Source organism: Bos mutus, chromosome 11 (genome assembly GCF_027580195.1).
Source record: "Bos mutus isolate GX-2022 chromosome 11, NWIPB_WYAK_1.1, whole genome shotgun sequence".
NCBI classification, from domain to species: Eukaryota; Metazoa; Chordata; class Mammalia; order Artiodactyla; family Bovidae; genus Bos; species Bos mutus.
Genome location: NC_091627.1, coordinates 21,972,700 through 22,044,788, shown reverse-complemented (window position 1 = coordinate 22,044,788; position 72,089 = coordinate 21,972,700). Strand labels below are relative to the sequence as shown.

Genomic DNA, 72,089 nt, shown 5'->3' with positions numbered 1-72,089 from the left:
AACTAATCTAGCATAAACACACCTGTGGTTGGTATGTAATTGATTTCCAATGATGTATTTTTATAACAACAAAATATATGTGCTTCTTGTAATAAGATTATATTCTATTCTGCCAGACTATTACATTAAATCTCACACCGGATAGAGCATCACTTAAAATGATTGCACGGCACTGGCCTGAAGATTTTCAAGTTTATGGGTGGCCCTGCATACCTGCACCTAAAAAACATAAAAAAAGTTTCTTTAAGCTTCAGTGGGCACCTTCATGAATAGGAATTACTATTCATGAATAATACAAATCTACAAATTCTTTGTCACTTAGCTATCATAACGGTGTGTTTTTTCCTTTGAAAAATCTCTTTTATGTCTTTAGAAGTGAAAATGAAAGTGAAATTGCTCAGTCGTATCTGACTCTTTGCAACCCCATGGACTGTAGCCTACCAGGCTCTTCCATCCAGGGGATTTTCCAGGCAAGAATACTGGAGTGGGTTGCCATTTCCTTCTCCAGGAGATCTTCCCAACCCAGGGATTGAACCCAGGTCTTCTGCATTGTAGGCAGACGCTTTACCATCTGAGCCACCAGGGAAGTCCTTTATGTCTTTTAGGTAACTTTAAATCTTAGATTGTTTTCAGATTCATAAGAATGGCAATGTCTTCTAATGACCCACGTGGTACGTCCAGTCTTACTTTATTTTTTTTTTTTTTGGCGGGGGGGGTGGGTCCAGGTGACATGTCTTGTAGGATCTTAGTTCCCCAACCAGGAATCAGACCTGGCCCTAAACAGTGAAAGTGTCTGAGTTTTAGGCATCGGACCTCCAGGAAATTCCCACTTCTACTGTATTCTTGACAAGTAGGTGTTCACCTAGATCCTACTGAATACTTCACTGCTTTCTGAGGGAGCCTAGTCCAAATATGTCCAGCGGAGATGATTAAAAGTTTCTATGTTCTACCCATGTCCAACACAGGTTCTGGACATTAGCGGGATGCTTGCAGCACAGACACACATTTCTCTCCCACGTAACAAGCTATCAGAAGAAAGATAGAATGATGTAATTAATACAGATTCTACACGCAGGAATGGGGGAGGTAGAAGACTAGCTTCCTTCCTCAGTAGTCTAGACTATAGTTGGCACAGCTAAAATAGGAGCATGTGATATTATTCAGATCCCTTAATGCTTTTCTCCAAGATATTTTTAAGTAACATGAATTGTATATGAATGGTGAGATTGTTCTAATATAGAATCATAGTGATGTTTTCACCATTGTATAAATTCATTAAAACTCTAACTGAACTGTAATTTAACTTGGGTGAATTTCATGGTATATAAATCAACCTCAAAACAATATTTTAAATAATAATATATGTACTAAAAGATACACAAAAAAAGTTTAGACATGTATTTGCTGATAGAGTCAGGGAATTCTGGCCAGAAGAGTAAAGGAAAAAACAAGGAAAAATGCCCAAGGAAAAGTAGAAGCAGAAGTAGGAGAATAGAATAGATTCTCCATAGAATATGAAGGACAGAGGTTTATCGAGGATATTGGAAGAAACATCCTGCTTTCAGCCTGGAACATAAGGAGAAACCCTTGGACCCAGCATCGATAGAAGTAAAACAAGCAGCACAAAGGTAATTAATTATCTCCTATTTTTATGTGGCAACATTGAGTAGCAGAATTAGTCTAAGTCTATTAAGATGGAGACACTTGAATTCCATGGGGAATGGAAGGGGCACTTTTCATTTATATTAAATCTGGAGTATTTGAAACCATCTGTAGGGAATATGGAGAAGGCAATGGCACCCCACTCCAGTACTCTTGCCTGGAAAATCCCATAGATGGAGGAGCCTGGTAGGCTGCAGTCCATGGGGTCGCTAAGAGTCGGACACGACTGAGCGACTTTACTTTCACTTTTCACTTTCATGCATTAGAGAAGGAAATGGCAACCCACCCCACTGTTCTTTCCTGGAGAATCCCAGGGACGGGGGAGCCTGGTGGGCTGCCGTCTATGGGGTTGCACAGAGTCAGACACGACTGAAGTGACTTAGCAGCAGCAGCAGCCAAGAAGGAAGAAGAGAATATCAAGATGTCAGTCTGGAAGGCATTGTGAGATTTCCCTTTTCCTTTTTGAGAGCAAGTGCATTTAAATGGAGATGGAGGTGTCTGCATCATGGTGGGAAATTGAGGAAGAATGACTTAATTACCTTTATGTCTGCTTGCTTCATGTGCAGTGAGATGACTGTTACTTCCTAGAACTGCCACAGCGGTTGTTGCTAGTCATTTAAGCTGTGTCAAGGCTCAAGCACCCGTGGACACTGTGGCTGGTCAGAGTCCTGCTGAGAGTCTGCTGGACCCTCCTAGAATATCCTCTTCTGGACTTGGCCTATTGCTTCCCCATGGACAAACCAGGATAAGGTCAGCAAAGAAACGAGTGTCTCAAATCCATCTCCATATAGCTCCAGGTTTTAATTATATCATCAGAAAGCTCCCTATCATCTCTCATCACTTTTTCCAGTGATATCATTAAAGAACAAGGAGAAGGAGGACGGAGAGGAGGAAGACAAATAACACATGCTAATGAGAAAATACTTTAAAAAGATTTGCAAATGTCACCAGCATTTTCCCCACCAGAGTACACGGCTTCCGTCCAAATTATATCTGGAAACTTTAGTATAATTAAACGGTTGAAAGCTGGGATTCTAGAGTCAAAAGTCAGTATGTAGGTCACAATACTCAGGACATAAGGTCCTTATAAATTGTGACTCAATTTCCTAATCTGTATTGTGGAATTATAATCCTCACCTCTTAAAGTTCTTATGAGTAAGAGAGATAATATTGATAAAAACATAAAAGTGAAATAATTAAAAAAATTATTTGGGTGTTCTCTATTATATAATAAATGCTATATTTCAGATATTTTCACTTACCTGATACCACAAAACAATATGAAAGCCAATGTTAATTCTATGTATTTGCTAGCTATGGCAAACGATCATCATGCTAATGGTAGTGGAAGGATTTGGTAATGCTGGGGAGGCTGTGGATCATGAGTTATAACTGATATGAGGATCCAGTCATATATACACAGCCTTGAGAGGGAGTGGTTCATAAGGATAAGAAGAAATAGAGCGCTTAAGGGCCTTGAGAGCCCTGCCTGTCTGGAGCACATGGGTTGAGTGTAAAATAGGCCCAAATTCCATCCCAGCTCTGATTACCTCTGTTAATCCCAATCCTCCAAACTGGAAAATTTATCTCTTCTTTATCATACAAATTAATCATTATTTAAGTAAATACACTTTACTTAAATATCCTTGTGTAGGCTATTTGTTTCATGCCATTTCCTCACTGGATTGAGAACACTGAATGATTAGGGAAAGAAAAGTTGTTCCTCTTGTACTTCAAGGCACTACCTTGTCTTCCTAAGGATATTTCCCTTTCTAGGCTTTTTCTACTGAAAAGAAAACCATCCTCACATTCTTCACCCTACTCAAGACCCAAACAAAGCCATAATATTCATGATCATGCTATTTAATTGCATCACCAAGCACATGCCTTGAAGCATCTTGTAACTGTTGGGATTATTCAGAGTACCTCACTGACTGTCATTCTTCTGGCTCTTATTTTTCAAGATTTTTTTTTTTCATCTAGACCATTTTTTAAAGTCTTTATTGAATTTGTTACAATATTGTTTCTGTTTTATGTTTTGGTCTTATTGGCCCCACAACCTGTGGGATCCTAGCTTCCCAACCAAGGATTTAACCATTGAACCCCTGAATTGGGAAGCCAACTCTTAACTGCTAGACAGACAGGGAAGTCCCTCTTCTAGCCCCTAATTGAAAACAAAATGCTGCTGATTTCTTTTTTTTTTTTTTTGTCATTGCCTAATTCCTAATTTATGAGGGCAGACATCAATCTGCTTCTGAAACACTTGGATTACACCAAAGTACTCTGTCTCTATAATATCTTGCCTACTGACCTGTTAAGTGTTCAAGGAAAAATTTGAAAAAAAATATATATATATATTGAATATGTGCTTGGAAGTGTCATGCTTTAGTGAAACTTACAGCTTTCCCCTTCATCTTAAGTACAAAGAATGATTGGGTAGCACTTTTGCAAAATTTCAAATAAAATCTATGTAATACGTATGGTGGAATGAGGGCTAAATGTGCTTTCAAAATTATTGGAAACTATACATCACTACTTGAACAGGTAATCTATCACACAATCAAGCTTTTATTGGAAATTCTGACACCAATCTCTTTCCCTAGAAAACCTTGAAACCCTATTTTGAAAAGTAGAATCACAGAAATGATACTGCAAAAGGGGGAAAAAAAAAGATAAAAATGCCTTTCATTAATGTCGTTTCTAATGTGAAAACTTATAATTACATTTCAACAATTATTTATTAGTGAAAATTTGTGACTACACTTTAATAATTATTTTCTCAGTAATATAATATCTATTTTACATTACTTACTTTAATATCCTCTACTAACAACTCACTTTAAATACCAAAAGAAAACTCAAAGAAAGCTCAAGGATATTGAGAGTGACAAAAATAGAAGAGATTTGAAAGAAGAGGAATTAAACCCTGAGTACTAAATTTATTAACTGTATAGTGTTAAAAAAAAAAAAAAAGTGTTAGTTTCTCAGTCATGTCTGACTCCTTACGACCCCATGGACTGTAGCTCACCAGGCTCCACTGTCCATGGAATTCTCTGTGCAAGAATATTAGAATAGGTTGCCATTCCCTTCTCCAGGATATCTTTGTGACCCAGGGTTTTAACCTGGGTCTCCTACATTGCAGGAGACTCTACCATCTGAGCCACCAGGGAACTGGCTAAACCAGTTAATATCTGAACCTCAGTTTGCACATTTGAAAATGAACTTATTTTCAGAATTATACATAAAATAAAAGAAGTAATGAACTATGTGTGAGAATGAATGAATGTTAAATGTCAATATGAATATCAGCAGCCACTGGCAACCCACTCCAGTAATCTTGCCTGGAAACTCCCACGGATGGAGGAGCCTGGTAGGCTGCAATCCGTGGGGTCGCTAAGAGTTGGACGCGACCGAGCGACTTCCCTTTCACTTTCCACTTTCATGCATTGAAGAAGGAAATGGCAACCCACTCCAGTGTTCTTGCCTGGAGAATCCCAGGGACGGAGGAGTCTGATGGGCTGCCGTCTATGGGGTCGCACAGAGTCAGACACGACTGAAGGGACTTAGTAGTAGCAGCATATTAAAAGTAGTTAGCCCCAAGTTCTGAACATTATTTACATATGCAGAACATGAGAACTGCAGAAGGATTTGGAGGTCATCTCTTAACTATCTCTTAACCTACATGAGGGGCTGCTCAGGTGGTGCTAGTGTTAAAGAACTCGCCTGCCAGTACAGAGACGTAGGAAATGCAGGTTCAGTCCCTGGGTTGGGAAGATCCCCTGGAGGAGGGCATGGCAACTCACTCCAGTATTCTTCCCTGGAGAAATCCATGGGCAGAGAAGCCTGGCAGGCCACAATCCATGGGGTCACAAAGAGTTGGACATACTGAAGCAACTTAGAGCACACACAACCTACATCAGATAACTGATACTCAGAGATAGGAAGTAATTAATCTGAGTACATCCAAAGAAATAGTAGTTTCTGCTTTCACAAAATGGTCTTTAAATTCCTAATTCAATATTCTTTCTCTCCATGAAATATCTACTTAGGGTTGCCACATTTAACAATTAAATATACAGGCTGTCTAGTTATATTTGATTTTCAGAATTATTTTTTTGTTTTCAATATGTAACAATGATTTTTTTTTTTTTTTTTTGCAGTTTTACTGTAATGGGGTATTGTCAGTTCCTCAAACCTTTCACTGCATGTAACATCCACATTATAACTCTACTCCCTCTTTCCAAGAGCTCTCCTCACTATTTCTTTTGTGAACAAAAAGCCTAAGGGCTCACTGTAGCTAATAATAACAAATAATTACAAATGTACTGAGTGTACATTGTGTGCCACGTGCTGTTCTTAATGTCATGTGTGTGCAAATTCATTTAACATTCCCTAAAACCTTCTAAATTTGACAATATTGTCTTATTCATTTTGTAAATGGGGCTACAGAAGCCCAGAGAGGCTAAGGTGGTTGCCCAATATAACACAGCTAATCAGTACCAAAGATGAAGTCACTTATCCCACCACAGCCCCAATGCCCAGGTTTAAACAGTGACATACAATTGTATAATGCCCTCTAGTTGGGACACAGTTCAGTTCAGTTCAGTAGTTCAGTCATGTCTGACTCTTTGTGACTCCATGAACCACAGCAAGCCAGGCCTCCCTGTCCATCACCAACCCCTGGAGTATTCTTCTCTAAATACAAAACATTCCTCTTACCCATTTCCTGTCGTACCTTATTGTACTTCAGCTTCCCTGGTGGTTCAGTGGTAAAAAATCGACCTGCCAGAGCAGGAGACATGGGTTTGATCCATGGGTTGGGGAGATCCCCTGGAGAAGGAAATGGCAACCTACTCCAGTATTCTTGCCTGGAGAATTTCATGGACAGAGGAGCCTTGTGGGCTGCAGTCCATGGAGTTGCAAGAGAGTCAGACAAGACTGAACAACTAGTCAGCAGCAACAAACAACTCACTGTACTCATCCTAGAGGAGACTATCATTGTGTTACGGATAATTAACACACTTCTCTGAGATTTTACTCCCTGTTAATACCTAAGACTCAGATCTGGACTATCATGAGGAGTTCCAGGGGACCCATAATGATCCCCTCATTCTGATTCTCAGGATGAGACCTTCTGAGTCAAATCTCTCTTCATGTTAGATTTCTTTCCCAGCACCCTCCTTAATCCTGCCATCCCCCAGATCATTCTGTATGCCATCCAGATGAACTAGGTGGGTCTGAATTCCCAAATAAGTGTGGTCATGTTCCAATCCATCCAGGCCATCTCTTGGTATACAAAACCTCAGGACTTTTCAGCACATATAAGAAAGGGGGAAAGGCAAGAAAGTTACCCTGAAGAGTTATCTCATGGAAGAAATGAAATAGGTTGGAGGTATTTTTTTTAATTATGTGTAAATTAAAAACAACATGAACAAATCCTCATTATTCATCATCTCAATCCTTATGAACATCCAGTTGTTTGAAAGCAGCTCTCCCTTGGAAAGGTTTGCAAGGACAGGTTTTAATGATATTATGCATAATTAAATCTTTATTGAAAACTATAAAATCACAGCACCTTAAATAGGATTACTGAACTAAAAAAAATGGCATCTGAAGAACACAACTAATATACTTCCTCACCTCAAAGCTTAAAGAGTAATATTTAGCTCATTTAATTATCTCTGAAATAATTTTCTTTAAAATATTTATATCTGAGAAGAATGTAATTATACATTTTATTTCTTTTGCAAATAATTATAAAATGTAATTTGATATAATTCCTAAATCCAATCATTGTAAGTAGAAAATTCAAATCTTTTGGTCAATTTTTTAAGATCATTTGAGTTTACTTTGGCATTCTTTATCATGTCATGTATTAAATTGTTTCCCACTAAATAAAGTACCATGATGAATCATGAAATTACTACTGTTTTACTCTTTTAGTTTTACAAAATGGAAATTACACACACTTCAACCCAGTATAATGTTATAACGTGTGTTTATACCCGCCACAGAACAAAGACTGTGCTGAGAACACTTGGCAAGATTTCAAATCCAGTAAATGTTGGTCCCTGTATGTCTCTTGGTCCTAGTAACTTCCCAGGAGATGCAGTGGTAAAGAATCTGCCTACCAATACAGGAAGCCCAAGAAACATGGGTTCAAGCCCTAGGTTGGGAAGATCCCCTGAAGTAGGAAATGGCAACCCACTCTAGCCTGGAGAGTCCCTACAGACAGAGGAGCCCGGTGAGCTGCAGTCCCTGGGGGTTCAAACAATCGGGCATGTCTGAGCAATTAAGCACAGCATGCAGTATTTGTCTAACTGTTCAGTGATTTTTTTTTTTAACTGAAAAAACTTATTAGTTTTTTTACCCACATATTCTGGAGAAGGAAATGGCAATTCACTTCAGTATTCTTGCCTGGAGAATTCCATGGGCAGAGGAGCCTGGCAGGCTACAGTCCATGGGGTCGCAAAGAGTGGGGCACAACTGAGCGACTGAGCAACAACAAAAACCCACATAGTTCCAAGAGATTTTTAATTTATCTCCCTGTTTTCAATCTCTTTCCCTCCATTTGGTTCATCCTTCATAAAACAGTTAAAAGAATGTTTTGAAACCCTGGAAAGATGAGGCAGTTGCTAGTGTAAATATGGGCTGCCCAGGTGACTTAGTAGTGAAGAATCCATCTGCCAATGCAAGAGCCACAGGGGAAGCAGGTTCGATCCTTGGGTTGGGAAGATACCCTGCAGAAGGAAATGGCAACCCGTTCCAGTATTCTCATCTGGGAAATCCCATGGACAGAGGAGCCTGGCGGGGTACAGTCTATGTGGTGGCATTAGGACACGACTGAAGCAACCAAGCACACACATACAGTGTAAATATAGTCGGTGTTCTCGAACGCCTGGTTAATAGGAAAATCCACATATGACAATGTTCTTCTCTAGCAATGTTCTCAAATAAGCTCATTTTGCTGCTGAAATAAAGGAAAGGATTCTTCCTTTAAAGTTACATTGTTGAAGGGCAAAGCTGAAGGCTTTCAGATCTCTTCTTAACCTACCTTTATGGGTCTTCACAAAGTTCACTACCTTTATTATTTTTGCCCCGTACAGAGTTGGTCTCCATTCTCTGATGTTACTCATGCTTTTCCCAGGTTTTTGTGTATTTTAGAACATCTTCACCATTTTCTTCCTGGTAAATTTCCATTCATCACTCTATAACTGCTTTATATTTGCTTTTCTAAAAGATTTTTAAAAATCTTTATATGTATTAATCTTGTTTATATGGCAAAATCACATTCCAGGTACTCTTCAAAGCAACTTAGATATATTAATTAATTCAGTTCTCCCTTAACTCAATTAAGCATATATTTCTAAAACCCCACTTTAACAAATAAGGTTAATGTGGCAGAGAGAGTTAAAGTGAATTTTCCAAAGTCATCCAGCTAGTAGGAGGTAAAGCCAGGATCAGAACTTATCAGTCACTTCTGGAGTTTCCTCTCTGAAAAACTATACTGAATGCTTATCCTCTGTAATCTTATCACGTTTGGATTTACAAGTAAATATTTGGCTTATAAGTATTTACCTACTGATCAGTCAACTCAGATAGAAAATTTGAATGGCTAGGAAGAGCTAAGTATTTTTATGTTTTATATTCACCATCTAAAAAAATTCATGGTACTTTGAAGTGCTAAATGAGAGAACAGTGGATTCCTGAATGTTTTTAGCTCTTTTTGAAGAAAGAAGTTCTTAAACAGTGAGGTGACATTTGAGATTAGTTTACATTCTCATGACACCATATCCAGGTATTTTTTTGACAGTTTGTTAATCTAGAGAGTTGGGGCCTAAAGAAACATTTTGATAGTTTGATCCATGGGTTTATTTAAAAAACAACAAATTTTGTAAAACAGAGCTATGGAACCTTTGGATAGAAGGAATATTATCTTCCCTAATGTTCTCATCTGGTAGACCTCCTTCAATCAGAATTTTAAAACTCAATTTAATAAGATATCATTATGATAATGCTATCTTCATTTCTTTTTGCTCTCATGAAATTTAATCATGACTTTAAAACCTAATTTTACAATTCTTAATACACTGCATTAATTCTGTTATTGAATGTACAATTACAAGAAAAAATTTTAGCTAGCATTAGCCTGGTTCAAGTTTTCATAAAACCAAGTGATACCCTCATCCCACCACCCATACTTCTGACCTTGCAATCAAGGGCACAAATTAAGAGTTCAAAGGCTGGGGTTCAAGCCCAGATTTTTCTAGTAATGATCCCTGTGATCTCAGTCAAAACATTTAAACACCTAAGACCTTAGCTTCTTCAAGAGCAAGATTTCATGTATGTCACAGCATTGCTTGGGTCTAGCAGAGTATTGATCAGCTAATTAAATGAGTTTGCTTGGCAAGAAATTGGGTTCAATTTTCTCCATCTGAGATGTCTGAAAAAGAAACTGAAATAAAAATGTTGGGCTTCTAGAAGTTATAGGACAAGTGAAAAGCTGAAGAATTTTCATATAAGAAGAATGATCATAAGTGTATTTCTTTGGTGTTTGAGCAAGATGTCAGATGTTATAATCTTGGATATACCTAATTCTGTAAAGTGGGTATTTTCAAAATGTGATCTGTCATATTCACTAGAGATCATTTGTATTAGGAAGAGATAATTTGTAGTGCTACACTGAGAGGTAAAAGGAAATGTCTTTCCTTCTGGTTAGAATGCATTGTCTGTACTCTTTCTTGAAGCAAGTAAAATTTGGATTAACCCTTGAAATTAAAATAGGGCAAAATGGTGCTAACCTATGTGACAATTTCATAATCAACAATGAAAAACACATTAGCTAGCACACTATCATTTACTCTTCTGTGTTAGAATAAGGCTGGCACAGAGTCTTAGATATCTTTTCATCTTTGATTACACTTGGCAGACTGCCTTTCTCAGAATAATGGCTTTATAAATGTTGATTTATTAAATTCAAGGATTCCTTTGTACTCCAAATGAATGTCACTGCATGTTTTAGTGCCACCTTATGTTTAGTTGGGGATTATCTGTGCAATATTTGAGAGTTTTTCAGAATATCATTTATTGGCCATCTGTATCAAAATCGTCTGGGAAACTTGTAAAATGTACAGATTCCTGGGTCTACCACAAAATCAAAATTGAAGTCTATGCATCTATTAAGGGTTATGAGTTAAAACCTCTAATCAATCTTCTGAACCTCTAATCAATAGAAGTTTGTTTTGTACTAGATCTTAAAGGCAAGTACAATCTCCTGATTAGAATATGATAAATAACTCTATGACTTTAATACATATAGTGTCTTCTTTATAAGACATATTTTTTAAATTGTTAAATAAATTGTTGAGTGAATTCTTTTAAAGTGGCTGAAACTGATGCATAATATTTTTCAGTTAAATTCTAGTAGGATATTTTACACGTATCTGTAGATATGCTTATCATTTTTTTTTAACCTATTGGGGTTAAATGATGGGAAGTGAAATAACACTGAACAGATTTTCCTTGTAAAGTCTCAAGATCAACTATCTTATCTGCTTCCTGTTGTAATTTTAAAAAACATTGGAGGTCTATTTTACAGATCAGAGAAAAAAAAGCATAAAAAATGATGTGACTTTTTTCATGTTTTTACAGCAAGAAGGAGCAGACCTAAGATCCAAATCCAGATCTGGATTGTGAATACTGAAATTCTTATATTTCCACATGAATACAGGTCTACTTTTTGATTGCCAGTGTCCAAAAGACAAGTGTAAATCACAAGTATTTTTACTTTAAAACTGCCTGGATTAATTTTAAGGTGGGCTTAGGTAAATGAATGACATTAGTACATACATTAATTTTTTATTTTTTTGAAGACTGGAAGGTAAAGAGTCAGCAACCTACGACCACCATTGCCAAAGGATGAAATATAACTACTCTGAACATTAAAAATTCAACTTCTCATAAACTGTAATATAGTACTTATTAACCATAAATGTGACATTTGCTTAGTAGAAGTTTCCATAGTAAAGATGAGGAAAGCTACTGGCTTGAGTAGAAGGAGAAGGAAACCTATTAGTTAAGTAACTGGTATATGTGTATGTTTTCTAAAATATTCTATAAAATGTTGCTGATCATCAATGGCTGCTGTGATTATATCTGGGATAGGATGCTTTCAAATAATAACCAATTTCAAATCTTGCAAATATATTTATTAAAAAAAAACTTCTCAATTGGTAAGATGACTAAACATATTCTAGGAAGAATTGTACCAGTTTGCTTTAAGAACTAGAAAAAATTCCATCTGGTAACTTCTGCAGTCAGGAACAGGAAACAAAAATGAAGCTCAAACTTTTCATGTGTACTTTGTTTGCTGGAAGTAATCACAATGAACATTAAAAATAGCATATTCCCCAAAACAGGCTGTGATGCTGTTTCAGCTAAGTTAGAGGCAAATTTTTCAAATTGTTCTCAGCACTTCCAGGCCCAGGACATTGGCTGGTACAGGTACATTTCCTTCTCAGTCTGAGCCTGTTTAAACAGGTGTTATGCAAATGTAAAACCTCATTATCTTCCTTCATAGGAGCTTATTGTTAGAGAATGCAAAGACAGCAATCCGTTTTAGCAGTTGATTTTCTTCCCTCACATGTATTTATATTTTATAAAGACAATTTAGGTAGCTTTTGAAGTGTTTACTGAATATTTATGCACCAAGTTTTCATATGATAACTGAATTTTCCTATAAGCATCGTCATAAAAATTAAGTGCTGTTAATTGCAAGCTGTTTATTATGAAAGCAAAGGAAGTTTTCTGTATGCCTTAAAATTATACTCATTTTTTAAAAATGTGTTTCTGTCAAATGCAGAGAAATCTGAGAGGATTTATGATAATATTGTGAACTAGAAAAATGTATCACAATTCACAGAGGGCTTTAAATACAGAATTCTAATCCTTAAAATGATTTTGTGATAGAAACAAAGTTGGCTTAAAGCTCAACATTCAGAAAACTAATATCATGGCATCTGGTCCCATCAGTTCATGGCAAATAGATGGGGAAACAGTGGAAACAGTGTCAGACTTTATTTTTGGGGGGGCTCCAAGATCACTGCAGATGGTGATTGCAGCCATGAAATTAAAAGACGCTTACTCTTTGGAAGGAAAGTTATGACCAACCTAGGTAGCATATTCAAAAGCAGAGACATTACTTTGCCAAGAAAGGTCCGTCTAGTCAAAGCTATGGTTTTTCCAATGGTCATGTATGCATGTGAGAGTTGGACTGTGAAGAAAGCTGAATGCTGAAGAATTGCTTCTTTTGAACTGTGGTGTTGGAGAAGACTCTTTAGAGTCCCTTGGACTGCAAGGAGATCCAACCAGTCCATTCTAAAGGAAATCAGTCCCGGGTGTTCATTGCAAGGACTGATGCTAAAGCTGAAACTCCAATACTTTGGCCAGCTCATGCAAAGAGTTGACTCATTGGAGAAGACTCTGATGCTGGGAGGGATTGGAGACAGGAGGAGAAGGGGACGACAGAAGATGAGATGGCTGGATGGCATCACCAACTCGATGGACATGAGTTTGAGTGAACTCCGGGAGTTGGTGATGGACAGGGAGGCCTGGTGTGCTGCAATTCATGGGGTCGCAAAGAGTTGGATGTGACTGAGCAACTGAACTGATAGAAACAAAATCATCTGCACTGTAGAAATTGAAGGTCAGAGAAATTAAGCAAAATGCTATAGTCACACAGCTAATTAGTGAGAGAGCTAGAATCAAAACCCAGGTTTCTGGTATGTAATCTCAGACTCTACTCACTATAATATAAGTAAATAGCATCTCTATAATTATTCTGCAATCACAATACATACACATTGTGTTTATTTTCTGGTCAAGTATTGCAACCTATATCTTTACTAAAGCCATATATATGTATTTTTTTCTTAATGTGTTAGGCACTGAGGGATACTAAGGAGAATTCAACTTGGTCTCTTCCTTGTTCTAATTTCCTGCTTTCTCAGAAACCCTCTGACTCATAAATTTTATTTCCAAACTTTTGCTCTGGAAAGAGATTGCTCTTAATAGAATATGTGAGTTCTCTAGATGGTCAAAACGTATATTGGCATCTTTGAATAAATAAACCTGTTGCATATTTTTTCCTTCCTCCTCAATAGGTTATTCTATATCAGCCTAATAGCAAACTAGGATCTGTTTAAACTCAGACATTGAATTTCAGGTTTGTAGAAACCTAAAGCTAGACTGTGGTTCATATTGACCCAAACAGAGGATAAGATGGTTGGGTGACTTCACTGGCTTGAGGGACATGAGTTTGAGCAAGCTCCATGAATTGGTGATGGGAAGCCTGGTATGCTGCAGTCCGTGGGGTCACAAAGAGTCAGACACCACTGAGTGACTGAACTGAACCGAACAATGTGCTCTTAGGACAAAGTTCTTCTCACTGTTACATTGATCATGTGATATTTCAGGAGCTCTATGATTCTTGCCAGTTCCAGGGTTTCCAGAAAGCCAAAATCCTCCTGCTGCCGCTTCTGCTAAGTTGCTTCAGTTGTGTCTGACTCTCTGCAACCCCATAGATGGCAGCCCACCAGGCTCTGCCGTCCCTGGGATTCTCCAGGCAAGAACACTGGAGTGGGTTGCCATTTCCCTCTCCAATGCATGAAAGTGAAAAGTGAAAGTGAAGTCGCTGACTCTTCGCTACTCCATGGACTGCAGCCTACCAGGCTCTTGCGTCCATGGGATTTTCCAGGCAAGAGTACCGGAGTGGGTTGCCATTGCCTTCTCTGCCAAAATCCTAAACCCTGTATAAAAAGACATCTGGACACGTATGACCTCTACGGTCAACAACAGAGTAGTACATGCTTCTGTCATGTTCATGAGTGGATAGCATGTCCCTTCCTTGGTTCCCTGTAGGATCCTTAGAGAGTAAAGATTCATTACCCAGCTTAGATATCATTGTTAACGAATGGAAAGGATGACAGGGTTAAACAAAACAAGTTGGTACATTAACTACATCAGTAAACAGACCATGGGGTAAGAATATATACCTTGAAAATGCAGAGCATGTCTTCTTCTTGGATCTGCTACCAAATGCAATGTCCATTGTTCTTGCTAACCAAGAGACTCACACCTTCAGAAATTTATATTTCAATCAACAAATAAAACACTTAGTTGCATTATCAGGGAATGTTTTGTCAGTGCTTCAACTAATGTTGCGTTTCTCCTTTTTCTGGTATATACTGATTGCCCATCAGCTACTATGTCTGGGTTCAGTTATAGCTATGAGGTCCATTCTTGTTTACTCTGGACAACTAGGAAGGCATTCTGCTTTTGCACAAAAGAGTCGGTTCTGTTACTCATGATGTCATTTTAAGATTATCTCTGTCTGCTGATTTTTTCTATTTTTGGAAACCAAGTGGCACAGGAATATTGGCAGTTTAGTTCTCAAGCATCTGCATAAATCATGGGGGCCTGCAAATCAACTCTTTACTCCTTTCAACTGAGCATCATCTCTTCAAGTTCCCAGCCCTGGAGCCTCTTCTTATTTACATAAACAATGGGTGCACCAGAAAAGATACTATTATCAGTATGTCCTCTATGATAATCTTACTGACTTTATTTTCTAAAAAGCAAAACCTGGATCTTTCACAATAAATAATAGGAAGTTTGGGACAAGAGGAAATAACTGGCTTTTCTTAGGATTTATCATGTGTCAATTATCGAACCAGAGATTGGGGTGAAACAAGGTTATCTCACGCATTCTTTCCCAAACATGTTATACAGATCGAGAAGCTGAACCTTGGGTGCTTTAAGCTTATTCAAGTTTGTTTGTATATAGCCCTTTGAGAAGCATGGTTTTCTCTCTGAAGCCTATTTGGTTCTTATTTTATTGAGAATCTTGGTTTTCTTACTCCAGAGTTCTGTTTTGTTGTTTCGTGTGTTTTTATTTTTTTTTAATTTTTAAAGCATGTTGAGTATTAGGTACTTACTTTGATTTGCATTGTTTTGAAGGAAGGGTACTCAGGGTCTATTCAGTGGCGACCGTCTGCCATCAGTACAGGTGCTGTAACACTTACTACCGAACATCTACTCTGCCATCACATCAGAAACTATGAATTCTTCATATGACACCATGGGATGACTACAGTGGACACTTGCCAAAGAGCTGAATCTTACATGCTGTTATTCAGATCTTTCCAAATTCATGCTTGTGGCTTGAGAAAATTGACGTTCAAGTGGGAACATTTTTCTGTGTTATCAAAGTTCTGACCTAAATCAAGTCTGATCTCAGCAAAGGGTAAAATACCAAATACATATACTTTAAAGTCCGTAGAAAATGCACACTAAGCAACAAAACCATACTATTCTCTGACCTTTTATTGAAACCTAATATGTAAACATGTAATAAATAATTCACCTCGAGTCAAATAATTTGTGGTTTTATCACTAATTTTTTTTCTCCATATGATAGATTTCCCCTCAGAATATAAGAAGGGAAGAAATAACCACTTTTTCTGTCTGTCAAAAATTGGTATTCTTTTTTATTTTTATTTTTTTTTCTAATTTTATTTTATTTTTAAACTTTACATAATTGTATTAGTTTTGCCAAATATCAAAATGAATCCGCCACAGGTATACATGTGTTCCCCATCCCGAACCCTCCTCCCTCCTCCCTCCCCATACCATCCCTCTGGGCCGTCCCAGTGCACCAGCCCCAAGCATCCAGCATTGTGCATCGAACCTGGACTGGCAACTCGTTTCCTACATGATATTTTACATGTTTCATTGCCATTCTCCCAAATCTTCCCACCCTCTCCCTCTCCCACAGAGTCCATAAGACTGTTCTATACATCAGTGTCTCTTTTGCTGTCTCGTACACCGGGTTATTGTTACCATCTTTCTAAATTCCATATATATGCGTTAGTATACTGTATTTATGTTTTTCCTTCTGGCTTACTTCACTCTGTATAATAGGCTCCAGTTTCATTCTTTTTTAAAAAAATAATACAAAAATAGAAGCTACTATTCTTTCCTTCACCTAAATGTGTAAAACTACATTTAGTTCTCATGTTCTAGATTGCTAAAATGGCTTCACAATTTTCATCTGGTAAATTTCTGTCCCTTCTGTTGTTGAGTTCTAATCATGGTTTTAAAACATCTTTATACAAACTGTCATATACATCAGCTAAACCAGTGAATTATCTAATTTGGCATGTGTGTATCATTAAATAACACAGTTTTACTCTTGTTTTTCCGTCAAGGGAAAACCTAGCATGCTTGAATTTATATCAATACTGTAAGTGATTCAAAATCCAAGACTGAGTTGTTGTTCCTCTCTTTCTAGTATCTGTAACTAAATAGCCATCAATAGAGCCTGTGCAAAGTACAAAATGATAAGTTCAGATAATAATACAATAGTCGAGTGAGAAATCACAGGTGATACTAATAACAGCATAGATTTATGTTGTCTATGAACCAGACACTGTTTAATGTACTTCACATCTATATATTCATTTAATATTCATTATATTCAAAACTAATCCATGAATAGTAGGTAACCTTATCATTTACATTTTTCAGATAGGGAAATTACAGCACAGAGGTATTATATGATGTGCCAAAGTCATTTAGCTTACAAGATATAGAACTGGGATTTAACTGAGGCTCTTGTTCAAATATGGCTCTTCAATCTCTATCCTTTAGCAATATTCCATGGTACAGTTCAAAGATCAGAATGGCTACGGCTAGTCTGGGAAACTGGAAGACTTTCCTAGGGATGTTAAATTTAACTACATAAAAATTGAGGTTTAAAATAAATGCTTACCATTGTATTTGTTCTTTGAAAACAAATTTCATGTTTTTACATGGTTTCAATTTTTCTTCCTGTAGAAAGCTTTTACAATATAAGGAGCAGCTGTGTGTGCATCGGGGATTGGGACGTGAGGGAGAGAAGAAAGGAAATTTCACAGACAAGTGAGTTGCTTTGATTGATAATGAAATGGACTTATTCAATTGCAAATTTAAAAGTCTCACTCAATTCAAATAATATAATTCAGAATTTAACTTCCTTTTTACTTTGTCACTATAGTACAGAGGTTTTGAAAAAAATAGACCTTCGAGTTCAGTTTTGGGGGGAAAGGGTGGAAGGCAGAATTGTGGATAGCATTTAGAGTTCCTTTGCTCTTATTCAGAGAAGTTGTGTGTGACACGTCACTGGGCCACAGCCTGGCAGTGGGGCAGCCCTGGGCCCCTGGATGGGCTGCAGGAGACTGTTCTCTGGCAGCTTACTGTTCCTGAACAGGCTGACATTTTATAGGAACTATTAGAAATGCATGAATTCTGCACACAAAATGTCAACTGATATATTAAGAAAGAGCAACTTGCTGTAGTCACTTGCAGTAAAATTTCTTTAGCTTTTACCCCATTCTGCTCCATGGATATACTTTATATAAGCTTGTACCATTTCAGATGAGATCATTTGACACCCAGAGTACACAGTCAAGTGAAACTTTTGCAATAAGAGTGAAAATTTAAAGAAAAATAAAAATAGTAGTATTTCTTCATCTGCAGTTCAGAAGCCAAGATCATGGATTATGAATTTTAAACAGGCAGTACATCACTCAAAAAATCATTCTAGGTAGAAAGATGGCATCTTTATTCCACTTGCTTATTACTTTTAAAGTACGTTCTCGCTTAACAGCTTTCTGCCTTAGATAAGGATAACTTTTAAAAATTGGATAGTAATACAAAAAATTAACCCCTATCATAAAGCCATTGAATTTAATAGCGTTTTTGTATTGAATTTCATAGTCAATGACACTGCCTCCCACTATGTCTAGAAATCCGAGAAAATTGAGCACTTGAAAACTAAAACGTGTGCTTAATATTTATGCAACCCTTTCAGTTCAATTCAGCTCAGTCATGTCTGACTCTTTGCGACCCCATGGACTGCAGCACACCAGGCTTCCCTGTCCATCACCAACTCCTGGAGTACTCAAACTCACGTCCATTGAATCAGTGATGCCATCCAACCATCTCATCCTCTGTTATCCCATTCTCCTCCCACCTTCAATTTCAGTATGAGGAAGCTATCCCTCATGGAAAAGGAGATTAGCCATAAAATTAGTTCCAGGAGTATATAAACTCAGGGACATTTGACTTCAGGCACAGAAAAAGACAGCAGTGTATCCACGGTGTTTCCTTTACTTATGACTTACCTCACCTGTGATGTAACACATACATGGCTTTATTCCTGATTTTAGTGTATATTACCTCAACTTCCTTGTCACCCATAAGGTTGCTTGGCATACACATTCATGGCTGCTTTTCCATCACACTGAATTCCAATTTCTCACCGCAACTTCCCGGACTTCTTTTCGTTAAAAAATACGCATGGGTAATGCCATCTATGACTTACCACAGCTCTACCTTATTGTAGGTAACAAAAGATAACTAAGTTATTAAGTTAATTTTAATGCCATTAGTGTGTTAGTCGCTCAATCATGTCTGATTCTTTGTGACTGCATGAGCTGTGGCCCACCAGACTCCTCTGTCCATGGAATTCTCCATGCAAGAATACTGGAATGGGTAGCCATTCTCTTCCCCAGGGGCTCTTCCCAACCCAGGGATCAAACCCAGGTCTGATTTGCATTGCAGGAAGATTCTTTATTATCTGCTGCTGCTGCTGCTAAGTCACTTCAGTCATGTCTGACTCTGTGTGACCCCATAGATGGCAGCACACCAGGCTCCCCCGTCCTTGGGATTCTCCAGGCAAGAACACTGGAGTGGATTGCCATTTCCTTCTCCAATGCATGAAAGTGAAAAGTGAAAGTGAAGTCGCTCAGTCATATCTGACTCTTAGCGACCCCGTGGACTGCAGCCCACCAGGCTCCTCCATCCATGGGATTTTCCAGGCAAAAGTACTGGAGTGGGGTGCCATGGCCTTCTCAGTCTTTATCATCTAAGCCACCAGAAAAACCCATAAGTACTTTGTATTTACTGGTAAAAATATTTCAGTACACTTTTGTGCATAAAAGTGAAAAGACTATAGTTTTACCTTATGGAAAAGTAGGAAGCTCAGAGGAAGCCTACAGAAAAATTTGAAGTTACATGAGTCCATATATTTACACAGAAAAACACAGCCTATTGGGTTTAAGTGAGAATTTTAGTCCTCTCATTACTCATGACTAGTAAAGCTGTCATTTGTGCATGAGCTAAAATTTGAATAATGGAGTGTGTAGAATACCTACAGCATTATTTATTTTCTTCTTTGTTGGTGTCTTATTTTGTCATTCTTTTTTTTTTTTTTTTTTTTTTGGTTGCTTTTGTAAAAAATAGGGATTTAATCATGCTTTAGGGAGACTAACTTGTTTGAGCAGAGGATGAAAATAAACTTAAGATGGAAAACAATGTAAGCATGTTTAGTGGTGTCCTGATTCATAAAACTAAAAACACATTTTGTCCAATGTCACATATAAGCAGGAAAGTGAGGCATACAATTTCCTCTGTAGACTGAGATCATTTCTGGAATATTTTATACTGTATTGAGCTATATGGAAAAATAGACACAGGAGTATAAGTCAACATTTGTTCATCATTTTACTTTTAATTAACATTTTGAGCTATATACATCAGGCATCAGATCAGATCAGTCGCTCAGTCATGTCCGACTCTTTGCAACCCCGTCAATCGAAGCACGCCAGACCTCCCTGTCATCACCAACTCCCGGAGTTCACTGAGACCCACATCCATCAAGTCAGTGATGCCATCCAGCCATCTCATCCTCTGTCGCCCCCTTATCCTCCTGCCCCCAATCCCTCCCAGCATCAGAGTCTTTCCCAATGAGTCAATGCTTCGCATGAGGTGGCCAAAGTACTGGAGTTTCGGCTTTAGCATCGTTCCTTCCAAAGAAATCCCAGGGCTGATCTCCTTCAGAATGAACTGGTTGGATCTCCTTGCAGTCCAAGGGACTCTCAAGAGTCTTCTCCAACACCACAGTTCAAAAGCGTCGATTCTTCGGCGTTCAGCCTTCTTCACAGTCCAACTCTCACATCCATACATGACCACAGGAAAAACCATAGCCTTGACTAGATGAACCTTTGTTGGCAAAGTAATGTCTCTGCTTTTGAATATGCTATCTAGGTTGGTCATAACTTTCCTTCCAAGGAGTAAGCGTCTTTTAATTTCATGGCTGCAGTCACCATCTGCAGTGATTTTGGAGCCCAGAAAAATAAAGTCTGACACTGTTTCCCCATCTACTTCCCATGAAGTGGTGGGACCGGATGCCATGATCTTTGTTTTCTGAATGTTGAGCTTTAAGCCAACTTTTTCACTCTCCACTTTCACTTTCATCAAGAGGCTTTTGAGTTCCTCTTCACTTTCTGCCATAAGGGTGGTGTCATCTGCATATCTGAGGTGATTGATATTTCTCCCGGCAATCTTGACCAGCTTGTGTTTCCTCCAGTCCAGCGTTTCTCATGATGTACTCTGCATATAAGTTAAATCAACAGAGTGACAGTATACAGCCTTGACGAACTCCTTTTCCTATTTGGAACCAGTCTGTTGTTCCATGTCCAGTTCTAACTGTTGCTTACTGACCTGCATACAAATTTCTCAAGAGGCAGGTCAGGTCTGGTATTCCCATCTTTTTCAGAATTTTCCACAGTTTATTGTGATCCACACAGTCAAAGGCTTTGGCATAGTCAATAAAGCAGAAATAGATGTTTTTCTGGAACTCTCTTGCTTTTTCTATGATCCAGCGGATGTTGGCAATTTGATCTCTGATCCCTCTGCCTTTTCTAAAACCAGCTTGAACATCAGGAAGTTCACAGCTCACATATTGCTGAAGCCTGGCTTGGAGAATTTTGAGCATTACTTTACTAGCGTGTGAGATGAGTGCAATTGTGTGGTAGTTTGAGCCTTCTTTGGCATTGCCTTTCTTTGGGATTGGAATGAAAACTGACCTTTTCCAGTCCTGTGGCCACTGCTGAGTTTTCCAAATTTGCTGGCATATTGAGTACAGCACTTCCCAGCATCATCTTTCAGGATGTGGAATAGCTCAACTGGAATTCCATCACCTCCACTAGCTTTGTTCGTAGTGATGCTTTCTAAGGCCCACTTGACTTCACATTCCAGGATGTCTGGCTCTAGGTGAGTGATCACACCATCGTGATTATCTGGGTTGTGAAGATCTTTTTTGTACAGTTCTTCTGTGTATTCTTGCCATCTCTTCTTAATATCTTCTACTTCTGTTAGGTCCATACCATTTCTGTCCTTTATCGAGCTCATCTTTGCATGAAATGTTCCTTTGGTATCTCTGATTTTCTTGAAGAGATCCCTAGTCTTTCCCATTCTGTTGTTTTCCTCTATTTCTTTGCATTGATCGCTGAAGAAGGCTTTCTTGTCTCTTCTTGCTATTCTTTGGAACTCTGCATTCAGATGTTTATATCTTTCCTTTTCTCCTTTGCTTTTCACTTCTCTTCTTTTCACAGCTATTTGTAAGGCCTCCCCAGACAGCCATTTTGCTTTTTTGCGTTTCTTTTCTATGGGAATGGTCTTGATCCCTGTCTCCTGTACAATATCACAGGCATCACACATGTATTAACTAAGTATTAACTAATATGTGCAGGGCTGAGATACAGACCATATAAAAGATATCATATGGGTTAACTGTTTCAGAATTTGATTACTGGAGCCACACAAACTTGTGTTTGATTATGCTCTTTCACTTACTAATGAGTGATTATGGAGAAGGCACCTACTCTTTTAATCTCTGTTGACTTCCCTGGTGATTCAGATGGTAAAGAATCTGCTTGAAGAGCAGGATACCAGGGTTCGATCCCTGGGTGAGGAAGATCCCCTGGAGAAGGAAATGGCAATGTGCTTCAGTATTCTTGCCTGGAGAAGAATTCTTGCCTGGACAGAAAAGCCTGGTGGGCTACAGTCCATGGGGTCACAGAGAGTCAGATATAACTGAGCAACTGTAGGAAGAAGTTCTTCACTTGAAAACAGTGATAAAAGTAGTCTCTAGGTCATATGAAAACTTTGAAATGCAGCATAATTGTACACATAAAATATTTAATGAACTCTGTTACTAGCACATAATGAACACTCAATATTTTAATAGTAAATTAATACTATTGTTATCATTGTTCAAGTTCATCCTTCAGGGAAGTAAAAGCTAATTCAGTAGAGGAAAATTGAACTAACAAAAATATAAATAAAACTGTTGTACTGTGGAATATTATCTAAAGAGGAAAATTCCCAGCATATAAATAAAAACTTAAGTTGAACTTAGATATATAGGAAAAATTATAAATATGTCACTAATTAGCCTATTTCCAACCTAAAATAAATTCCCTATCTAGAAAAAAAAAGGAGGGAAGACAGTCCTTTGCATTTTTGGAGAAATGAGAAATTATATTTAATAAAACATTTTGTAATATATGGTCATGACAAGAATAGGACAGAGAAGAGTATTTTAAATAAATGACCAGCATCTGTAATCCTCAAATTCACAGATGACCAAACTCAGTAGTTTAATGTGTTTTCTCCAGTCTTTATGATGTAGTTTTTAAGATGATGGATATTCTATTGTACATTAAATTTTATGTCTGCTTTTGATGTTAAACATTATGGTATAATAATTTTCCACATCTGTAGGAACTCTTTATTAGTTTCATCATTCATATCTCAAAATTTTGAATTTTATGAAGATACACTATAAATACATGTGGAATAACAAAAGTTTTTCACTAGTGTGTATTTTATGTGACAATTAGAGAATATGTCTGAACGCAGACTAATATACTTGTGGTGTTCAGTTACAGTTTTGAAAAGAGACACTACTATGAAAATTCTTAACAAATGTTTATTAATATTAAGAAACAATTTTTGTGGGTGTATTGTTTTTGAAAGGTAAATAGAACATCATTAAGGAACAAATAAGGTGTTAGATATTTAGGGCATGAACCAAAAAATATAAAATAAAATGAAGTAGAAGCATAAAATGTGAGGTGGTAGTAGTTGTAAAATAATTAATAAAGAGAAACCCAATTAATTAGACTTAGGAGACCAGAGGGGGAGCTCTCATTCTCTCTGATGATAGCAAAGCCCAGCAGGAAGAAGAAAAATCCTCTTCTTTCCTGGTAAGGACTCAGCCAATGAAAAGCCAGGGACTCTGCTTACTGTGACCCTCCTAAATATATTTTTCTCTATATAACAAAGAGTAGTAGGAACTCACACTAAACTTTCTTGAGTAGTAGAAACTTGCACTAGGCTTGCCATGGTGCAGAACGTAGAATGCAATTCTCGGTTGATCCTGAATAGACCCCTTTTTTTGCAGGAGAAATATCTGAAAGTCTCCTTGTTTCAGGTTAGCATAGTTTACCTGAATATGAATGGTGCATGCTTTAAATACTGTAAATGAAAACGGTATGATGTGGAGAAGGGAAGTGGAAGAGACAGACTTGGCTTTCTTAGGTGATTTTTTTTTTGTCTCAGCCATAGTACTTGAAGGATACTAAGTGCCTAATATGTAAATATTGTTTAGGTAGTCCATTAAAAGAAGGGGGAAAAAAACTAATTTCTAACTAGTGAGGACATAAAATAAAAATGTTATACTATTGTAGACATTGTCATAATATATGTAAACTAACCACAAGTATCTATGGATAACTATATAATAAAACAGCAATATAAGCAAGTTTGTTGGATGTAAGATCAATTATTCCATCTTAGTTCCTACCTCCTCCAAAAAAAAATTCCTATTTAAATGAAGGAAAATATCATATTAACATATCAGAAGTCTCAATATCATAATGTCATTTTATCCAAATTCTACCAGATTTACCCAGTCAAAACTCTAATATGGTAGGTTGTTGATTTGACAAGTTGATTCTAAAAATCATATGGAAATGCATGTGGCAAAAAATATCCAAGGTAATTCTGAAGAACAACAAAATGGGAAAACTTTCCCCACCATATATTAAAGCTAATAGTAAAGCTATTACAATTAAAATAGCATGATATTTGTGCAGAAACAGGAAACTAAACCAATGGAACAGAATGATGAGCCAGAGAGATACAAACACATATAGGGGCATTTAACTTATGAAAACTATAACCCCAGAGAGCATGGAGAAAGAAAAATGTCTTTAATAAATGGTTCTGGGAATAATTGATATTCATGTAGATAAATATATATCCACAGCTTATATAGAAACCAATTCTAATGGATTGTAGATCTGAGTGGTGAGGTGAAAAATAAAAGCTGTCATAAGGTAAGAGAATTTTTAAAGACTTTTGTATAGAAAAATATTTCTTAAACAGGCCTTAAAAATCTTTAAGAAAGTAAATATTGACAAAGTTTGACGATATTATAATATTTCTGCTGAAGAAACAACACTAATTCAGAAAACAAGCAAGTACTTGCTAAAAGGATATATTTGTAGCTCACATAATCGGCAAAGATTGCATCCACAATATATAAGTAATTCCTTTAAATAACTAAGAAAAATAAAGGCAACTCAATAAAAATAGGCAGAAGACAACTAAACAGCATTTCACAAATAAGGATATACAAATAATCAATAAACATATGAAAAGATAGTTTAAAGGTTTGGGAAAATAAGCATTAAATCCATGAGAATATAACCCTACTTCCCCTATAGAAAGCCAGAAAAAACTGACCCAAAATTTGATAATACCAGTGGTTGGAAAGAATGTGGAACAAAAAGTACTCTGATAAACTTCTGTAGGGAGTGTAAATTATTTTTTTAAAAAAACAAAAAAAATTACTGTTGTTTATTTGTATTACAATTATGTTACTACTATTGGCTTCTCAGGTGATTCAGTGGGAAAGAATCTGACTGCCAGTGCAGGAGACACAAGAGACTCGGGTTTAGTCCCTGGGTGGAGAAGATCCCTTGGTGGAGGGATGGCAACTCACTCCAATATTCTTGCTTGAAAATTCCGTGGAGACAGGAGACTGATGGACTACAACCCATGGGATCACAAAGAGTCACACATGACTGAGCATGAATGCACGGTATTTTACTACTATTCAGTTCAGTTCAGTAGCTCAGCTGTGTCTGACTCTTTGCGACCTACAGACTGCAGCTTGCCAGGCCTCCCTGTCCATCACCAACTCCCTGAGTTTATTCAAACTCATCTCCATTGAGTCAGTGATGCCATCCAACCATCTCATCCTCTGCCATCCCCTTCTCCTCCCACCTTCAATCTTTCCCAGCATCAGGGTCTTTTCAAATGAGTCAGTTCTTCACATCAGGTGGCCAAAGTATTGGAGTTTCAGCTTCAACATCAGTCCTTCCAATGAATACCCAGGACTAATCTCCTTTAAGATGGACTGGTTGGATCTCCTTGCAGTCCAAGGTACTCTCAAGAGTCTTCTTCAACACCACAGTTCAAAAGCATCAATTCTTCTGTGTTCAGCTTTCTTTATAGTTCAAATATCACATCCATAGCCTTGACTAGATGGACCTTTGGTGGCAAAGTAATGTCTTTTTAATACGCTGTCTAGTTTGGTCATAAATTTGCTTCTAAGGAGTAACTATCTTTTAATTTCATGGCTGCAGTCACCATCTGCAGTGATTTTGAAGCCACCCAAAAATAAAATCTGCCACTGTTTCCACTATGCAAATATCCCACCTATTTGCCATAAAGTGATGGGACTGGATGCCATGATCTTAGTTTTCAGAATGCTGAGTTTTAAGCCAGCTTTTTCACTCCCCTCTTTCACTGTCATCAAGAGCTTCTTTAGTTCTTCTTCGCTTTCTGCCATAAAGGTGATGTCATCTGTGTATCTGAGGTTATTGATATTTCTCCTGGAAATCTTGATTCCAACTTGTGCTTCATCCAGCCCAGCATTATGCATGATGTACTCTGCATGTAAGTTAAATAAGCAGCGTGACAATATACAGAATTGACACACTCATTTTCCTATTTGGAACCAGTCTGTTGTTCCATATCCAGTTCTAATTGTTGCTTCCTGACCTGCATACAGATTTCTCAAGAGGCAGATCAGGTGGGATGGTATTCCCATCTCTTTCAGAATTTTCCACCGTTTATTGTGATCCACACAGTCAAAGGCTTTGGCATAGTCAATAAAGCAGAAATAGATGTTTTTCTGGAACTCTCTTGCTTTTTGATGATCCAGTGGATATTGACAATTTGATCTCTGGTTCCTCTGCCTTTTCTAAAACCAGCTTGAGCATTTGGAATTTCATGGTTCACGTATTGCTGAAGCCTGGCTTGGAGCATTTTGAGCATTTCTTTACTAACATGTGAGATGAGTGCAATTGTGCAGTAGTTTGAGCATTCTTTGGCATTGCCTTTCTTTGGGATTGGAATGAAAACTGACCTTTACCAGTCCTGTGGCCACTGCTGAGTTTTCCAAATTTGCTGGCATATTGAGTGCAGCACTTTCACAGCATCATCTTTTAGGATTTGAAACAGCTCAACTGGAATTCCATCACCTCCACTAGCTTTGTTTGTAGTGATGCTTCCTAAGGCCCACTTGACTTCACATTCCAGGATTTCCAGCTCTAGGTGAGTGATCTCATCATCTTGAAGATCTTTATTGTATAGTTCTTATGTGTATTCTTGCCACCTCTTCTTAATATCTTCAGCTTCTGATAGGTCCATACCATTTCTGTCCTTTATTGAGCCCATCTTTGCATGGAATGTTCCCTTGGTATCTCTAATTTTCTTGAAGAGATCTCTAGTCTTTCCCATTCTATTGCTTTCCTCTATTTATTTGCACTAATCACTGAGGAAGCCTTTCTTATTTCTCCTTGCTATTCTTTGGAACTCTGCATTCAAATGGGTATAGCTTACCTTTCTCCTTTGCTTTTTGTTTCTCTTCTTTTCACAGGGATCAAGACCACCCCCAAGAAAAAGAAATGCAAAAAAGCAAAATGGCTGTCTGAGGAGGCCTAGCCTGACCTGTGTTTTGGTTGCTTATTTGTTCACTTGATAAATGAACTGAACTTTTCATTTCTTGACATATGCTTCTCTAAATTTGTGTTACATGTCATAAAACCAGTTGGAAAAAAAAGACAAACATTGGGGGTAGGAGGAAGACTTAGAATTAAACACCAAGTAAGCACACTTTGTATTTAGAGATAAAAATGTTTACCTCTAGAAGCAGTTATTAAAAATTAAAGGAAACTTAAAGACAAAAATATTGATACTAGTGAAGAAATTGATAAAATAAAGAATAGAGAGCAAAACAAAAATATTTGAAAAGTTTGAAAAACAAGATGAGAAACTGAATTAAGGTAGAAAAGTGCAGTGAGTGAACTGAGAGGAAGCAGGTGACTAGAAACAAATAACTACATTAGGAGAAAAAAGAAAATTACTACAAAGGATATGAGATATGGACCACAAAGAAGGCTGAGCACTGAAGAATTAATTGATGCTTTCTGATTGTGGTGCTGGAGAAGACTCTTAAGAGTCCCTTGGAGATAGAACCAGTCAGACCTAAAGGAATTCAACTCTGAATATTCATTGAAAGGGCTGATGCTGAAGCTGAAGCTCCAGTACTTTGGCCACCTGAGGTGAAGAGCCATCTCACTGGAAAAGACCCTGATGCTGGGAAAGATTGAGGCGGGAGGAAAAGTGGGCAACAGAGGATGAGATGATTGGATAGTATTACCCACTCAACGGACATTCTGGGCAAATTCTGGGAGATAGTGAAGGACAGGGAAGCCTGGAGTGCTGCAATCCATGGGGTTGCAAAGAGTCAGACATGACTTAGGGGCTGAACAACCACAGCAACAGAGAATTGGTACATTTATACTTATAATTCTGTCAGTTCTTGCTTCAAAATTATGGATTGGAAAGATACAAATTCATGAGGAAAGAAGTTTTCTTTTTTGGATGGATAAAGTAATATAAACTGGTGAATAAAATTAAGAAGATTACACATAGTACACATAGGTTAGTTATAATATTATTTGAACTTACAGTATTAAAAAATCCAAATTGGAATTGATTCTTAAATAAAATTTTAAAGAACTACAAAATTATTCCATTTTTAAATAATTCATGTAAGTTAAAATGGTGAATCTCAATTGTTTGATCAGGGAATTTTGATCGTATTTACTAATGCTTCCTAGAAGCTGGCAATACTTTAAGGTCATTTCACTTTACAGACAGAAAGTATTGATTGTATTGAGTGACAGTGACAAGCATTTGCCATATAGATCTCATGCATGCCCTCATTACCTTCTGCCTGCCTTACTTAATGATTTCCAAATTCTGCTCCTTCCAATCCATGTTTATTTTAAAAGACTCATCACACTTCACCATATCTTATCTTGAGATATTTTAGCACCTGCTTCTCAGTTCAGTTCAGTTCAGTCACTCAGTCATGTCCGACTCTTCATGACCCCATGAATCGCAGCACCCCAGGCCTCCCTGTCCATCACCAACTCCCGGAGTTCACTCAAACTCATGTCCATTGAGTCAGTGATGCCATCCAGCCATCTCATCCTCTGTCGCCCCCTCAACCTCCTGCCCCCAATCCCTCCTAGCATCAGAGTCTTTTCCAATGAGTCAACTCTTCACATGAGGTGGCCAAAGTACTGGAGTTTCAGCTTCAGCATCATTCCCTCGAAGAAATCCCAGGGCTGATCTCCTTCAGAATACACTGGTTGGATCTCCTGGCAGTCCAAGGCACTCTCAAGAGTCTTTTCCAACACCACAGTTCAAAAGCATCAATTCTTCGGTGCTCAGCCTTCTTCACAGTCCAACTCTCACATCCATACATGACCACTGGAAAAACCATAGCCTTGACTAGATGGACCTTTGTTGGCAAAGTAGTGTCTCTGCTTTTGAATATGCTATCTAGGTTGGTCATAACTTTCCTTCCCAGGAGTAAGCGTCTTTTAATTTCATGGCTTCAGTCACCATCTGCAGTGAATTTGGAACCCAAAAAAATAAAGTCTGACACTGTTTCCCCATCTATTTCCCATGAAGTGATGGGACTGGATGCCATGATCTTTGTTTTCTGAATGTTGAGCTTTAAGCCAACTTTTTCACTCTCCACTTTCACTTTCACCCAGAGACTTTTTAGTTCCTCTTCACTTTCTGCCATAAGGGTGGTGTCATCTGCATATCTAAGGTTATTGATATTTCTCCCGGCAATCTTGATTCCAGCTTGTGTTTCTTCCAGTCCAGCGTTTCTCATGATGTACTCTGCATATAAGTTAAATAAGCAGGGTGATAATATACAGCCTTGACGTACTCCTTTTCCTATTTGGAAGCAGTCTGTTGTTCTATGTCCAGTTCTAACTGTTGCTTCCTGACCTGCATACAGATTTCTCAAGAGGCACATGCTTATAGTCCTACCAAACTGATAGCATAATATTGTAGGACCTTCATGCACTCTTTTCTATATATCTCATTTTATGCAAGTCACCTCATAAGAACTGTTGTAGCTATGATTTATTGAGAGCTTTAAATTCCAGTATATTTTTTCATATATTAAGTAATAATATTGTTTTCTCTTTTTTCTGATAAGGTGGTGAATTACCTACATTTTTAGTTTTAAACCAAACTGTACAGAATACCCATTGCTATAGTCAGACAACCACTTTGAATAATTCCAGTCCTTTGAAATTTGTTTCAAGTTTGTTTCAAATCCCTCTCTGTCTCTATATAATCATTTTTTGATCCTAGTTTTATGTAAACTGAAAGACATATGAACTCCTCAGTTGTTGGGTATAAAGTTCTATTAATGTGTCAAATAGATCCATTTTAGTTGTACAGATCAAATTTTATAAATATATATATTTTTTACTCTCAACTCTTCATTCTTATTATTAGTGTGGAGCCTGGAAATAGACTGAGATGTAGTTACATCCAGACTTATGGGGACTACACTCAAAATGTGTGCCTATACAGAAGTGATTAAGACCAGATTGATAAGTGTGCATGCTCAGTTGCTCAGTTGTGTCCAACTCTTTGCTACCCCATGAACTATAGATGGCCAGGCTCCTCTGTACATGGGATTATCCAGGCAAGAATACTGGAGTGGGTTGCTGTTTCCTTTGCCAGAGGATCTTCCCGACCTACAGATTGAACCCGTGTCTCTTGTGTCTCCTGATTGGCAAGTGGGTTCTTTACCACTGCACTGGGAGAAACTGACATGGTGGCAACTGAGACCTTTAATGATCCTTCAGGTAGCTTTGTGGCCCGGATGACTCAAGTTGCCCAAGCTAAGGAGGCCAAGGGACATCTCTGCGAAAGAGGTGGTGTAAACGTGGATGAGGCCATTCCCTTCACTCAAGGATACAGTAAATCCCAGTGCAGGATGAAGCTGTAGATCTATCTTCCTAGCAGTTTTGAATGGGTGTGAAGGCCTGAAAAGTGAACATGGATGGAACAAAGTAGCATAATCTGAAATCATTTAAGGCCCATCCTTTCCAAGGAATCTGTGATTGGATTTTGACCTTTTTACTGAGCTTCAAATACATGTCTTTTAATGGTGTAATTTCACTCACAGTTAACGCAATTATTGTTATATATAGATTTAAGCTTGTGATTATCTTTGGTTAGGAAACAAAAAAAGTTCACTTCACCTTTCCTACATTCTTTATTCCCTCCTTTCTGGCCTTCAACTTAAGGTTTATGTTCTTGTGAGCAGATGAATGGATTAGCTAAATTTACAATGGTAATCATTCCCTGATCTTCCCTTGTGGCTCAGTGGCAAAGAACCCACCTGGAATGTAGAAGACGTGGGTTTGATCCCTGGGTCAGGAAGATCCCCTGGAAAAGGAAACAGCAACCCACTCCAGTATTCTTGCCTGGAAAAATCTCATGACCGAGGAGCCTGGCAGGCTACAATCCTCTGGGTTGCAAAATAGTCAGACGTGACTTAGTAACTAAACAACAAATACAACAAATCATTTCCTGATACACACATGTATCAAATTACTATATTGTCCACCTTGAATTTACACAACTTTATATGTCAATTATGTCTCAGTACAGCTGGAAGAAAAATATACGTCTGTGCTTCTGTGCTTTTTCCTTTTTTTTTTTTAGCTATATTTTTGTTAAGTATTTGCTTGGGTGGTTCCCATAGGGATGAAAATAAATACTTTCATCACTTTGTAAATGGTACAGGAGCCTTAAAGGACTTTCTGGACACTTACTCTCCAACCTACAGAGTCACCACTAATGTGTACAAATCATATGTGATAATGCTTGCAAGGTTCTTGTGTTTATAGAAAATTCTATTTACATTCTATAAATAAAAATGTATGGGACCATGTGAGGTTTAGTTACCTATTAGCTAGTATTTAAAATAATGAGAAGACATGAGGGATTTATGCTTCTGTTGATTGTTCTCACTGTATATGTTTGCATAGTGTCTAAACATTATCACTTTCTGTCCAGGTCTAGAAAACATCTCTTCGGATACTTTACTATTAAACTTCATGTCTATAAGAAAAGAGATCAGGCTGTTATTATTTACTATCCTATGATTTTTCAAATTATGCTTATTTTGAAACAATGCAGATTTTCTTATCCACGCAGTTTTCTAATTCCACTTATTTAAAGCAAGTTACATAATTACTTATGATGCTGAGTCATCCACTGTGCTACTGGTGTGGACTCTGGCTTTCAATTTAAATGTTGTTATTACTGAATTTTGTTAATGATGACCCCAAATGTAATTCTTCACAAGGTTATGCAAGAAAATGTAAAAGATACCTCTTTTCCTGGCCATGTTCAATTAACTGTTTAGAGTTCTATAGTCTAAAGGTAGAACTCTTCATCTTCCAACAGCGTCTTCTCCTAACTCTTTAGGCCATATCTCTCAGTCAGCTTTATCACTGTTGCTCTTTCCGTCCACACACCTGCCACCAGCAAGAAAAATAGGTGAGGAAACTGTGGGCTGAGAAAACAGGGCTGTCTTTTTCATGTCCCTCATTCAGCATGGCTAAAAACTGGTTGTTGACATGTGGCTCTAGATGTATCACCCTTAGAATGTGAGAAGCAAATAGTTCTGGGGAAAGGAAACTTTCTCACTTGTTATAAAGCATGCCAGTGCATGTCAATTTTCTTAACTTAGAAAGTCCTAAGTAAGCATGGAGAATCATGAAAATATTCACATTATTTTGACACACTTTTCTCCTAATGTAAGTGAAATTGCTTGTATTAAACCTTTTTACCATGTAATGTATATAATTTTATAACATTTTCTTCCCTTTGTTTGGATCCTGATTTTTTAAATCTATTTTTATCTGACATTCATCTGTGTCTAATATCTTATTATACTCATTCTTTCAGTTTTTAGTTTCAGTCACTGTATTATTTAGTTTGATAATAGCCATTTGCTCTAAAAAATTATGAATTCCCCTGATTTTTTGAATATATCATTTAATTATCTTAAAATATAATTTTCAGTTACTATAAAAAATCTCGTCTAATAACAGCAGTATCTAGATATAATGTAGATCCATTTCTTTTTTAAAAGAATTCTTAGTACTCTGATATTTTATTCCCTTCTGTGAAAGTTTGTTATAATTGAAAGTCAGATATCACACATAAAACATTATAAAAATTACTAGAAACTTGGAATAGTGTTGTGTTCTTCCCCAGTCAATTTACTGTTTTGGGCTTCGTTTGTTTCTTGTTTGTTTGTTTTTTAGACAACTAGTTTAAGAGTCATTGTCTTTATCCCATCAGAGGTCGAGATTATTGGAAGTTAGATTTAAATTCTTGAGAGACTGATCAATTTTTGTCTCAGTTTTTCTCCTAAAATGTATTCCCTTGGGATTATAAGCTAAAGTGAAAGTGAAAGTCACTCAGTCAAGTCTGACTCTTTGCGACCCCATGGACTATACAGTACATGGAATTTCCAGGCAAGAATACTGGAGTGGGTAGCTTTTTCCTTCTCCAGGGGATCTTCCCAACCCAGGGACTGAACCCAGATCTCCCGCATTGCCAGCAGATTCTTTACCAGCTGAGCCACAAAGGAAGCCCAAAGACTGACTTTTAAAAATCAGCTCATCTTTTCCTCATAAGTCTCTGACCTCTGATTTCTCACACTGCTCCCAAATTTTCTGAGTCTAGAAAAAACATTGACCAGTCTTTTGGACTCTGTGGGAGAGGGAGAGGGTGGGTTGATTTGGGAGAATGGCATTGAAACATGTATAATATCATATATGAAATGAATCCCCAGTCCAGGTTAGATGCATGATATAGGATGCTTGGGGATGGTGCACTGGGATGACCCAGAGGGATGGTACAGGGAGGGAGGTGGGAAAGGGAGTCAGAATGGGGAGCATGTGTATACCCGTGGCAGATTCATGTTGATGTATGGCAAAACCAATACAATATTGTAAAGTAATTAACCTCCAATTAAAATAAATAAATTTATTTAAAAAAAAAAAAAAGAAAAGAAACATTCTTTTCTGAGAGAAAAAAAAAGAAAGAAAGAAAGAAAAAACATTGCCCACCTCCTCATCATAATTGACAGTTACCTCATGGGATTCAATGAGATTCCACCAGTTCGTGAGATGAATGGCTTGAAACAAGTAGTTCAGCCATTACCAGTACATAACTCATATTGCTCTGAAGTGAAGTGAAGTGAAAATCGCTCAGTACTGTCTGCCTTTTGTGACCCCCTGGACTATACAGTCCATGGAATTCTCCAGGCCAGAATACTGGAGAGGGAAGTCTTTCCTTTCTCCAGGGGATCTTTCCAATCCAGGGATCAAACCCAGATCTCCCACATTTCAGCTGGATTCTTTACCAGCTGAGCCACAAGGGAAGCCCCAGCAATATGTTGGGAAGATTTAAAATTAGCATTTTGATATAAGTTTAATAAAGACCATCTCCAAGAAGAAGAAATGCAAAAAAGCAAAATGGCTGTCTAAGGAGGCCTTACAAATAGCTGTGAGAAGAAGTGAAAAGCAAAGGAGAAAAGGAAAGATATACCCATTTGAATGCAGAGTTTCAAAGAATAGCAAGGAGAGATAAGAAAGCCTTCCTCAGTGACAGTGCAAAGAAATATAGGGAAATAATAGAATGGGAAAGACTAGAGATCTCTTCAAGAAAATGAGAGATACCTAGGGAACATTTCATGCAAACTTGGGCTCAATAAAGGACAGAAATGGTATGGACCTAACAGAAGCAGAAGATATTAAGAAGAGGTGGCAAGAATATACAGAAGAACTATATGACAAAGATCTTCACGACCCAATAATCACGATGATGTGATCACTCACCTAGAGCCAGAATCCTGGAATGTGAAGTCAAGTGGGCCTTGGGAAGCATCACTATGAACAAAGCTAGGGGAGGTGATGGAATTCCAGTTGAGCTGTTTCATATCCTAAAAGATGATGATGTGAAAGTGCTGCACTCAACATGCCAGCAAATTTGGAAAACTCAGCAGTGGCCACAAGACTGGAAAAGGTCAGTTTTCATTCCAATCCCAAAGAAAGGCAATGCCAAAGAATGCTCAAACTACCACACAACTGCACTCATCTCACACGCTAGTAAAGTAATGCTCAAAATTCTCCAAGCCAGGCTTCAGCAATACGTGAACCATGAACTTCCAGATGTTCAAGCTGGTCTTAGAAAAGGCAGAGGAACCAGAGATCAAATTGCCAACATCCGCTGGATCATCAAAAAGCAAGAGAGTACCAGAAAAACATCTATATCTGCTTTATTGACTATGCCAAAGCCTTTGACTGTGTTAATCACAATAAACTGTGGAAAATACTGAAAAATATAGGAATACCATCCCACCTGATCTGCCTCTTGAGAAATCTGTATGCAGGTCAGGAAGCAACAGTTAGAACTGGACATGGAACAAGAGACTGGTTCCAAATAGGAAAATGAAAGGCTGTATATTGTCCCCCTGCTTATTTAATTTATATGCAGAGTACATCATAAGAAACGCTGGGCTAGATGAAGCACAGCTGGAATCCAGATTGCTGGGAGAAATATCAATAACCTCAGATATACAAATGACACCACCCTTATGGTGGAAAGTGAAGAACTAAAGAGCCTCTTGACGAAAGGGAAAGAGGAGAGTGAAAAAGTTGGCTTAAAGCTCAACATTGAGAAAACTAAGATCATGGCATCTGGTCCCATCACTTCATGGGAAATAGATGGGGAAACAGTGGAAACAGTGGCTGACTTTAGTTTTTTGGGCTCCAAAACCACTGCAGATGGTGACTGCAACCATGAAATTAAAAGATGTTTACTCCTTGGAAGGAAAGTTATGACCAACCTAGACAGCATATTAAAAAGCAGAGACATTACTTTGCCAACAAAGGTCCGTCTAGTCAAGGCTATGGTGTTTCCAGTGGTCATGTATGGATGTGAGAGTTGGACTATAAAGGAAGCTGAATGCCAAAGAATTGATGCTTTTGAACTGTGGTGTTGGAGGAGACTCTTGAGAGTCCCTTGGACTACCCTGAGATTCAACTAGTCCATCCTAAAGGAGATCAGCCCTGAGTGTTCATTGATAGGACTGATGTTGAAGCTGAAACTCCAATACTTTGGCCACCTGATGCGAAGAACTGACTTATTTGAAAAGACCCTGATGCTGGTAAAGATTGAAGGCAGAAGGAGAAGGGGACGACAGAGGATAAGGTGGTTGGATGGCATCACTGACTCTATGGACATGAGTTTGAGTAAACTTTGGGAGTTGGTGATGGACAGGGAGGCCTGGAGTGCTGCAGTCCATGGGGTCACAAAGAGTTGGACACGACTGAGTGACTGAACTGAATAAAAAATAAAATCAAATATTCAAGTGTAACTTAACTTCACATTCAATGGAAATGGATGACTCTTCACATCTGTTGTAGGCACTTTTAATAATATTCATAAAAATTTGGGATGCAAAATTGTTTTCTATTTTATAGAGATTAAGACTCAAGGACATAGCTTCCTGCTTAGTATGACATACCTAGAAGGTGCTGGAACAACGATTTCAATTCATATTTAATATGTGCAGTATGTTCCCGAAATCCTAGTGTTCTTTCCATTCAATGATCCCGCTTCACTGAAACACATACATTGACAACAAGTACATAATTAATCTGTCTTTGGGTTTTAAATGAGGTAATGTATTTGTAATGTGGTACTATTTAGGACAGTATATCTTCAGATATGCAAATGACAACACACTTATGCAGAAAGAGAAGATGAACTAAAGAGCCTCTTGATGAAAGTGAAAGAGGAGAGTGAAAGAGCTGGTTTAAACTCAACATGCGAAAAATGAAGTTTATGGCATGCATTCCCATCACTTCATGGCAAATAGTTGGAAATATAATGGATACGGTGAGAGACTTTTTTTTTTGGGGGGGGGCGCTCCAAAATCACTACAGGTGGTGACTGCAGCCATGAAATTAAAAGACACTTGCTGCTTGGAAGAAAAGCTATGATAAACCTAGACAGCTATTGAGCTTCCCTGGTGATACAGATGGTAAAGAATCTGCCTGCAGTGCAGGAGAGTGGGGTTCAGTCCCTGGGTCAGGACAATCCCGTGGAGGAGCACATGGCAACCCACTCCAGTATTCTTGCCTGGAGAATACCCATGGACAGAGTAGCCTGGCGGGCTGCAATCCATTAGGTCTCAAAGAGTCAGACACAACTGAATGACTAAGCAGAGGCAGCATATTAAAAAGTAGAGACATTACTTTGCTGCAAAGATCCATATAGTCGAAGCTATGATTTTTCCAGTAGTCATGTTGGATGTGAGAGTTGAACCATAAAGAAAGCTGAGTGCCAAAGAATTGATGCTTTTGAACTGTAGTATTGGAGAAGACTCTTGAGCATCCCTTGGACTGCAAAGGGATCAAACCAGTCAATCCTAAAGGATATCAGTCATGAATATTCATTGGAAGGACTGATGTTGAAGCTGAGGCTCCAATACTTTGGCTACCTGATGCGAAGAACTGACTCATTAGAAAAGACCCTGATGCTGGAAAAGATTAAAAGCAGGAGGAGAAGGGGATGACAGAGGATGAGATGGTTGGATGGCATCACCTACTCAATGGACATGAGCTTTAGCAAGCTCCAGGAGTTGATAATGGACTGGGAAGCCTAGCGTGCTGCAGTCCATGGGGCCGCAAACAGTCAGACATGACTGAGTGACTGAATTGAACTGATAAATAGGAACGAAGAGCAAGTCAGTCTTTCCTCAATTATTCAAAGCTTTTAAGTACATATAAATTAACTTAGATTCTCCCCCTTACTCTTAAGTCATAATGAAATTCTTCTTCTACTTCTATATTTTCATATAGGTCATGTATTAAATGATTTCTTTTCTATATGGCTCCTGACTCGATAAACGTTGTGTGACTTGTGAGTCAACTTGAACTCATGTTTAAAACCAATTTCTTTTAAAGTTATCAAGTCAGAAAAGAAGCTGTTTTCTCTGACTTGAGGAAGAGAGACAATAGATTTTCAAAACAAAATCTAAATTTATAGTGAAGAATTTTAATAAACTGAAATTGCTTAAAAGTATCAGTAATTTTGCAAATCAGGCAGCAAGTCATTCAAACTCCATTACATATGCCTCTGTATATATCTCTAGTGGAAGTGGAAAGTGCAAATGTTCAGATTATGAATCTATAAATTTAATTTTAGAATTTATATTTTTAAATCAGGCCATGATACAAAAGGAATTAACAAGGGCTATTATAACAGTAGTTATTTGTTCTGACTGTTAAGTTGTGATTTTGGCTAGATTTTTCTCTCAACACTTAGTTTTAATTTTGTATAATTAAATTGTTTTATAAATCAGAAACACATATCAATTCCTTATATATTTGTGCAATATTATTTCTCACTCTTTATCATTTTCATTAGGCATAAATTTATAGATATTTTATTTAATTTTAAAATTTTAGTTATTAAAAAAACTCTTATTTTCAGTTCAAGCCAAATGAGATGTAAATAAAATAGAAATAATTAAAAGAGAAATAAAGTTAGAAATATGGATTGAATGCAGAGTCCAGAGGGCACTGAATATCTGGCTAAGGAATTCAAGCATTCCTAAATAGGTAATGGTGAGTCCATGAGCATAACGAAATACTAGAATAAGATAATCCAAAATGTTTTATAAATAACAATTTGGCTATAAAGCTTTATTGACTATGCCAAAGCCTTTGATTGTGTGGATCACAATAAACTGTGGAAAATTCTGAAAGAGATGGGAATACCAGACCACCTGACCTGCCTCCTGAAAAATCTATATGTAGGTCAAGAAGCAACAGTTAGAATTGGACATGGAACAACAGACTGGTTCCAAATTGGGAAAGGAGTACATCAAGGGTGTATATTGTCATCCTGCTTATTTAACTTATATGCAGCATACATCATGAGAAATGCTGGACTGGATGAAGCATAAGCTGGAATCAAGATTGCCAGGAGAAATTTCAATAACCTCAGATATTCAGATGATACCACCCTTAAGGCAGGAAGCAAAGAAGAACTTAAGAGCCTCTTGATGAAAGTGAAAGAGGAGAGTGAAAAAGTTGGCTTAAAAACTCAACATTCAGAAAACTAAGATCATGGCATCTGGTCCCATCACTTCATGGCAAATAGATGAGGAAACAGTGGAAACAGTGGCAGACTTTATTTTTTGGGGCTCCAAAATCACTGCAGATGGTGACTGCAGCCATTAAATTAAAAGACACTTCCTCCTTGGGAGAAAAGTTATGACCAACCTAGACAGCATATTAAAAATCAGAGACATTACTTTGCCAACAAAAGTCCATCTAGTCAAAGCTATGGTTTTTCCAGTAGTCATGCATGGATGTGAGAGTTGGATTATAAACAAAGCTGAGTGCCAAAGAACTGATGCTTTTGAACTGTAGTGTTGGAGAAGACTTTTGGGAGTCCCTTTTAGAGCAAAGAGATCCAACAAGTCCATCCTAAAGGAGACCAGTCCTGAATATTCATTGGAAGGACTGATGTTGAAGCTGAAACTCCAATGCTTTGGCTACCTGATGCGAAGAACTGACTCATTTGAAAAGATCCTCATGCTGGGAAAGATTGAAGGCGGGAAGAGGAGGGGATGACAGGGGATGAGATGCTTGGATGGCATCACTGACTCAATGGACATGAGTTTGAGTAAACTCTGGGAGTTGGTGATGGACAGGGAGGCCTGGCATGCTGTAGTCCATGGGTCATAAAGAGTAGGACACGACTGAGCAACTGAACTGATAATGTATTCATCCCACTGTGGTCGGCATAGTAGGCATGTAGTCATTCCAGTAAGAAGAACTTTCAAAATTATGTAGGTGATACTTTGTAAGTCTTTATTACAGAAATGACTGTAGTAAGAATATTAAGCAGATACTTTTGAGATATCAAAAGGGCAAAAGGGCCAGAATCAAAAGGACATAATTCAGTGGATTGTGAATGAAGTGGGAGATTGATCATTAGACCATTCGTTTTAACATCTACGCAAGAGGATGGCAATAACACTTACAAATATAAAAATGTATATACTTTCTAATTTAAACTTTGGACCTAAAGAATGATTTAGAAATGATACGCAGATTTCGTTCATCTGAATATAGGATGGAAGTTTTGGGGAGAGGTCAGAACTAGAGTTTTAGATCCACGTATTATTTACTAAATTTGGCTGACATTCATGAGCTTTAGTGATCTTTACAAATAAAAACTACTAACATTAAGTCAATGTTTTCCAATGTTTCCTGATATAACTTTCTGGAGATCACCTAAAGGAAATATAATTCTAGAATATTTTATGTGGAAAAAGGTATGTGAGGGCATGCATTAGAAGAATTATAAAATCTCATTCTTTTCAACCTATGGGAATCTAAGCTTTTAAGAAAGACTGCTTCATGTGTAACAGTGGGCATCATTGTCCTTGTACAGCTGGGAGTTACCATCACCTCTAGAGCTTTAGTCATGATAGTCATAGATTCATCCAAATACTTTTTATAGACTATTTTTGGCTAAATAAGTGACTTTTAACTCTGCAATTCAGCATCATCCACCTGAATTGAGGTACCTCTGCTAGTTCAGTCATGCCTAGCTGAGCTCATTGACTTTGAAAGTTCATAAATCAAATTCTCTGAGTCTCCTGGTATTCTGTATACTTCCAGAGTGAGGATGTTTTAAAGCTACTCCCCTAAGTACATTCCATTCCTACTCATTTTTATTCTTCATCTCTTTGATGTCTTTAAAGCTGTAACAGGAATAGTTTTAATCTAAATTATTCTGGTTTTTTTTTTCAACAAAACAAGAAATATTATCAAAACATCATGTATTATAAAAATATTCCTAATGTTATCCATCCAGCAAGATGGTGTAATAAGAAGTCTTAGAGCTTGTTTCCACACAGATACACCAAATTAACAGCAACATATGGTTAAAAAAAAAAAACTTTATGAGAAGTCCAGAACCAGTCAGTAAATTGCAGTACAGCAAAGTAAGCTCAAAGTCAAAAACAACCACCTTGAAACTGGTAATAAAATTTTTCTTTTCAACCACATCAGCCCCTCTTCTATGTTGGCACAGTTCACCACTGGGAGTAAAACCCAAACTAGCAGCTTCCTTCTTGAGAGGAAAAAAGAAAGTGAAATGTATGTCCAACATTTTGGCTTTGGGATATACTGCCTGAGTGATTAACCTCTGTCTTAACTGATTTGAACTGCTGACTGGGTACCTGCATTCCTTGCATGGCTAGGGAGCACAGAGAACAAAAAAGAGCTCAGCAGCTTGTTGGCAGCACCAGAGAATCTTGTTGTTGTTATTGATGTTCAGTTACTCAGTCGTGCCTGACTTTGTGGGACCCCATGGACTGCAAGACGCCAGGCTTCCCTGTCGATCACCATCTCTCTGAGTTTACTCAAACTCATGTCCATTGAGTCAGTAATGCCATCCAACCACCTCATCCTCTGTCATCCACTTCTCCTGCCTTCAACCTTTCCCAGCATCAGGGTCTTTTCCAGTGAGTAGGCTGTTTACATCAGGTAGCCAGAGTGTTGGAGCTTTAGTTTCAGCATCAGTCCTTCCAATGAATATTCAGGGTTGATTTCCTTTAACATCTACTGGTTTGATCTCTTTGTTGTCCAAGGCATTCTAAAAAGTCTTCTCTAGCACCATAGTTTGAAAGCATCAATCCTTTGGCTCTTAGCCTTCTTTATGATCCAACTCTCATAAGAGAATCTTCTGGACCACAAACAGACATCATCAGGAGCAAGAAACTACAGTTGCCCCTTGAACAACTTGAGTTTGAGCAGCACAAGTCCACTTATATGTGGGTTTTCTTCAACAAACACATGCAGTACCATGACTGGTGAATCCATGGATTCAAAACAGCAGATACAAAGGGCAGACTACAGGGCATGAACATCTGCAAATGTTGGTTTCCTTGGGAGATCCTGGAACCAATCCTCTGCTTGTACTGAGGACTTGTACTGAGGAATGACAGTTGACTGTACACGCTTCTGAAAAAGAAACTGGCAAACCTCTCCAACTGGATGCTTAAGCCCAGAAAGACACTTTCCCATAAAGAGGTCTGATTGGTGATCTATAGGTGAACTGATTGGTGAAAGTCTTCCCCTATATACGGCTAGTCCTTAAAGACTAGAAGAGGACAAGTGTTTATTTAAAGAAATTATAGGCAAAAGCTTCTTAAATCTGAGGGAGTGAATGGACATTCAAATTTAAGAAACTGAAAACATTCCAACCAGGTTGAACCCATAAATACCCATATGGAGACACATTATCATGAAACCATCAAAAATCAAAGACAAAAGAGAATCTTGAAAATTACAAGAGGAAGAAGATATGTCATGTTCAATGGAGCCCTCAAAAATCATCATTTGATCTCAGGAGAAACATTATACAAAGAAAGGGCAATACAGAATAAATGGATAAACTTATAAAAATATACATCACATCAGTACTAAACCATGAAGAAATGTTTAAAAATTTGGACATATCTATAAAAAATCTGGACAGACCTATAATAAGGAGATTGAATTAATAAAAATATTTTTTCCTAAGAAAAGCCAAAGAATAGATGGCTTCATTGGAAAATGCTACTAAACATTTAATGAAGAATGATACCAATCTTTCCCAATCTCTTCCAAAGGTTTGAAGAGAAGAGAATACTTATAAGCTATTCTAGAAGGTCAAGATCACTCCAATACAAAAATAAGATGACCTTACTACAAGAAAGGAAAACTACAGATTAATATCCGCAATGATATTAAGACAGAAATCCTTAAAAAAAATACAAAAAACTGAATTCAACAACACAGTACAAAGATACCATTATAACCAAGTGAGGTATATTCCTGGAATACATATGAAAATCAGCTAATGTAATACACCACTTCAAAATTATGAATAACAAAACCACATGATCACATTTCAATCAATGCACAAAAAGCATTGGGCACAATTAGAGTTTTATGATAAAAAATAAAAACACCGAATATATCAAGATTAGAAGAAAATCACCTCAGTAAAGTACAAGTAAAAATAAGTTTTATGTAGTAAAGTCATAATAAAATAATACATGAAAAGTCCACAGCAAATATCATACTTAGTAGTGAAAAGCTGTGAGACTTTTTTCTAAGATCAGTAACAAGGCAACAAGTATACCCACACCCATCACTTGTATTCATTGTGATATCGGAAGTCCTAGCCAGAGCAACCAAATCAGAAAAAGAAGCAAACAAAAAATTTCAAGTAAGAAAAAAAAAAGCAAAATTATCTCTCTGTTCACATATGCCATTGTCATATATGTTAAAAAAAAAAAAAAAAAACCTAAATGTTCCACAAAAGATTAGAACTAGTAAGTGTATTTCCTGCTGCTGCTGCTGCTAAGTTGCTTCAATCGTGTCTGACTCTGTGCGACCCCATAAATGGCAGCCCACCAGGCTCCCCCGTCCCTGGGATTCTCCAGGCAAGAACACTGGAGTGGGTTGCCATTTCCTCCTCCAATGCATGAAAGTGAAAAGTGAAAGTGAAGTCGCTCAGTCGTGTCCGACTCTTAGCGACCCCATGGACTGTAGCCCACCAGGCTCCTCCATCCATGGGATTTTCCAGGCAAGAGTACTGGAGTGGGGTGCCATTGCCTTCTCCGAGTAAGCATATTTAGCAATATACAAAACTCAATTTTGATTCTATCATTAACAATATCTACTTTCTAAATTCAGCAATCTTTACCTATACAGTTTGTCTATTTTAATTTCATTCTAAAATATAATGAATGCATATATATGAACAGCTTGGTTACAGGTGTATAGTAATATGCTTTATATGTACATATTTTTATTTTACTTACATATTTTTTTCTTGAGGCAGATGAAGTAGATTTTTAATTTATTTAAGTTTTATCTAATATAATCTAGATTAAAAAATTAATGTATATTCTTTTTTTCTTTTCAAGTACTTTTTCATTTTGTAATTTAACTTAGTTACTGCAAATTGTCCTAATATGGCATTGTTCATTTTAAATCCTTGTCTGCAGACCATTTCTCATACAAGGCATTCTTCCTAAAATCATCTACTCCCCTTTTCAATAGGTTTCTTCCAGAGCCTTCAAAATAGTTCTAACCATGATCCTCTGTGAAATCTTAATCACCAGGCTGATATAACTGGTTCTCATTTGGTCTCATAGCATAATTCATCACACAAAGAAAGTAACCAAAAACAATTTGAATTTCAATTAGTGATTTTCATTTATATGAATAAATTTGCCAGTTTTATGTTTCCTGAAAATTCTACACGTTTACCTCTTACACAAAAGATAATTTTGTCCCTAATTACAACTGAGATTTATTTAGGGATGATTAAATCAAATATTTATGAATATGAGTTTTTATCAACAAACTTTGGCTTCATTTATTATTATCCATATGACTTGAGAATCTATTATGATTCTCAAAGGCCTGAAGTGTTAGTCTCTCAGTCATGTCCAAATCTTTGTGACCCCATGGCCTATAGCCTGCCAGGTTCCTCTGTCCATGAATTCTCCAGGCAAGAATATTGGAGTGGGTTGCCATTCCATTCTCCTGGAGATCTTATGGACCCAGGTATCACACTCGGGTCTCCTGCATTGCAGGCAGACTCTTTATCAACTGATCCACCAAGGAGGTCCTGAAAGCTCTGTGCAGAGATTAAAAGTATGTGTTCTTTTGGGGGCGTTTTGGAGTCAGATCAGTCTTAATCTGGTTTTGGAGTCAAATTGGTCTTCTTGGTATGATTTGGAGGAAATTGCTTAAAGCTCTGTGAGTCAAAATCTGTAATAGAATGCTGCTGCTACTGCTGCTAAGTCGCTTCAGTCGTGTCCGACTCTGTGCGACTCCATAGATGGAAGCCCAACAGGCTCCCCCGCCCCTGGGATTCTCCAGGCAAGAACACTGGAGTGGGTTGCCATTTCCTCCTCCAATGCATGAAAGTGAAAAGTGAAAGTGAAGTCGCCCAGTCCTGTCCGACTCTTAGCGACCCCATGGACTGCAGCCTACCAGGCTCCTCCATCCATGGGATTTTCCAAACAAGAGTACTAGAGTGGGTTGCCATTGCCTTCTCTGCTGTAATAGAATAATTACTGCTAAAAGGCACTTTTTTTTTTTTTTTTTAATTCCCTTTCTTTAACATCCTTTAGTATCTGAGTTCCTTCAGCTCAGATTATGAAGCACTTACTATATGGGTGAGATGAACAAATGGGCAATGAAATTATTAATGTTCATGTGGAAGAAGAATATAATTCTTGGGGCTGATACTATCAAGGAAGAATTCCTAAAATTGTTAAAAATTTCTTTACATTGAAGAGCATGTAGGACAAAAGAAAAGAAAGAATATCGGAGTTGTGATTATAAGCCAAAAGACTTCTTTTCATAGTAGTCACATGAAAACATTTTCTGAATGTCAAAGCCTATAAAATATTTATTAATAAAAGCGTTTGCAACAAATTTTCCTGAACATCTCAAAACTGTGCAGTATTTATATTTGCCTACTCTAATGAATAGAAGTACTTTGCATTTCTAAACAGCTTGCTTGCAATGATGGAATTTGAAATAGTTGAAAGTTAATTGCTTAAAATACTCTCTTTTTCTTCTCTTGCCCTTTACTTTTCTTTCTCTTTTTCAGTCAGTTTGAAGGGGAACAAAAAAAAACACACATACAGTAAATCCGTTTGATAGGTTCTTGTGCCCTCTTGTGGCAAATCCATTTTGCAGCATAAATTCTGCCCAATCCGGCAGGAGTGGTCAAAGTGATGATCAGCCCCTCCCGCGTCTCTCTGGAGATGCTTTCCTGGACTCCAAACACAGAATTAAGCAACAACATATTGGAAACAATGCCGGCATCTTAAGTACCTTGGTGAAACAGAGGAGTTCGATTGTATCTATACTTTTTTAAAAAGCATTGTTTTCAGAAGCAGTATGACCTTGAGTTAGCCACTAAATTGCACTGAGCTTCATTGCCCTCATTTTTAAAATGGAGATATTTCTATGCTGAAATAATCTCAACAGGAATACAGAATAAATTAATATATATTAAAGTGTTTCATTACCTAAATGAACAGAAAGAAAGGATTCATATCATAATTACATTTTTATGGGGCTTCCCTGGTGGCTCAGATGGTAAAGAATCTGCCTGCAATGCAGGAGACCAGAATTCAATCCCTGGGTGGGGAAGATCCCCTGAAGGAGGAAATGGCAACCCACTCCAGTATTCTTGCCTGGAGAATTCCATGGACAGAGGAGCCTGGTGGGCTACAGTCCACGGGGTCCCAAAGAGTTGGACATGACTGAATCACTAACAGACACAGATGGCTCAAATAAAATGTATTTAAATGATTTATTCAGTAGGTTAACTTTTTATTTGACTAAAAATCTTGATGACTAGGTCTGGCCTGGTGTGAAAAATATTAAATTTAGGAAAATAAACAACTATGGTCTGTATAAAATTATTATCTACCTAATTACTCACCATATATATGCCAAATACAAAAATATTTTTAATTCAAAGAAGACAGAGTCATTGGCAAAAAGATCAGGTCAATTATTAGATATGTATTTGTTCATTCAATCATCAGATAGTTTAAAATAATCTACATTATGCCAGATATTAGCTTAAGACTGGGAAAAATGTGGTGGTTTCCCACATGAAACTCATGTTTCAGGAAATAAATACAAACTAAATAATCATATCATAAATGTAAAAATAGAACTGTGATGATGCCAGAAAATGAAATATGTAGACATTAGGATGTTTAATAGGGGAAATTATATTAGCTAGGAAAATATTAAGAACCTAATGTCTGGGATGAATCTAAAGGAGTAACAAGCATTATAGGGGCAGAGCGTGATCGGGAGAAAGAAATATTACAAGCAAAAGCAGTGTCTGGAAGGCTGAAAAAGATATTGAAAAAATGAAAATGTCAGAAAGCAAGAGAAAATATGGTTTTCTCAAAGACAAGAAAACTCAGTGGGTATTATAGGCATTGTAACCATTTGAACAACATCCATTCTTTACTTTTAGAGCTGCCCTTTTAAAACTTCAGATGTACAGTTCCCCCCTCCCCTGGAATTTTGTAACAAAAATAACTTTTAAAAGTAGAAAGAAAAAAGAGGTTGCTCCAAACCAGACATTCCACTCCAACGTGAACAAAAGGAGACTAGCTATAAAATCTCTTTTGTATTTAGTGATTGAAAAAATTTTATTAATTGATAAATTTAGATAATTTTTATCATAGTTGCATACTCTATAAAATATCAATATCTATATGCATGTGATTTTTGTATACTTCTTATTCTGGGTCCTTCTTTTACCTAATTACTCTTTTGTGTAGGAAACTTGACATAGCTTCCAGTGACCCTTAATTCTTAGTGGTCCTGCCCCTGATTATTTCCTTCCTCTTGTGGCTGAGTTGGATCTAGTTGGTGGGATGATTTTAACAAACAGAATTCAGCAAAAATGATGGAATGACTTCGTGGTTAGGCTAGCAAAGACAGTGCTTTCATCATGCAGGCATTCTCTTCTCACACAGTGGCTCTGACAGAGAGGGTAACCGAGGGCAAAGGACTCAGGGCAGGTTCTGGCCAATGGACAGAGGGAACAGAGGCCCTCAGACTCACAGCCCTGAAGGAACAGCCTGTCAACAGCCACTGAGTGAGTCTGGATGCAGATTCTGCCCCAGTTGACCCTTCCCCAGTTGAAAGGGTGCTTTGTCCTCAATCAGCATCTTGATGAAAGCCTTGTGAGTGAGGTGACCATCCATCCTGGTTTGCCTGGAAACAAGGGTTTCCTGGGATGTAGAATTTCTGGTTTTAAGATCAGGAAGGTCTTGGGCAAAATGGGATGACTTGATCATCTTGCAAGTAAGAGACTCTGAGCTAGAAGATCCACAGAAATTGAGATGGTAAATGTGGCTGGTTTTAGGGTAGTAAACTTGGGGGTGATTTGCTATGCAGCAGTAGAAAACGAATACACTAATATCCAGGATTCATCTCCGCTATCGGTTCTCAAAGAAAATCTCTGAGTCTCAGCTATGCACCCAGGGACCCCTTCCTCAAATCCTCTACAGTATTCTGTACTTTTCCCTATGAGAGCATCTGAAACACTATCTTGTCTTAGTCCACTTGGTTTTTCTTTTAGTTCCAATAGACCGCAGACACTCTGCTTGCACAAATCATGTTTAATCTGCAAGGAAATCTTAGTAATGTTACAGAACAGATACCACAGACTGGAAAAAAGTGATGTATATGTGTGACCTGCCTGGCTCCTCTATATGCTGGAAAAGATGACATTGCTTGAGGATACAAGTAAGACAGACATTTAGAAAATTACTTAATTCAATGAAATTTTTATCTTCTATGAGTTAGCACTAGGTTTTTTGTGTATTTTTTCATGTTATGAAAAATATTTTGCTTATTCCTTTTTTGTAAAGCCAAAGCTATTTTTACAAGTCTAAAACCCTTATGATATGATTAAGAAGTAAAAGGATTTTGATTCTGTGACCAAAATATTTTAGAATAAATTAAAATATATTGAAGTAATAAGAAACATAATTGTTCTGATTGCATTCACTAAAAATAAAGTAAAACACTTTTTATTTCACTAAGAAGTATGGATAGTAGTCTTTATATAATGGTGATTTAGTAAAGAAAACAGTTATGACAAAATGGCAAAACTTTGTAAAAAAAATCAAGTTTATAATTAATGAATAGACATTCTCGGTTCAGTTCAGTCGCTCAGTCATATCCAACTCTTTACGACTCCATGAACCACAGCACGCCAGGCCTCCCTGTCCATCACCAACTCCCAGAGTTTACCCAAACTTATGTCCACTGAGTCTGTGATGCCATCCAACCATCTCATCCTCTGTTGTCCCCTTCTCCTCAGGGTCTTTTCCAATAAGTCAGCTCTTCACATCAGGTGGCCAAAGTATTGGAGTTTCAGCTTCAATATCAGTCCTTCCAATGACATTCTAGACATCTGAAAAAAAGAATTCATAACAGACAATATTAAATTATATTAATTAACTAAAACACAGACCTATATGACTATAACTCAGTTCGGTCTCTGTGGACCCCTTTTCTTTAGTATATTCCACGGCTATAGTTGGAGCTCCAGGCAACCTTCCATTGTGAGCAGTGGGTATGTCCTAGCACAAGACTGAAGAGCATGGCTATAGAATGCACTAATGCCATATTTCTGCAAACCAAAAATGCATCTTAATGTTTTGATCTTTCTAAAGATATTTTTACATCATATGAGCCAATTATCATAGTCTTTTTAAATGTAATCTAGTAATTTTTATCTCTAGAGTGCACGTTCTCCAATTTGGAATCAAATATTTATCAACCAAGTTTGTTAATATAAGACTGCTGCTGCTGCTGCTAAGTCGCTTCAGTCGTGTCTGACTCTGTGTGACCCCATAGATGGCAGCCCATCAGGTTCCCCTTCCCTGGGATTCTCCAGGCCAAGAATACTGGAGTGGGTTGCCATTTCCTTCTCCAATGCGTGAAAGTGAAAAGTGAAAGTGAAGTCGTTCAGTCGTGCCCAACTCTTAGCGACCCCATGGACTGCAGCCTACCAGGCTTCTCCATCCATGGGATTTTCCAGGCAAGAGTACTAGAGTGGAGTGCCATTGACTTTTCCTACTCACCCACAAATTTAATCACCACTCTGATTGTCAGACTGTATTTATTCATTGGGAACTATCTTCTACTCTTTTTGGAGTGAGAAGGTAAAAGAGGAAACATTTTCTTTTTAATTACTAAAAATCAGAATGCAGATAAAAGCTTTGCTAAAATGACGGTGCCATGAGTGTTGGAGGAAAGGGTAATCATACAGGAATACAGCAAATGAGGACAAAGGAAACGAAAATTCTCATCTCAGAAGATTTACGGAAAGCAGAAACTACATAAAATGAGATGCTAGATTCAATTATTTGTTTATAAGTGAATATTCCAAAACATTTGAGCTCTCTAGAACATAAAGAATACCAACACTTACTGCTTTTTAAGGGCCAAATATTTATATGTTTATCATTTTCAATGTTCATATTATAATTTATTTGCAACCTATCATTTAAAATATGAGTTTGGTTAATAGTGAAAATATTTTTATTTGATATTTGATAGATGTTACAAGTGATGTGCAAAATAAGGATTTGCTTTATTGTTTGTAAAACGTTAGTATCTCTAGCTCTAATTTGAAAAATAGCATCATGCTTCTGAAACTTCATCTGTTATTCCAGCCTCTTTCACTTTTCTATAGAATTTGCAGTCCTTAACTCATACAATCTATGAAGAATTCTAAAGGATTATCAATAAAGCAAGCTGTGAAATTTCTCATTTCTGAAAAGGCTATGTACAATCTTGCTTACAGATTTACTCTTGCTTCAGAGAGAGCTATTTGTTTCCTTGTGTCAAAGTGAACTATATTTTAGTACACAAATCAGAACATATGTTTTCTAAGGTATCTTTTATTTAATTAGCAGTTAATCATTAAAGATAACATGCAAGTGAGAATACACTGTATTTAGGAAGCTAGACAATCTCTCAAACACGTTTATATATTCCAACTCTCATGGCCCACTATTAGAAAAGAAATTATATCTGGGATGTTTCAGAAATATCTAAATTATACATGTTCAGTTCAGTTCAGTCGCTCAGTCATGTCCGACTCTTTGCGACCCCATGAATCGCAGCAGTCCAGGCCTCCCTGTCCATCACCAACTCCTGGAGTTCACTCAGACTCACATCCATCAAGTCAAAGCTAATTAGACAGAATTAGATCTTACTTATTTTTAGTTTCCCTTCTATGTCTTGTATTTAATGAAGTTTTTACCATATATTCTTGAATTGAATCAATTAAACCACATGGAAAGTATTACCAAAAATAAGAGTTAATTTTATGTTTATACTTTTATTAAAAGAATGCTAGTTTTTGTGCAACTAAAGAAAATTCTAAATATTAAAAATAGTTATCAACCCAAGAGATTGGGTTCATGCTGAGAAAATCAAGGAGTTTGAAACTGACACACATGTTTGAAACATTCACATATTATCATTAGTTCATATTGCTAATGAGATACATAAATATCATTCTGGAAAGAAAAGGTAATTTGTAACAATAGGAAAAGGTGTCATGTCACTTCTTACCATGTACCCATGATAGTGCTGACCTGCTAAGTTTGTTTAACTTCTTAAATTCCATGTCAAGAAATATATGTCCTTAATCCCCTCACAAAATACACAAATTCTGCCCATAGCCCAAGATCTAGTTTAACTGATGCTATGAAGGAGTTGCACTCAATATGCCAGCAAATTTGGAAAACTCGGCAGTGACCACAGGACTGGAAAAGGTCAGTTTTCATTCCAATCCCAAAGAAAGGCAATGCCAAAGAATGCTCAAACTACCACACAATTGCACTCATCTCACAGACTAGTAAAGTAATGCTTAAAATTCTCCAAGCCAGGCTTCAGCAATACATGATCTGTGAACTTCCAGGTGTTCAAGCTGGTTTTAGAAAAGGCAGAGGAACCAGAGATCAAATTGCCAACATCCGCTGGATCATTGAAAAAGCAAGAGAGTTCCAGAAAAACATCTATTTCTGCTTTATTGACTATGCCAAAGCCTTTGACTGTGTGGATCACCGTAAACTGTGGAAAATTCTGAAAGAGATGGAAATACCAGACCACCTGACCTGCCTCTTGAGAAACCTGTATGCAAGTCAGGAAGCAACAGTTAGAACTGGACATGGAACAATAGACTGGTTCCAGATACGAAAAAGAGTACGTTAAGGCTGCATATTGTCACGCTACTTATTTAATTTCTGTGCAGAGTACATCATGAGAAACGCTGGGCTGGAAGAAGCACCAGCTGCAATCAAGATTGCTGGGAGAAATATCAATAACCTCAGATATGCAGATGACACCACCCTTATGGCAGAAAGTGAAGAAGAACTAAAGAGCCTCTTGATGAAAGGGAATGAGGAGAGTGAAAAAGTTAGCATAAAGCTCAACATTCAGAAAACTAAGATCATGGCATCTGGTCCCATCGCTTTATGGGAAATAGATGGGGAAACAGTGGCTGATTTTATTTTTCTGGGCTCCAAAATCACTGCAGATGGTGACTGCAGCCATGAAATTAAAAGACACTGACTCCTTGGAAGGAAAGTTATGACCAACCTAGACAGCATATTAAAAAGCAGAGACATTATTTTGTCAGCAAAGGTCCGTCTAGTCAAAGCTATGGTTTTTCCACTGGTCATGTATGGATGTGAGAGTTGGACTATAAAGAAAGCTGAATGCCAAAGAATTGATGCTCTTGAATTTTGGTGTTGTAGAAGACTCTTGAGAGTCCCTTGGACTACAAGGAGATCCAACCAGTCCATCCTAAAGGAAATCAGTCCTGGGTGTTCATTGGTAGGACTGATATTGAAGCTGAAACTCCAATACTTTGGCCACCTGATGCAAAGAGCTAACTCACTGGAAAAGACCCTGATGCTGGGAGGGATTGGGGGCAGGAGGAGAAGGGGACAATAGAGGATGAGATGGTTGGATGGCATCACCGACTCAATGGACATGGTTTGGGTGGACTCCGGGAGCTGGTGATGGACAGGGAGGCCTGGCATGCTGTGGTTTATGTGGTCGCAGAGCGGGGACACGACTGAGTGACTGAATTGAACTGAACTGTATCCTGGATGTTTAGGGTACTTACTCTGTTATTTCTTACTCTTCATTTCAGTTACCTATTAACTTTCCCATCTATTAAGAAGAGTAATGTTCCAATTTTGGTGTGAATAAAATCACCTTGGCAGCTTGTGTATTCTTAGTCTGTAGGCCTAGAAAATTTTAATTTAGCAAATCTAAGATATTAAGCAGAAGTCGCTACATCTAAAAAGACCATGTGACCATTATATCAAGTTTAGCTTCATTTCATGCAAATATTATTTTTCCCATTTTAAACACACTCTGAGGGATTTATTTTCCAGCCCCAGGCCAAAGATGTCATGTCTTTCCTTTAATTTTTTTTTCAACATCTGGGACTGTTGCCTGGCAATCTTAGAAGCACTCCAGAAATGGTAGTCTATAGTTATTTTATTTCAATCATTTTTACACTATGCAAACTCTTTGCTATGTATATCATAAGCATTCTGTTTCATGACCATAATCATCTCATTGAATTAAATTTAATTTTGTGATTATGTGGATTTAAATCTTATAATAAGTCTTTAAGTCTTTATTCCCACATTCATTTGTTCTTGACTTTCATTTGTATATTGTTTAATAGGATTATGGTTTCAAGTCAATGTTTCAGCAAAGCTACTTGTATAATAAAACTCTTGAGACCTGATACATCTAACAATGTCTTTTTTTCTTATCTTTACTCATTAAAATGTAATGGAATATAGAAATTTAAAGGATCATATCTTATTCCCTTCACAATGCTCTGGATACTTATTTTCTCTGATAGTGTCTTATTAATTATGAGTAATCCAGAGGCCAGTTATTGTTCTCCTTTTAAATAAACTGCAGCATTTCCTGGAGTAGAAAATCTTGCACTTTTTTTTTTTTTTTACTATGAAGTACAATTGACTGAATCACTATATGTTAATATATTTACATATATATAGTTGTGATAGTTAATTTCATTTTCTTGGAAAGCAATGAGATTCCCTATCTGTATATCTATGTCTTCATTCCAGTAACACTTTCTTTCATACTTGATATTATCTTAATGTATCATCTGATATATTTTCTTGAATTGACACTAATCAAAATTCTGTAGGTATTCTGCTGTCTCTCTTCCGTTTTTCTCTTTCTTCCTCTAGACACTTCAGTCACCATATGCATTTCCTTTGTAACTGGTGTGGTTTTCACAAGACTCTCTCACAACTTATTTCTTTACATTTTTCACAGCATCACTCTGATTAGGATAATCAGAGTTCAGCAGTAATATTAAATTTTAACTTAATTTATATGCTTAGCTCTACCATCTCCCTTTTTTCTTTTGATCTCATGTTGTTTCTTTTACTCATTCTTAGTCAAATATTTTATTGTGTCCATCTCTTAAATTTTCCTGGAATAGAGAAGCAGTTATATTTAAAATAATTTCTATATTATCTAAGATAGATATAATTCTTTAGTGAATTTCTCAATGTTTAGAATGTTGTGCTTTGAGTATTTTAAAAAATATATCATTCATTAATCCATGTGTTTTTTTAGTTTGTGATAGAATGCTTACATGCATTTGTGTGTCCCTGAGGTTTGCACTTTTTAAGTCTGTTTTGAATGGTTACATTCTGTATACCTTTGGCTTTCTATTTGACAAAATAATACATATATGGTGGGATATCCATGATTTTGAAAAAAAAACTTTTTGTGGTGATGAGACTATATAAAACCTAATTTCTATCAGTATGCCAATAAAAAGTGGTTAAGGCCAATTATAGAATTTCTGGTTTAAAAAAATTGTTTTCAAGTACATAGTCAATTTACAAAGTTGTGTTTAATTTCTACTGTACAGCAAGTGACTCAGTTATACATATGTATATATTCTTTTCATATTCATGTTGTTTACTCACTAAGTCAAGTCCAACTCTTTTGTGACCCCAGGAATTGTAGCCCACCAAGCTCTTTTGTCCATGGGATTTTCCAGGCAAGCATGCTGGAGTGGGTTGTCATTCCCTTCTCCAATATATTCTTTTCATATTCATATAGATCTTCTAATAATAAATTTTAACATTCCCAAAGCAATGGGAATTGTGATATTGAAGAGAATTTTCAGTTTACATTTAGATCTGGGCATGATTAAGAGACAGGAACACTAAAATATTCACTGAAGAACTGATGCTTTCAAACTGTCCTGCTGGAGAAGACTCTTGAGAGTCCCTGGCACTGCAAGAGATCAAACCAGTCAATCCTAAAGAAAATCAACCCTGAATATTCACTGAAAGTGCTGATGCTAAATCTGAAGCTCCAATACTTTGGCCACTTGATGCAAAGCGCCGACTCATTGGAAAAGACTCTGATGCTGGGAAAGATTGAAGGCAAAAGGAGAAGGGCATGGAAGAGAAAGAGACATTTATAGATAGCATCACTGACTCGATGGACATGAATTTGAGCAAATTCTAGGAAATAGTGGAGCCTGGTGTGCTGTAGTCAATGAGGTCACAAAGAGTTGAACATGATTTAATGACTGAACAACATCAAATATACTAAAATACGGGAAAGTCTTATCATGTCATTCCCTTGGTCAGAAAGATAAAAAAAAAATTGATACAGACAAAATGAAAATTAGTTTCATAAATAAACATTCAAACAAACTAAAAATAGTGTGAAATGTAGAGCCAGAAGATCACAATTGAAGGTTGATAATGCCTACAGGTTAAAAGAAGAGTTCTTATTGTGAGTTAATGGCAATTATATAGCCTAAATTTGTGTCAAAACAACTGAAATTCAGTATTGAGATGTATCCTGCAGGAAAGGTATTTTGCAGGCAAAGGAGCACTGAAATTTCCAGATGTCATGATTTTCTCATGACTTTATTCAGTGGATGTAAGTGATAGACCTTTATGATGAGTGCTGGGGCTAAGGGCAGGCTGCCCCCAATATACCACCGTGGCCTATTGATTATTTTGAACTTGTTTGGAAAACAACTGATGAGAAAAAGGAACTCTGAACTTCTTCTGTCCCCCAGAAATCATCTGAAAGATGTCCTCTCTGCATCTGATTTGTGGAAGAATACCTTTATCACAAATGATAAAGAATTAAAGACCAAGAAGCTTATAGAAACAAGCATGTTATTTCATTACTAACTTGCTACCCCAAGCCTACATTTCTTTGTTCTATCAATTCCTCATAAATTTATTGCTTATTTTTCATATTAAAAAATATAAAAACTTCCTGCTTTGACCATTTTTTAGGTCCCATTTCTATGAGAACTCTGTGAGCATGAATTACATAGTTTTGCTTTATCCCTACTAATTGGTTTTATTTCAGTTTAATTATTAGATTAGCCAAAAGAACTCAAGAAGGGCAGGGGGAAAATTTGCCCATCCCCAGCATGACCATGAATATTAAAGCAAAAGAAGTTTAATGATCCTTAGGGATGATTTCTTCATTTAGGTTCATCACATGTGAAGTTTAACCTATTTCTAAGAATAGGATCAAAAATTAACATTTCATGCTCAATTCCTTAATCACCATGATTCAGTCACAGATAAGAAGGGAGAAGTAGAAGATGACAGGTAAAAACTGTGTTAATAATACTTGAGAATAATTTCCCATAAGAAAAAAAAAAAGCATTTACTACTTAACAATCCACAGATCTTTTCCATCACTGCAGCTAGATGAAATTACTCAAGTAAAACCTTCTGTAGAGTTCTAGCACTCTTGGAATGTTATGGCTCTCATTTTTCCTCCTTATCTCAGCATTGGGCTGTCAATTTTGTGATGATATATATGCATTTCAAAGACATTTTCCAAACATTGCACTCAATAATGGATCATTTATTTAAGAGGCTCAGAAGTAGTGCAACTTTAATAACGTAAATATATGTAAAAAGTGGTTAGATACAACCTTATACTTCTACAACTGAATGAAAGTTATTATGGTTATATTTTAAGGGAGGTTATTGTGACCTTGGTACCCTTATTCTATTAATTTTTTTCCATGTTCAATAGCTAAAACGCAAGCATTTAATCAGAGGTCATACATAATTTTTTATTTTAATTTAGAAATTAATTTGGTTTCTAATCTTTAGTGTCTGTTTGTAGCTAAACACTTGAGTAATGTGCTATTTTTTTTAATGCAGAAAATATAATATTTAAATTCTTCAGATTTTCAGATAGACATATATGTATATAGATAAAGATTATAAATATAGAAATAAGCTTTGTTAGACATCATACAACCTTTCTCATGAAAGATAGCTTTCTTGAAATGAGTATGTGTGTATATATATAATCTGGAGAAGCTGAAATGGGAATGATATGTCTGGAGATGAATTAAAGGAAGAAAATTTGAATAAATATTAATATATCCATCTTATTTTATTCTTGTTTACCATCTGAACTGGAGGAACAGATAAAATATGAAATCATGGAAATAACTGGTTTGGATCAAACCTAAACTTCAGCCTTTACAAGAATATTCTGGTATATTTGGCAAATCCTGAAATTTTCCAACCTCAATTTCCTAACAATATTACACTTGTGCTTTTCTTTTCAAAAGCATCCTATATGCATAAAATGTGCACTTAAGTTTTTATTTCCCTTAATGAAGGCCCTCTGTATTAGCATCACTTCCTTCCTCTAGTTTAGTGGGCATTACTGGGATTTACATCGGTCTACGTAAGTATGTGACTTGTTGTCAACACTGAAAACATTGAGTCTCGACCTTGAAGCAAAATTCTGCCTCTGATAAAATTTGGCAAAGTTTATTCCACATCCTGCACACGTGCTCAGTCTTATACTATTCTTATGTGACCCCAGGAACTGTAGCCCATCAGGGTCCTCTGTCCATGAAGTTATACGGGAAAGAATAGTGTTGTTGATTGCTATTTCCTCCTACCAGGGGTCTCCCTGACCCAGGGATCAAATCCATGACTCCTGTGTCTCCTGCACTGGCAGGTGGATTCTTTACCACTGAGCCACCTGAGAAGCCCATTTATTGGGCATCAGTTCAGTCACTCAGTCATGTCTGACTCTTCGCAACCTCATGAATCGCAGCATGCCAGGCCTCCCTGTCCATCACCAACTTCTGGAGTTCACTCAGACTCACGTCCATCGAGTCAGTGATGCCATCCAGCCATCTCATCCTCTGTCGTCCCCTTCTCCTCCTGCCCCCAATCCCTCCCAGCATCAGAGTCTTCTCCAATGAGTCAACTCTTCGCATGAGGTGGCCAAAGTACTGGAGTTTCAGCTTTAGCATCACTCCTTCCAAAGAAATCCCAGGGCTGATCTCCTTCAGAATGGACTGGTTGGATCTCCTTGCAGTCCAAGGGACTCTCAAGAGTCTCCTCCAACACCACAGTTCAAAAGCATCAATTCTTCGGTGCTCAGCCTTCTTCACAGTCCAACTCTCACATCCATACATGACCACTGGAAAAACCATAGCCTTGACTAGACGGACCTTCGTTGACAAAGTAATGTCTCTGCTTTTGAATATGCTATCTAGGTTGGTCATAACTTTCCTTCCAAGGAGTAAGCGTCTTTTGATTTCATGGCTTCAGTCACCATCTGCAGTGATTTTGGAGCCCAAAAAAGTAAAGTCTGACACTGTTTCCACTGTTTCCCCATCTTTTTGCCATGAAGTGATGGGACCGGATGCCATGATCTTCGTTTTCTGAATGTTGAGCTTTAAGCCAACTTTTTCACGCTCCACTTTCACTTTCATCAAGAAGCTTTTTAGTTCCTCTTCACTTTCTGTCATAAGGGTGGTGTCATCTGCATATCTGAGGTTATTGATATTTCTCCCGGCAATCTTGATTCCAGCTTGTGTTTCTTCCAGTCCAGCGTTTCTCATGATGTACTCTGCATATAAGTTAAATAAGCAGGGTGAATGGCTTATATAATGCTGGTGAGATTACTAATTAAGTGGTGTGTTAGTTAGTTAGAGAATTGAGGTCTTGCCCTGGATAAGGCTTTGGCTTAATAGAATGTTGGACTTGATTTGATCTTCTATGCAAACCACCAAGACTTTCCCCATATCCGCAATAAGGCTGTTTTGCTTCTTTTTTTTTTTTTTTTTAATCATTTATGTGTTCACTCGAGTAGCACTTTTCATTTCCTTCAAGAATTTTTCCTTTGCATTCACAATGTGGCTAACTCCTTGGTGCAAGAGTTCTAGCTTTAACATAGCTTTCAATTTGCCTTCCTGAGTTTAATCATTTCTATCTTTTAAAGTAAGAGATATGTAATTCTTCCTTTTAGTTGAACACTTAGAGTCTACTGTAGGGTTATTAGTTGGCCTGGTTTCAATATTGTTGTGTCTCAGGGAATAGGAAGAACTGTTGAGAGGGTGAGAGACAAGGGAATGGCTGGTTAGTGGAGCAGTTAGAACACAGACAACATTTATTGATTGTTTGCCATCTTATATGGGAGCAATTTGTGGAGACATCAAAATAATTGCAATAGTAGCATCAAAGATCACTCATCGTAGATTGCCATGACAAATATAACAATGAAGAAGTTTAAAACATTGCAAAAATTATCAAAGTGTGACACAGAGATGTGAAAGGAACAAATGTTGTTGAAAAATGTCACCAGTAGACTTGCTTGACACAGGGATGCCACAAATCTTTAATTTGTTAAAAAATAATGCAGTATCTGGAAAGTTCAATAAAACTGTTGAGCTTTGTCATTGTTCAGTTGTTGTTGTTGTTGTTCAGTCGCTAAGTCCATCTGACTCTTTGTGACTGCATGAATTGCAGACTTCTCTGTTCTTCACTGTCTCCCAGAGTTTGCTCAAATTCATGTCCATTGAGTCTGTGCTGCCATTCAACCATCTCATTCTCTGTCTCTGCCTTCTCCTCCTGCTCTCAATCTTTCCCAGGATCAGCCTCTTTTCCAATGAGTTGGTTCTTTGCCTCAGGTGGCCAAAGCAGTGGAGCTTCAGCTTTGTCATCAGTCTTTCCAATGAATATTTGGGGTTTATTTCCTTTAGGATTGACAGGTTTGATCTCCTTGCAGACCAAGGGACTCTTCAGAATTCTCTCCAGCACCGCAATTTGAGAGCATCAATTCTTTGGCACTCAGCCTGCTTTATGGTCCAACTCTCACATCCATACATGACTACTAGAAAAAGCATAGCTTTGACTATATGTACCTTTGCCATCAAAGTGGTATCTCTGCTTTTTATTACACTAAGTCCTTTTCTTCCAAGAAGCAAGTGTTTTTTAATTTCATGGCTGCAGTCATCATCCACAGTGATTTTGGAGCCCAAGAAAGTAAAATCTGCCATTGCTTCCATTTTTTCCCCATCTACTTTCCATGAAGTAATACAAGTATGCCTGTGTATCACAGTAAAGAAGGTATCAAGGAGAAAATAAGATTAGTAATTAATGTGTAAAAGAGTGAAGTTACTAACTATAAATATCCTAAATTCCAAACTAGTTTGTTATTCTCTCTTTAAAGGGAGGTAAGAAACACAAATCCAAAACACAAATCCCTAAAAATAGATAAAGGCAGAGAACTTGTTTGAGAATCCCTGCTTTCAGAAGGTTTGTAAGCCAGCATGAATTTGCAACACACTCACTTAAGTGATTAAGGGCAATAACTATCACTGCTTATGACTGAGCTAGTTTTAGACAAGTCACTGACTTCTGGCAGGACTAAAGGGGTGAAATGAGCCATGAGTCATGGATGGAAAACAATTGGCTCTGGTCCCAACCAAGTGAAGGGCAGTTTGTTGACCTTGGGCAGGTCATTTCTGCTTTTGAGGTCTCTGTGCTTTCATCTAGAAGCAAAGACTTTGAATACATAATTTTTAAGCATTTCCCCAGTCTACCTTCTATACAAACCACATCAATAAATGAATAAAAAGACTAAAATAAATTCATCTAAAAATAAATCAATTATTAAATGAACACTACTTAAAAGAATTCTGTTATGTTATAATAGACTTCATTGTACAGATAATGATAGTATCTTTGAGATTTAAAGAAGTCTCACAATTAATCTAGAAAAATTTGTAACTGGTCCACCACACTGTCAAATATACTCTTCAGTTCAATTCAGTTCAGTTCAGTCCCGCAGTCATGTCTGATTCTGCAACCCCATGAACCACAGCACGCCAGGCCTCCCTGCCCATCATCACTCCCGGAGTTTAACCTAACTCATGTCCACTAAGTCGGTGATGCCATCCAACCATCTCATCCTCTGTTGTCCCTTCGCCTGCTCTCAATCTTTCCCAGCATCAAGGTCTTTTCAAATGAGTCAGGTCTTCTAATCAGGTGGCCAAAGTACTGAAGTTTCAGCTTTAACATCAGTCTTTCCAGTGAACACAAAGGACTGATCTACTTTAAGATGGACTGGTCGGATCTCCTTGCCGTCCAAGGGACTCTCAAGAGTCTTCTCCAACACCACAGTTCAAAAGCAGCAATTCTTCGGCACTCAGCTTTCTTTATAGTCCAACTCTCACATCCATACATGACTACTGGGAAAAACATAGCCTTGACAAGATGGACCTTTGTTGAAAAAGCAATGCCGCTGCTTTTTAATATGCTGTCTAGGTTGATCATAACTTTCCTTCCAAAGAGGAAGCGTCTTTTAAATTCATGGCTTCAATCACCATCTGGGGTGATTTTGGAACTCAAAAAAATAAAGTCAGCCACAGTTTCCACTGTTTCCCCATCTATTTCCCATGAAGTGATGGGACCAGATGCCATGATCTTAGTTTTCTGAATGTTGAGCCTTATGCCAACTTTTTCACTCTCCTCTTTCACTTTCATCAAGAGGGTCTTTAGCTCGTCTTTGCTTTCTGCCATAAAGGTGGTGTCATCTGCATAAGGTTATTGATATTTCTCCCGGCAATCTTGATTCCAGCTTGTGCTTCCTCCAGCTCAGTGTTTCTCATGATGTACTCTGCATAGAAGTTAAATAAGCAGGGTGACAATATACAGCCTTGATGTACTCCTTTTCCTGTTTGGAACCAGTCTGTTGTTCCATGTCCAGTTCTAACTGTTGCTTCCTGACCTGCATATAGGTTTCTCAAGAGGTAGATCAGGTGGTCTTGTATTCCCATCTCTTTCAGAATTTTCCACAGTTTATTGTGATCCACACAGTCAAAGGCTTTGGCATAGTCAATAAAGCAGAAATAGATGTTTTTCTGGAACTCTCTTGCTTTTTCCATGATCCAGCAGATGTTGGCAATTTGATCTCTGGTTCCTCTGCCTTTTCTAAAACCACCTTGAACATCTGGAAGTTCACAGATCACGTATTGCTGAAGCCTGGCTTGGGGAATTTTGAGCATTACTTTACTAGAGTGTGAGATGAGTGCAATTGTATGGTAGTTTGAGCATTCTTTGGCATTGCCTTTCTTTAGGATTGGAATGAAAGCTGACCTTTTCCAGTCCTGTGGCCACTGCTGAGTTTTCCAAATTTGCTGGCATATTGAGTGCAGCACTTTCACAGCATCATCTTTTAGGATTTGAAATAGCTCAACTGGAATTCCATCACCTCCACTAGCTTTGTTCATAGTGATGCTTTCTAATGCCTACTTGACTTCACATTCTAGGATGTCTGGCTCTAGGTCAGTGATCACACCTTCATGATTAACTGGATTGTGAAGATCTTTTTTGTACAGTTCTTTTGTGTATTCTTGCCACCTCTTCTTAATATCTTCTGCTTCTGTTAGGTCCATACCATTTCTGTCCTTTATCGAGCCCATCTTTGTATGAAATGTTCCCTTGGTATCTCTAATTTTCTTGAAGAGATCTCTAGTCTTTCCCATTTTATTGTTTTCCTCTATTTCTTTGCACTGATCACTGAGGAAGGCTTTCTTATCTCTCCTTACTATTCTCTGGAACTGCATTCAAATGGGTATATCTTTCTTTTGCTCCTTTGCTTTTTGCTTCTCTTCTTTTCACAGCTATTCATAAGACCTCCTCAGACAGCCATTTAGCTTTTTTGCATTTCTTTTTCTTGGGGATACTCTTGATCCCTGTTTCCTGTACAGTGTCATGAACCTCCATCCATAGATCATCAGACACTCTATCAGATCTAGTCCCTTAAATCTATTTCTCACTTCCACTGTATAATCATAAGGGATTTGATTTAGGTCATACCTGAATGGTCTAGAGGTTTTCCCCACTTTCTTCAATTTATGTCTGAATTTGGGAGTAAGGAGTTCGTGATCTGAGCCACAGTCAGCTCCCAGAGTATTTTTTTGTTTTTGTTTTTTTCTTTTTTTGTGCTGAATGCGTAGAGCTTCTCCATCCTTGGATGCAAAGAATATAATCAACCTGATTTTGGTGTTGGCCATCTGGTGATGTCCATGTATAGAGTCTTCTCTTGTGTTGTTGGAAGAGGGTGTTTGCTATGACCAGTGCATTTTCTTGGAAAAACTTTATTAGCCTTTGCCCTGCTTCATTCTGTACGCCAAGGCCAAATTTGCCTGTTACTCCAGGTGTTTCTTGACTTCCCACTTTTGCATTCCAGTCCCCTATAATGAAAGGACATCTTTTTTGGGTGTTAGTTCTAAAAGGTCTTATAGGTCTGCATAGAACCATTTACCTCAGCTTCTTTAGCATTACTGGTTGCGGCATAGACTTGGATTACCAGGACTCTTACCAGCCTTTGATTTCAAGTTCTGTCCATGCAAATTCTTGTAAATAGAAAAGCAATCACATGAAATTCATCTAGGATAGGAAATACTGAAAATCCTGAGCAACTGGCTATCAGAGTTTCCAAAGTGGAAGCTCTATAATGACAGAGAAATGAGGGGAAAAAGCATTATTTTACTGAATCTGTTCAGTTCAGTTCAGTCGCTCAGTCATGTCCGACTCTTTGAGACACCACAGACTGCAGCACGCCAGGCCTCCTTGTCCATCACCAACTCCCGGAGTCCACCCAAACTCATGTCCATTGAGTCCGTGATGCCATCCAACCATCTCATCCTCTGTCATCCCCTTCTCCTCCCACCTACAATCTGTCCCAGCATCAGGGTCTTTTCAAATGAGTAAGTTCTTTGCATCAGGTGGCCAAAGTACTGAAGCTTCAGCTTCACCATCAGTTCTTCCAATGAATATTCAGGACTGATTTCCTTTAGGATGGACTGGTTGGATCTCCTTGCAATCCAAGGGACTCTCAAGAGTCTTTTCCAACACCACAGTTCAAAAGCAGCAATTGTTTGGTGCTCAGCTTTCTTTACATTCCAACTCACATCCATACATGACTACTGAAAAAACCATAGCCTTGACTCATGGACCCTTGGTTGACAAAGTAATGTCTCTGCTTTTCAATATGCTGTCTGGGTTGGTCATAACTTTCCTTCCAAGGAGGAAGCATCTTTTAAATTCATGGCTGCAGTCACCATCTGCAGTTATTTTGGAGCCCCAAAAAATAAAGTCTGACACTGTTTCCACTGTTTCCCTAACTATTTGCCATGAAGTGATGGGACCAGATCCAACATCCACTGGATCATTGAAAAAGCAAGAGAGTTCCAGAAAAACATCTATTTCTGCTTTATTGACTATGCCAAAGCCTTTGACTGTGTGGATCACAATAAACTGTGGAAAATTCTGAAAGAGATGGGAATACAAGACCACCTGATCTACCTCTTGAGAAACCTATATGCAGGTCAGGAAGCAACAGTTAGAACTGGACATGGAACAACAGACTGGTTCCAAATAGGAAAAGGAGTACATCAAGGCTGCATATTGTCACCTGCTTATTTAACTTCTATGCAGAGTACATCATGAGAAACACTGGGCTGGAAGAAGCACAAGCTGGGGTCAAGATTGCTGGGAGAAATATCAATAAACTCAGATATGCAGATGACACCACCCTTATGACAGAAAGTGAAGAAGAACTAAAGAACCTCTTGATGAAAGGGAAAGAGGAGAGTGAAAAATTTGGCTTAAGGCTCAACATTAAGAAAACTAAGACCATGGCATCTGGTCCTATCATTTCATGGCAGGTAGATGGGTGAACAGTGGGAACTGTGGCTGACTTTATTTTTCTGGCCTCCAAAATCACTGCAGATGGCGACTGCAGCCATGAAATTAAAAGACGCTTACTCCTTGGAAGGAAGGTTGTGACCAACATAGACAGCATATTCAAAAGCAGAGACATTACTTTGCCACAAAGGTCCATCTAGTCAAGGCAATGGCTTTTCCAGTAGTCATGTATGGATGTGAGAGTTGGACTATAAAGAAAGCTGAGCACCGAAGAATTGATGCTTTTGAACTGTGGTGTTGGAGAAGACTCTTGAGAGTCCCTTGGACTGCAAGGAGATCCAACCAGTCCATCCTAAAGGAGATCAGTCCTGGGTGTTCATTGGAAGGACTGCTGTTGAAGTTGAAACGCCAATCCTTTGGCCACCTGATGCAAAGAGCTGACTCATTGGAAAAGACCCTGATTCTGGGAAAGATTGAGGGCAAGAGGAGAAGGGGCCGACAGAGGATGAGATGGTTGGATGGCATCATTGACTCAATGGACATGGGTTTGGGTGCACTCCAGGAGTTGGTGATGGACAGGGAGGCCTGGCATGCTGCGGTTCATGGGGTCACAAGGAGTCAGACACGACTGAGCAACTGAACTGAACTGAACTGAAGATTGTTTCTACAGCTAGACTATTGTGCATACCCCTTTAGTGAAAAGGTAAATTGGTACAGACCTTATAGAAAATAACATGAAAGTTCCTCAAAAACTTATCAATATGGCTACCATATTCAGATAATCCCAACTGTGAGTATATAGTCAAAGGAAATAAAACCTGGAAATCAAGTATAGTTTTGTTTTGAATTTCTGCATATCCTGTAATTTATAACAGAAATAAAATCCCAAGACATAAAAGATAGTCATATACTTAAAACAATTTCAGCAATTAAATAAGAATTTATAATATTGTAGTCCATAAATATCAGATTATTTAAATAAGAATTTACAAAATCATAAGTTTTAATAAACATATTTTTGTAATTTCATTAGCTCTCTGGAAAAATATATGTAAATTAATTTACATTAAAACACAATTTAAAACTTGACTGAAGGATCTGTCATATTATAACAAAACAACTATGTCGTTTTTAAAATTAGTTTCAATTTCAGATTTAGAATGAAGGCAACATTCTACATCTTTTTGGAACCTATTTTTTATTCCTTTAAATAAGTTTTAAATAATTATCTTTAAATTAAAGAAAACTCATTGTCCAGTCTCTAATATCTGTACTAAATGTTAGAAAGGTAAAAAATGCAATATGGACTCTGCTGTGATGGAATTTATAAAAGCCAAGTGTGGTCATAATAGAGATAAAAACATCCTGAATTTGAAGATAATTTTTCTAAGATATGATTAGTTACATCCAGAAGACATCACTGGACAAGAGATTCTAACTTTGAAATAGCCAAGTGATTTGATCAACAGGAAAAATTGGAGGAGCAAAGCCAAAAATAATTTGAAAGTCCAAATTGTGGTAGAATGGAGAACAATGGCTTAGAAATGTTAGTGAAGATAATGTGAAGTTGTTGACTGGTGCTCGATCATAGAGGCAGTTCAATGCAATATTAAGGAGTGTATGTTAAAATTGAGAGCAATTTGGGGCCACTGACATTTTCTAAGATTGTGAAAAATGCTAACAGAAACAAGTTTCAGAAAAAAAAAAAAAAAAAAACAGGAAAAATCTGAAACAAATCAGAAAGGATGCTGCTGAGAGTTGAGAAGATTCTAGGTAATGGTGGATGTGTTGTCATTAAACAAACTGAAGAAGAGGTGGGGTTTCAGCATGTCTGGATTCTTCCTGGTGCTTCTGGAAATCTGTCCAGACTCCCAGCCATAATCTGGGCATAACTAGTCTTGGTTTGAGGTTGCTCTGATGAGCTATCTTCATGGTCTTCCTTTGAATCAGTAACTCTTTCTCTGTCTAGACTCAGGTGTCTGGTTCCTTGAAACCTTTGATCAATTTTCTCCTTTGAGTCTCTAAGTCTAGTCTCTTGTCTCTTCCGCTTTCCAAATCCCAGATTCATCAGCAGCCACAGAAGGCCTAATGGCTTAAATGTAAAACTGGAAACCCAACCTAAAGCTGGTCTAGTGATGCGCTGAGATTCTGTTTGTTTTTACATGTCTCTTTCTTGTCACAAACAGCTCTCCTCCAAGCTACCTACACGGACAGTTTCTTCAGTACCAAGATAGTGTTCAAATGTTGCTGTCTTGAAAAGGTCATACACATCACTCTGTTTAAAATTTCAGCTGTCTACCCCACACTCACCTCTGAATCTACATATTATTTGTAAACACATATCTTGCCTTAAGTATATATGCCTTCTAATATAACATATTATAATATAACATATTATTTATTGTATTGATTTTTTGCCTGTCTCCCCTGTAATCACAATAGCATGTAAGCTACCTATAGAATAGAATCTTTCTTTACTTTTATATTTGTCTGACACACAGATTCAATTAATGTCATTAATGACATTCAATTAATGTCATTGAATGAAGGTAAAAACAATTGTCCCAGGGAATTCAGTGAGTGAAAATTAAAGTTATAATTAAGAGATGATGTGGCTTGCTCCAAAAACTGAAAAAACTCGATTAGAGTTGATGTAGGTTGGGTTGGAAAAAACACTGAGTGAAGAAAGAAACCAACACTGTTTACCCCTCCAGCACACAAAGCAAACTTTACATTAAAACAGCTCAGAATCATCTTTCTCAGTAAAACTCTTCACAGTGCTACCATGCAGCAAGAATTCCTAACTGACTGGATCAACGGCATTTTTATGATGTAAATAAACGACAGCTTGCACTTGTGGGAGGCAGATAATACCCCCCCCCAGGAAAGTTTCACATCCTTATCCCCATGATATATTGTGGATATATTATGCATATATTGTGTTACATAGCAAAGAAAAAAAAAAAGAAGTCAGATGAAATTAAAGTTGTTGATTGACTTGACCTGAATATTAAGGAGATTATTCTGGTTTATCCACAAGTAGTCGCAAGGGTCCTTAAAAAAATGAAAGTGGATGCAGAAGGGTTCAGATAGATGCTGTGTGAGAGTAACTCAGTCTGTAATTGCTGACTTTAAAATAGAGGAAAAGAGCCAGGAGCCAAGGAATGCCTGAGGCCTCTAGAAGCTAGAGGCACCAGAGCAATAGTCTCCACTAAGAAGACTCTTGAGAGTCCCTTGGACTGCAAGGAGATCCAACCAGTCCATCCTAAAGGAAATCAGTCCTGAATATTTATTGCAAGGACTGACACTGACGCTGAAACTCCAATACTTTGGCCACCTGATGTGAAGAACTGACTCATTTGAAAAGACCTTGATGCTGGGAAAGAGTGGAGATGGGAGAAGGGGATGACAGAGGAAAAGATGGTTGGATGGCATCACCAATTCAATGGACATGAGTTTGGGTAAACTCCAGGAGTTGGTGATGGACAGGGAGGTCTGGCGTGCTGCAGTCCATGGGGTCTCAAAGAGTTGGACACAACTGAGCAGCTGAATACTGAACTGAACTGAATACCTCCACAACAGAATGCAAACCCCTCAGGACTTCAGTCCAGTGAGACCTGTGTCATCTTCTGACCTGCACAGCTGTAAGATGATAAATCCATGCTGTTTAAAAGTAAAATTTGCCCAGGCATGTCTGACTCTCTGTGACCCCATGAACTATACAATCTACAGAATACTGGAGTGGGTAGCCTTTCCCTTCTCTAGGGGATCTTCCCAACCCAGGCATCAAACCCAGGTCTCCCGCATTTCAGGTGGATTTTTTATCAGCAGCTAAGTCACAAGGGAAGCCCAAGAATACTGGAGTGGGTAGCCTTTCCCTTCTCCAGCGAATCTTCCCAACCCAGGAGTCGAGCTGGGGTCTCCTGCATTGCAGGTAGATTCTTTAAAGCCAGAAGTTTGTGGTGACTTGTTATAGAAGCATAGGCTCATAAAACAGAAACTTTCATGTGTTAATGAACAATGGCACTGAAGTAATTGCCACCTTCTATAAGCTTGTAACGGAGAAGGCAATGGCACCCCACTCCAGTACTCTTGCCTGGAAAATCCCATGGATGGAAGAGCCTGGTAGGCTGTAGTCCATGGGGTCGCTAAGAGTCGGACACGACTGAGCGACTTCCCTTTCACTTTTCACTTTCATGCATTGGAGAAGGAAATGGCACCCCACTCCAGTGTTCTTGCCTGGAGAATCCCAGGGACAGGGGAGCCTGGTGGGCTGCCATCTATGGGGTCACACAGAGTTGGACACAACTGAAGTGACTTAGCAGCAGCAGTAGCATAAGCTTGTAAAATCCACTGCTATTCCTTATTATAATGCACTTGGAATTCTGCATGCATGAAATTCTTATTTCAGACAACCCCTGCTCTTAAAGTTTGGAAAATCTATCCAGATCTTTGGTAACAATCTTTCTAGAAAGCCTATTGTTAAATAGGAAACCATAGACTTAAAATAAATGAAGGAGCTTATTTCCAATCTTGGATTCTTGCTATTCACTTATACTTACTCTCTTCAGCTATTTTTACTACTGAACATCTGTGAGGGGAAGGGCCAGATGTGAAATAGCATGGAAAACAGTTTGCTGAGAAGTGCTTTGAAAAAAATGACTATAACAATTGTTTTTACTTAGGAAAAAGTAAAGGTAGGCTTTAAAAACTGCACAGACTGCATTATAAAAATACTCTTCAAAGTGTATTTTATTTTGAGATAGTTGCTCATGAGATGAAAAGCATTGCTCTATTACAGAAAGAGTATCAGACTGAAAGTCAAGCGATACTGTTTCTATTATCAGTTCTGCATTTTTAGGCTATATGTTAACCCCAGTTTCTATATTTAAAAGGTTGCAAAACTTTAATGAACTAATGTGTATGACTTTATGATATGAAAGTACAAAGTGTGATGCTTAAATATGAGGGAAAACTATGAATAATGGAAAGAAAATTAATTAAATTTTCAAAAGACTGGGATCCATTTGTAGGAGAAAGAGCATAGGTTTTAGAATTACAATGAACTTGGTGTGAATCCTCTCTCTGCCATGGCCTAGTTCAGTTTAATCAAGTTATTTATTCTCTTTGGCCATCCCTTTTCTCATTTGTAATAAGAACAGCAATTCCAATTTTAAGGACAGTTTAGGGGAATTATGGTAATAATGCTATCAGTTTCCTGATGCAACCTTGACTTTAATAAATTAATGGTGTTAATTGAAATAGATCCAAGCAACTTTCTCTGTATCTGGGATCTTTTGCAAGACTGAATTCTCAGTTTTCATCTGCAGGAAGTAACTCTCACGTCTTTTGTGACAATTAAATAATATAACATATAGATTTGCCTAACACAAATTAGATATTCAGTAATTACTTACTAAAAATTTCAGAGTCCAAAGTCCAGTTTCCTAGTTGGGAGTAGAGCTGGGCACTGACAAAGTAGAAAGATCTAGAACTGATTTCCTCCCTCCCTTCTTTCCTTCCTTTCTTCCTTCCTTCTTTCCTTCCATTATTTTATTCCATTATATTTTTAAATACACCTTACAAATGCATGCATTGGAGTATATGTAATATGAATGTGGAGTTTAAAGAATTAATGTAAAATGATGACTTAGGAAACTGCTATCCAGCTTAGGAAACCCAGGAAACACATCCCTGAATCATGATTCTCCTGCTTCCATAAAGAAAAACTCTACACTGAGTATTTTACTAATAGTTCCCTAGATCTTCTTAACAGCTAATTTTACCTGTTTCTGGTTGTGTGTAAATGCGTTAGTCATTCAGAACTGTCTGACTCTTCGCAATCCCATGGACTGTAGCCCATCAGGCTCTTCTGTCCATGGAATTCTCCAGGCAAGAATACTGGAATGGGTAACCATTCCCTTCTCCAGAGGATCTTGCTGACTCATGGATGGAACCTGGGTCTCCTGCATTGCAGGCAGATTCTTTACTGTCTTAGCCACTAAGGAAGCCATGTGTAAATAAAATCATACTATAAGATATTTGTGCATATGATCTTCCTTCTGAAAAGCTTAACTTCTAGGTAATTTGTCCAAAAGTCTTTGTTATTAGTTCCCCTTTATATTATGTAACAAAATAAGTAGACAAAAATAAACAAATTAGTATCCACATTTTAATTGATAACATGAATACAGTAGACACCTACATACACACCAATAAGCTTAAAAAATACAAAATTACAGATAACTTTGAATACTCCAGTGATGTTTCTTCTGATCATAGACCCTTTAAAACTTAGAAAACAATTTTTTTTTCTTAGGGTTTAATCACAAATAAACACATTTCTATGCAGCATATTTAGCTTTAAATATTTTGACCTTCATATAAATAAGTCACACAAAATTAATTGAAATTATCCTCATATTTTTCAATCTTCAGCCACATTGTTTTATATAAAACTCTAGTATCATAAAACATAAAAATAGAATTAAACTTAAGTAATAAATGTATATTAAATTATATATGTATATATTTAAAGTTATATTTAATTTTCACTGCTGTGTACTATTCCACTTTGCAAATATACCATGATTTATTTATCTATATTTTGGTAATATAATTTTCTTAAATGTATTTTTAATGGGGAAAAATACTTTACAATATTGTGTTGGTTTTGCCGTACAACAACACAAATTATCCATACTTATACATCTATTGGAAAACTCAGCAGTGGCCACAGGACTGGAAAAGGTCAGTTTTCCTTCCAATCCCAAAGAAAGGCAATGCCAAAGAATGCTCAAACTACCACAACATTGCACTCATCTCACACACTAGTAAAGTAATGCTCAAAATTCTCCAAGCCAGGCTTCAGCAATACGTGACCTGTGAACTTCCAGATGTTCAAGCTGGTTTTAGAAAAGGTAGAGGAGCCAGAGATCAAATTGCCAACATCCACTGGATCATCAAAAAAGCAAGAAAGTTCCAGAAAAACTTCTATTTCTGTTTAATTGACTATGCCAAAGCCTTTGATTGTGTGGATCACAATAAACTGTGGAAAATTCTGAAAGAGATGGGAATACAAGACCACCTGATCTGCCTCTTGAGAAATTTGTATGCAGGTCAGTAAGCAACAATTAGAACTGGACCTGGAACAACAGACTGGTTCCAAATAGGAAAAGGAGTACGTCAAGGCTGCATATTGTCACCCTGCTTATTTAACTTCTATGCAGAGTACATCATGAGAAACACTGGGCTGGAAGAAGCACAAGCTGGAATCAAGATTGCCGAGAGAAAT

At 37.5% G+C, this 72,089-nt stretch overlaps 1 non-coding gene across 1 annotated transcript; it reads right to left on the bottom strand.

Moving 5' to 3' along the window:
- Positions 1-514: 514 nt before the first annotated feature.
- TRNAC-ACA (transfer RNA cysteine (anticodon ACA)) lies at positions 515-586 on the bottom strand. Its single transcript has one exon. It is a non-coding gene; the product is annotated as a tRNA-Cys (tRNA).
- Positions 587-72,089: the final 71,503 nt, after the last annotated feature.